This window comes from Mustela nivalis, assembly GCF_964662115.1.
Source record: "Mustela nivalis genome assembly, chromosome: 1".
In the NCBI taxonomy this organism is placed as follows: Eukaryota; Metazoa; Chordata; class Mammalia; order Carnivora; family Mustelidae; genus Mustela; species Mustela nivalis.
Window position 1 is genome coordinate 20,256,736 of NC_139020.1, and position 72,089 is coordinate 20,328,824.

A 72,089-nucleotide genomic window follows, 5' to 3' on the forward strand; every position below is an offset into this window, starting at 1 on the left:
TTAAAAGGGACTTTATGTTTATTATTGAATAAAATAACCAGGAATAATGTGACATATACTAAGACATTCTACTTTCTCCTTCACTTAAATAACATCTTTCCCTCTCCATTTTGTGTCATTGCTCTTGGCTCCTGTAATTACTAATATTTAAATGTTCTTCAGTGCCATCTCCTGCTTATTGAGGATAATGATTACTTCAAGACTTTGAAAATTCACAGTTCTTGATACAGAAGTGTGTATATTCCTAAAGTGTATTAAATATTTTTTTTTTTCATTTCAAACAAGAATGTAGCAAATACTTTAGATTTAAAAGTCCCTGTTCCATATCTACTATGGATCAAGTAATGTGATAGAGATCACACAAAGACAAATCAAACACAGCCCTGTATATGGTGTAGTGAAATTAGAAAGACCAATATGAAGTTCTAAATTATTTTTTGAAGTTCTAAATTCTAGTCAAATATGTGAAATATCATTTTTTTACTTGAATTCTTTGTTGTTGTTGTTGTTTTTTTAACTGTTGTATTTTAAGAGTTTCTTGTATATTTTGTATACCAGTACTATTTATGCATATATTTTCTTCCAGTCCATAGCTTATATAGTCCCTGGATTTCTATTGAAATCATCAGCTCTAACAAGTCTAACTTTTGCCAGCTGTGTCATTTCTCTTGCATGCAGAAATTAAGAGATACTGTACTCTGCCATTAGTATGACTCAAAAAATCTATCCATTGTGAAGCCTTTGTCTCCATGACATTATCTATTGAATTTCATGACTTACATTATGAAAATAAATTTGGGGACCAACCTCCTCATCTCCACTCACTCAACAATAACCCTGGTCTTTACAGCAGGATTTCCCTAGCATATTTAATGTACAGAATGTCAATGCTAAACCAGATCATTATGAAAAAACTACATTTGAAAGTACCTAACCTAATTCTCTGTCAGAACAATGGACTGAGTTGAATACTCCATGAAATATTGTTTATTGAGTTACCCTAATCAATTGCATTTTCCTGAAAAGGAACTCGAGTCCATATACAAAGTATCTCCCTCTCCAACCTCAAAGAAGCTTTGTGTGATTTCCCCTTCTGCTGAAGTAAACAGTTATGCTGAGAGTTGCTGTTGCACTCTTGTTAGACACGGTTTCTCTTCTCGACTTCACAGCGTTGGTCAGGCATGGCCTATAATCCTGAGCAGTGGGGATCACCAATGAATAATTTTTTTAGTTCTTTCATGGTAAGTTCTAACCTAGGGGGGAAAAAAAATTCATCCCATACTAAAATGTATGTCTATCAGATTTAAGCAGCTATTTAAATCCTTTAGAATTCCAACAATAAACTGGACTTCTTAACTTGACATGTGTCTTCGACTCCAGGCTGCCAGCAATGCCCACACAGATGTTAACTTATCACAGAGCAGGCGAAGAAAGCTTTATGAAGCTGTGAGTTACATGACTATTTTCCCCAGCTCCAGAGAACCAGAGAGAAGACAGAGTGTAAAGAACTCTCTTTTTGCATTACTGGTTTTAAAGATGAAGGAATGTCATCATGAACCAAGGAATAAAGCTGGCTTCTAAGAAGCTGAAAAAGACCAAGGTTCACATTCTCCCCTATAGCGTCTAGAAAACTGCAATCCTATCAATGCCCCAACTGTAGCGCGGTAAGACTTGGGGCATATTTCTAACCAACAAAATATAAAACAATTTTTTTTTATTTTTATTGCTTAAAGTCACTAAGTTTGCAGCAATTTGCTGCAGCAGCAGTAGAAAACAAATACAATGTCTCAATTAACTCACAACTTGACAGGAAAAAAACATTTGAACAAAGGCCAGTTTGACTTTGCAATCAACTCACAGATACTTAATCATATATTATATGTTAAGGGGTGATTTGGGCATCATAATCAATGTTGATACAACTGATTTTGTTCCATGTCTCATAAGAAGTAGATTTTGTGAGTGAAGTTGGGACTTGAGAAGCAGTTTAATTTACATATGGGGAGAACCAGAGAAAACTGTCTACGGAGGAGAGAAACATGAACATAGAATCATCATTCTATATTTATTAATCATTTAACCTTGAACAAGCTACTTTATTTACCTAAGTGATAGTTTTAATAACAATGCAGTGAAGGTAATAATAAGTACATAGAATTTTGATATATATAAATAATTATGCATTATATGCATGTATTATTTGATATGAAAAACATGTAAGTATAGCTCTTGGAAAGAAATAAGTAGGTAAAAATACCAAAACCATAGGTCCTAGCCCTTAAAAGGTACTCAATAACTAAATTTATATTATTAGAATTACATGATATCTTTTCCTTCCTTGTAATCTCTTGGCTTTTCTGTCTGTCATTTGCAATGTTTATTAATTCATTTATTTAACATGCTTCATTATTTTATTCAACACATAATTATTAAGTTTATATTTTGTACCAAACAATGTCCTAGGTGCTCACAGTACCAGATTGTAATAAACAAAGTCCTGGAACTCAAGGAGTGTGCATATTCTAAAAGGGAATGGCAATAAATACACAAATGTATACAAATGTAAGTTAGAGTATTACAGAGTCCTCTTCCTTTGTTTTGTATATCTCTTTATCTTTCATTCTGCTAGTACTATGTCAACCAATTTAATATATTAAAACTTTGCAAAAACAAGAATTGATCTAGTATTTCTGAGAGAAGCAATGACTTTGATCAGAGTAGAAAAAAACATTTTTTTCCTGTATGTATTTAAGTGTATGTATTTAAATTGGGAAAGTAGCAGTTTATCCTAAAATAGGTTCATTCAAAAATGTGGAGTTTGGTTTGGTTAGTGTGCTAAAAGAATGTATAACACCACTGGAATTGGTGAAAATTATTTTTCCCTTAGTTGATAAATGGAAATACGAATTACTTTAAAATTTCCAGCGTCTATTTAATTTCATTTGGTATTGATTATAAGGCATATGTGAGCAGCACATTTTAAGAGTATCATTCCGTGGAGTGCTTGGGTACTCAGTTAAGCGTGGGATTCTATTTTGGCTCAGGTCATGATCTCAGTGCTGTAAGATCGAACTCCATGTCATAACAGGCTCTGCTGTCAGTGGAAAATCTGCTTGAGGTCCCTCTCTCCCTTTCCACAGCATGCTTGCTTGTGCTCTTTCTCAAATAATAAATAAATAAATCTTTACCAAAAAAAAAATCATTTCCTCAGATCCAATATATTTAGCTAATAATTATCAGCTCGCCATTTTAACCAAGAAGAATATGATAGATTGTCGGAATCTGCAATGCCTGGTTAGCTAAGACATGGTAAACACAATCCTCCTTGGGAGAGGCTGCTTGAAAAGCAAATAAGGAGGGACTGGAAGAGATTATGCTGAGTGAAATAAGTCAAGCAGAGAGAGTCAATTATCATATGGTTTCACTTATTTATGGAGCATAACAAATATCATGGAGGACAAGGGGTGTTAGAGAGGAGAAGGGAGTTGGGGTAAGTTGGAAGGGGAGGTGAATCATGAGAGACTATGGACTCTGAAAAACAATCTGAGGGGTTTGAAGTGGCAGGGGGGTGGGAGGTTGGGATACCAGGTGGTGGGTATTATAGAAGGCACGGATTGCATGGAGCACTGGGTGTGGTGAAAAAATAATGAATACTGTTTTTCTGAAAATAAATTAATTAATTTAAAAAAAAAATGAAAAAAAAAAAAAAGGAGTGGCCAGAAAATTGGGCCCCCTTTGAAGTTTCTGGAGTGAAACAGCCAGATCCTAATTGTGGCTCAACACTATCTCCCAGGGGACAAATGTTTAACTTAGGTTAGACATAAATCCTTAATAATCACCTACTTCCTGTCTACAGGTCATGAGCACAGTTGTAATCACACAGTGCCTGAACATGTCACTGCCCTAATTATTGAAATTTTACACTCCATTTTTAAAAAAATTATTAATTTTATTTTATTTTTATAAACATATAATGTATTTTTATCCCCAGGGGTACAGGTCTGTGAATCGCCAGGTTTACACACTTCACAGCACTCACCATAGCACATACCCTCCCCAATGTCCATAACCCCACTCCCTTCTCCCAACCCCCCTCCCCCCAGCAACCCTCAGTTTGTTTTGTGAGATTAAGAATCACTTATGGTTTATCTCCCTCCCAATCCCATCTTGTTTCATTTATTCTTCTCCTACCCCCTTAACCCCCCAAGTTGCATATCCACTTTCTCATATCAGGAAGATTATATGATAGTTGTCTTTCTCTGCTTGACTTATTTCGCTAAGCATGATACCCTCTAGTTCCATCCACGTCGTCGCAAATGGCGAGATTTTATTTCTTTTGATGGCTGCATAGCACTCCTTTTTAATCTTGATTCTTTGATGTAACAGTGACATGCATAATAAAAATGGAGGTAGAGTTTGACTTGGGGCCTTTTACCACTAGAGTGTTTGGTCCCCAAGCCCTCTGCTTTCTCCTACTTAGGCTTCTGGAGTAATCTTTTCATTTGCTGTCTCAGGGTTTTCTGGCGAAACCCAACAACAGGTGTGATAGGAAATGGGGAAAATGCCAAGCTAGGAAAAAAAAAAAAGTATCTTAGAGACAATGATCCAGTAAAATGGATAAAAAAGTAAGTGAAAACCAAATTGTATGTCACATAATTCACTGATGCCTCACAAGTCTATTAAGAATTTTGTGTTTTAATGCCTTTTCTAAAGGTACAGAAACTGTGACTCAGGGAACAATGGTTGTAAATGATAATATAAATATTAGACATCACCCCATTATTTTATTTAAAAATATGTTTTTCAAAACAGCACATATTGTAACATTAGTATCTCTCCTTAGGTAATAAAGGTGTTTGGGAAAAGTCTTTATTGGGTAAGATACACCTGTTGGAAGGGGATACAGTTTATATGCTATACTGTTCCTATTACACAGACATGTTTTTTTTTTTCAATTTTTATCACATTTGTAAGAGTTTAAAATGTGATGATTGAAATGTGATGATTAAACATGGGGCACCTGGTGACTCAGTGGGTTAAGCCTCTGCCCTTGGCTCAGGTCATGATCTCAGGGTCCTGGGATGGAGCCCCCGCAGGGCTGTCTACCCAGCAGGGAGCCTGTTTCCTCCTCTCTCTCTCTGCCTGCCTCTCTGCCTATTTGTGATCTCTGTCTGTCAAATGAATAAATAAAATCTTTAAAAAAAGAAAATTAATCATAATATGTAACTGAAGGCCTATCGCTTCCTACAATTAGAAATAAAATAATTTCTTAAAACTAATTATCTAAATTTTAGATAATTGCCTCTTTAGATAAATTTTGCCTTTAGATAAATTTCTGCCTCTGGAAATGCAGAGGATTGGGTAGCTGCTCTTCTTACAAGAGTGAAAAAAATGAATTTGGATTTCTCCAGAGTCAAACCCAATGTTCCAAGACTAAGTGCACTTAACAGAGTTGCTTGTTGAACTACTAATGCAAAAATATATAAAATCAAGAGGAGCAGCTTAGTCTTTCATATTAACATAAAGAGGAGAGGGAAATATTTATAGTCAGTCTAAGAAAGATTCAAATTTCTTCACTGTGCATTGATGAAATTAGTAGCTATTTGGGATTAATAGTTTGTTCTATTATTTAATGGCTGCCCAATATTCTTGTCTTGCGAAAAGAAAAATAAAACACAAATTAGGTATAAATTGTTTTGGTTTCCTAGTTTTAGAGTAGATATGATGTATTTTAGTTGAAATGTTCTCTTTATTTAAAGGAAAAAGTAAAAATCTCAAATTAAATTGTAATATAATTTAGGAAAAGTTGTTAAAGTGGTATCCATATAATTTTTAATAGAATTTTAATTTATAGAATTATAAAAGTAATAGCTTTGATATATTTTAGAATAGCATTTCATATCAGTCATTTTATAATTGAGCTATTGTCCCATGCTTGATTGTTAAGGAACCTAAAGTAACTATAGGCATGTATCAAAAGATTTAAAAACATATGTCTATTTTATATGTATCAAAAGCATGCACCAAAATAATTTAAAAGATCTTTTTCTTGCTGTCTTTCTTTATAAGTGGTTGCATAAAAGCATATATAATAATAAAGTTTGTTTCTTTCAGATGTGAGTAAAAACTCAAATATATATTTGTTATCATTAAGTATGAGAGAAAAAAAGGAAAATAATTACAAGCTTTGTTTCTTAAGATTTTTGTGTTAATGATATTCATCTGCCTAAGTTCACTGGTATATTTCAATATTTATTTTAATTAATATAAAATATATATGTATATATTTCTCTGTACATATGTAGCAATAAATTTATTATAAGAAATTAACTCATGCAATTATGTAGATTGTCAAGTCCCAAGATCTGCAGTTGGAAAGCTGGAGACCCAGGAGAACTGACAGCACATTCTAGTCTGAAAGTCTGCAGGCTCAAGACTCAGAAAGAGCTGAAGTTTTAGTCTGGATATGAAAACAGGAAAAAAAACTTATATTTCAGCTTGAAGGTAGTCTGACATAGTAATCTCAGTCTTGCTCAGTCTTTTTGTTCTATTCAGATCTTGAACTGATTGGATGAGGCCCATCCTCTTTAGGGAGAGCAATCTGATTTATTTGGTGTATTTTTTTAGATGTTAATCTCAATCAGAAATATTCTTACAGACACACCCAGAATAATGTTTGAGCCAATATCTGGACATACATGGCAGGCAAAATTAATCATCACATGCTTCATAATTTTTAGAGCAAAACCATCTTACCAGATTGTCTTGGTCACTTATGACCTCTATAACAAGAATACCATAAACTGGATGGATTAAATGACAAGTATTTACTTCTCACAATTTTGGAGGCTAGGAAGCACAAGTTCATGACACTAGCAGATATGGTGTATGGAGTCAGCCACCTTCTTGTATCCTCGCATGGGGAAAACAGAGTAAGAGCAATCTAGTCTCTTTCTCTTCTTCTGAGGACATTAATCCCATTCACAAGGATCTCACTCTCAAATCCTTATTACCTCCCAAAGGACTTATCTCCAAATACCATCAAATTGGGAATTAAGATGCAATATATGAATTTGGGGAAGACACAGATATCTAGTCCATATCAAAGATCAAAAAGCATACTAAAAATATATAGTAAAATAAAGTTTATTGGATTGATGCAAAAAGGACGGACTTATCTACATTTGGAATATAAAAAAACAAAAACAAACAACATTTATATTTAATTATATGCAAGACATATATAATTACAAATTTATATTTATTTATAATTGTATATAATCGTTTGATAGGGATAAGATTTAAAAATAAATGAATATATATATTTTTTTAGTGATTGGCATTACTGCAATTGAATAAATATTTGGAACACAATTAAGCTACACAGTTCTTTAGACGTCATTATAAAATGTATAGACAGACAAATATTTGCATATAAGAAATAAAATCATAATAGTATTATAATAAAATAGACATTAGGTCTAAATGAAGGAAATCTGCCTAAAATATATTAATATCTGAAATCATAGAGATAATGGTCACTAAGTCATATAAACTTAATGTGCTATTAACAAGTAATAATTATAAACATTATTTTAAAAAGAACATTTTGGCATGTATATGATGAAGTTGTAGTCTACTTTATATAATAAAAGTTCTAAAAAAACTACAGGAAAAAATAAACTGAATAAGAAAAATAAACCTGATTAAAAAGTAGACTTAAAACTTTGACACCTCAATAAAGAAGATATACAGGTGGCAAATAAGCACACAAAAAGTTGCTCTTCATCATATGCTATCAGGAAATTGCAAGTTAAAATAACAGTGAGATACTACTACATACCCATCAGAATGCCCAAATCCAGCACACTGACACCAGTAAAGGCTGTTGAGGATAGAGAGCAAGAACTTCATTCATTGTTGGTAATAATGCAAAACAGTAGAGACACTTTTTTAAAAATTTTGATTTCAATTTTTTATTTAATTCTAGTTAGTTAACATATATGGTAAAATTGGTTTCCACTGCAGAATTTAGTGATTCATTACTTTCACATAACACTCAGTGCTCATCACAAGTGCCCTGCTTAAGTAAGGTACAGACACTTTCAAAAACAGTTTGCTTGTTTCTTACAAAACTGAATATATTCTTACCAAGCAATCCAGCAATCTCACTCATTGGTATTTATCTAAAGGAACTGAAAACTTAGGGCCACACAAAACCTTTAGATGGATATTTATAGCAGCTTCATCCATAATTTCCAAAACCAGGAAGCAACCAAGATGTCCTTCAGTAAATGAATGGATAAACTGGTAGATCCAAGCAATAGAATATTATTCTGCAGTAAAAATAAATGAGCTAACAAGCCATGAAAACTCATGGAGGAAATGGAAATGCATATTAGTAAGTGAAACTGGCCAATCTGAAAAGTCTGCACACTCTATGATTCCTACTATATGATTCTGGGAAATGCAAAACTAAGGAGACAATAAAAAGATAAGTGGTTGCTCAGGGTTGGGAAAGAGGAATGAATAAACAGAACACAAGAGGATTTTTAGGGTATTGACAATACTCTATATGCAACCATAAGGATGGGTACATGCCATTATACATTTCTCCAAATTCCAAAGAATGCACAATACCAACAGTGAATCCTAAAGCGAGTTAGGGACTTTGAATGATTTTGATGTCTCAATGTAGGTTCATCGATTATAACTGAAGAAACACTTGGTAAGGGAGTTGAAAGTGAGGGAGTTTAAGCATGTGTGGGAGGCAGAGAGCATATTGGAAATCTCTACACCTTTCTATCAACGTTATTGTAAATGTAAAGTTATAGTTAAAACAATTCAAAACAGGGGCGCCTGGGTGGCTCAGTGGGTTAAAGTCTCTGTCATCAGCTCAGGTAATGATCTCAGGGTCCTGGGATCGAGTACCACATCTGGCTCTCTGCTTAGCAGGGAGCCTGCCTCCCCTTTGCTCTGCCTGCCTCTCTGCCTATTTATGATCGCTCTTTCTCTGTGAAATAAATAAATAAAATCTTTAAAAAAATTCAAAACAAAACAATAGTCCAATATAAAAGTGGAATGGTGACCAAGTCATTAAGAGAAAAACAAAAACAGAAGCAAACTTCATAGCTGGGGCACCTTGGTGGCTCAGTTCATCAAGCCTCCCATTCTTGATGTCCATTCAGATCATAATCTCAGCATCTTGAGATCAAGCTAGCTTGGGGTTCTGTGCTCAGCGGGGAGTCTGGTTGGGATTCTCTCTCTCCTTCTCCTCTGTTCCCCCTCCCCCTGCTCTCCTATGCATACATTCTCTATCTCATACAAATGAATTAATTAAAAAAATCCTTCATAGCCCAAACACACTTTAAAAATAAAATTGTAAAAGAAGTTTTAGAAACAAAGTTACCCATACAATTTTGGTGAGAGTATAAATTGAACAATTTTCTAAAGAGAAATAGAACTATATGTGCCATTCGGTAGGGAAATCCACCTTCTAAAATATATGTATGCTCTTTAGAAACTATCTAGTAATTATGGAGATGCATATACAAAATTATTTATAATATCAAGGGTCTCCAATTGCTCATGCAAACTGGGAAAATAGTTTAATAAGAAATTAGAATCTTATTTCTCCAGAATATCATTTGTACTGTGTCAACTTCCCACAAATTGAAGAAGATTATAAAAGATCAGCTATTTTTTAATAATTAAAAATTAAAGACCTATAATGATCCAGTAATTTATTTTAATTAAGTAAATTATGACCTGTTAAAATTAAGTCCTGTTAATCAATGCACAGTTATCATGTGTCTCTCAGTATGGTCAGCACCGTGCATCACCTGCATGGATCTATGTTATGTCCTCTGCAATTCTTTCAGTTTCTTTTTATGTGATTTTTCCATCTTGCTTCTAAATTTTCCATTCTTGCCTGCCCTAAATTTCTCTTAAATTCTAATATTTTTCCAGATTCTGGGGCATAACTTTGCTATTTCCTTTTCTTAGAAAATTATCTGTTTCATTTTCCTCTGACTAAATCTTCTTGATCATCTAGAATTGTTCCAATGTTCAATCATAATGAATGGTTATAGTCGCTTCTCCTAATGGGGAAATATATTTAATTAGTTATTAAAATCTCTGGTACTTGAAATACTCATTATATATTCAAATATAATTGGGTAATGAAAGACATTTGTTTCACATTATATATTTATAGCAGTTAGAGTTCAGTTCCTAATGTCAAGGACCATAGAAACTACATATGCATAACTGGGAACATAATTCAATATGGAAGAAATTGAGGATATGATGGCTTTCAAAATAGAATGGTTAGTCTGACTTTCTTGGTAACTAAAAAAATATTGTATCATTTAAGCCATCAAGTACTGCATTTGAATCTAATATCTCTCACATAACCTATATGAACTTTGAAATGTGCTTAATGTCCAATGACATCATTATCCTCACCTACAGTAGGAGAACATTAGCTCCTTTTGTGGGGGGGTGGTGGAGGGTGGTTGAAGGATATGGGTTTAAGAGATGGAAGAGGGAAAGCTGGTCTACCTAACCTACTTTTAGCTCTAATTAAATATGTTTATATTCTTACTCTGTTTACTATTTTTGTTGATATAAGCTGCTTCAAATCCTGTTAACTTTTAAAAATTCTTCTCTTTAGTTTATTCATATCCCTATGTTTATTTCCATTTTTAAGAAATACATTTGAAACTCCAGTATTTTATCACCTTCTATAAAACTTGCCCTTGGAGGCTGATGCAAAGACCAATTAATGGTTTCTTCTCTTTGAATTCTAGAGTGAAAGGGTCCAGGGATATTTGGATTAATAGTTTTCCTGGATTCTAGGTTTAGAGATTTTACCTTCCAGGTGGTTGATCTATTGTATTTGTTCTCTGGGGCTACCTCAAAATTTAGATGGATCATGCAATCCAATTCTGTAGTTTAGAGGACTAACTGACATCAAGATATTGGTAGGGTTTCTAGTTCCTTCTGAAGGGTGCAAAGGGGAATCTGTTCTATGCTTCTATTTTAATTTCTGGTAGTGTTAGACATTCACTGGTTTGTAGATAATATTCTCTCTGTCTCTTTATACCATCTTCCCATGTGTCTGCTATCTCTATATTTCCTTTTCTTATAAGGACAGCAAATTGGATTAGAGTTTAATCACTGCATCTTAACTTCATCATTTGAAAAATCTGTATTTCCAAATAAGGTCATAATAGCAGGTCCTAAGTGTCAGGACCTCATCTTTAAATGAAACCTCCAATTAGGCAGTTATACACACTCTAAAGTTATAGGTGATGCTGAAATACTGATTAAAGAAATGAAGTCTAATTTCACTTGAGCAGGACCAGGGATTTAATTATGTGAAAACCACTGTATAATAATGGTAGAATAGTGTTTTTACTTTTTCAAAGAGTATTTTTTTTCAATAACTAAATACACACACACACACACACACACACACACACACACACACACACACACAAATCCTGTGCTGGCCCATTAAAAAGAGTCCCAAAGGATTTTAGTGTATTTGAATCATAAAAAGTGGTATTCCACAACTGATTACCATTGAGTAACATAAATCAGAAAAGCACATCCATAAAATTGAAGAAGTGCCAAAAACATCTGGTAGTCACTATCAGAGAGCACAAGTAACTGAAACTTGAAGCAAAAAGATTGTGAAGAGAAAATAAACAAATTGCAGGGGGCCAGAATTATACTACTTTTTATGTTGGGGATTTTTTTTTCTTACATCTCAGAAAAAGGCATAAAGGCCTAGCAGAAAGCAGAAAACTTGAGTTTGAGATATTGTTATGGAGGAGACAAATTTTTGTTTCCAGAAGTAATAAGATATCCAAGATGTGAGAAACAGAAATCTTGGAGAAAAATGACCCAGAGAAGTGATCCCAGAATTCTGAGCGTGTTACTACTGTAGGTCACTGGTAAATCCTAGAAAGCATGGGGGCAAGAAGCCAAGATATCAATCAGAAAGAAATTGTTAAGTGACTAAAAGCTAAGACCTTTCAGTAGTCTTATGTTGCAGTGGAAGCAAAATTGGATTGTAAGATAAGTGAGGAGAAAGGACAGCAATAAACACCTCATGCATTCAATTGAGTCTTCTAAAGAGCTATGGCCTAAACTAAAAAACAAACCAGATAAAGACAAGCCTTACAGCACAGGCTCAAAAAATTGAGGTTTTTATTGAGACCCAGAAATACACCCTTACTCTAACTTCTTGCAAAGAGCAAGTTAATTCTTCCCTGAAGGAAAATAAAGCTATCTAGAGCTGCTTAACATTTTCATATACAGAGTATAATATGCAATAAAATATCCCCAGTATTAAAATGAGACAAAAATTGAAAGTCTAAAAACCAAGAATAAAATCTTATACATGAAACCGATCCACAGGTGACCCAGAAAATTAAGTCATCAGGCATGAAATTTAAAACAAATCTGATTAGTCCACTTAAATCTGCTCAAAACAATGAATAGCAATATTAGCAATTATACAAGATAAACTTAGAACTACATCTGCTATGTGAACATTTGGGGTGACTCCTGCTACTAAGCCAGCAGAGGTAGGACAATTGGCCGTGATCACTCTGTGTAGGTAGGTTAGCTTTTATGCAATGGGAACACAAAGTAATAATATTGCGGTTCATTGATGCAATTTGTGTTTTTCCCATGCCTGGCATTATTTGTAAATGATCAAGTATAACAAATAAAGTCTAGTGAGAATATGATAAACAGGGTATCAGATACGAATTTCTGAGTCAACCAAGTTGGCAAGCAAATTCTGATCAGCAGAAATGTTAACTAAATGGGAGGTGAAACTGCACTGGATAGTAGACATCCTATTTAAAAAAAAAATTTATTTATTTGTTTATTTGACACACTGAGAGATCACAAGTAGGCAGAGAGGCAGGCAGAGGCAGCCAGAGGGAGAGGGAAAAGCAGGCAAAGGCTTTAACCCACTGAGCCACCCAGGCACCCCTAGAAAATAGTATTAGTGATCATCTGTTATGCCCCCAGAACCAACTACAGCAACAGGACGTAAGGTTTCTCACATTAACCTTCCTTGGCTAACTTTTCCCAAAATTATAATTATATGGAATCTTAGTGAGACTTAACCTAAACACAGTAAAAAAAAAAAAAAAAAAGTTGTGAGAAGTAATTGAATCTGCGTGGTCCAAAGAGTTAGACTGTGTTGGGTACAATCATTCACCAGAGTGTCCTTTACCAAATGGCGTAGTCACTCCCCAATTTCAGTCACCGTTGGCTAATGAAATTTGCAGCTGCTCTCTTCTCCATAAAATTAGTAGAATGTTCTCCTTTGTAGTGCAATATGTACTCCATGAATTCCCTGTGGTATGAGAGTGAAGTTGGTCTCAGCCAAGATCACATTGTTGACTAAATTACTTCTACGGCCTTATTCTGAAAGAATTCCCCACCCCTCAAAACCTATTGGCTCTAGTGCTAGAGAATCTGACATAAACCAATTTCAACGTATTCTATAGCCCCAGGATAACCTGGACACAAAACTCTTGACAATGAAATAAAACTATATTATTATAAAACTATATTATAGTTTCATAAAATTATATTATAAACTAATGTCTCTCAAGAATATAGGCAACATATTTTAAACAAAAGCCAATCAATTTACTTATGTACAAATATATAATACATCAATTTACATTGGAAATTTAATATTTATCATTCAAAAACAAACACATATTTCTGTCTCAGTAGAATAAATAAGACAACTCTGATCATCTTCATAGTTAGACAATCAATACTTTTCTCAGTTTGATTTTTAAAATGCTAAACAAACACATCCCAGCTGTTAAAAAAATGCATTTTACTCTTGAGATTAAAAGCAAAACAAGTTTAGAAGCAAAATATTACTTCTACTCAATAATTTCTGTTAATCTCCATAGTGAAATAAGAAACTAAGGGAAGTGGTAAGATTTGGGAATGGAGATATAATATTATGGTGGTCAGTATATATATATGATCAAAAACACCTGAAGATAAAGTTAAAGTTAAGTGCATTTAGTAACTTCTTTGGATACAAATCCAATAAAAAAAAATTGTCTCTATAATACTAGAAGCAGAGAAATAGATTTTTACACTCACTTGAAACCATTCATAAAAAGTCATAACACCAAATACTTAAGAATAAATCTAGTGTGGGACACCTGGGTGTCTCAGTCATATGTGTTTGACCCTTGATTTCCACTTAGGTGGTGATCTCAGGGTTGTGAGATGGAGCCCTGCATCAAGGTCCATGCTGGGTGTGGGGCCTGCGTAAGATTCTCTCTCCCTCTGCCTCTTTCTCCCCCACTCCTGCACACATTCTCTCACCCTTAAAAAAATAAACGAGAATAAACTAATGAAAAACATGCAAGACTTCTAAAATAAAAATATATAATATTCTGAAATAATTTTAAAGAAACCTATATAAATTGAGAGACAAAACTTTTTCAGGAAGTAGAAAATTAAGTATTTAAAATATGTCAATTTTTTAAAGATCTCCATTTAGCACAGTATCAAAAACAATAACATACTTAGGAATAAGTTTAACCAAAGAGGTGAAAAATATGTACACTGAAATCTATAGGACATTTTCTTTTAACAAACTAAAAAAACAAAACAAAACAAAAAAACCCACAAATAAATGGAAAGAAATCCAATGTTCATTGTTTGGAAGAATAAACATCTATACATTCAATGCAATGTCTATCAAGATTCAATAGCATTTTCCACAGAAATAGAAAAAGCAATTCTAAAATTTTTATAGCATCACAAAAGACCCTGAATAGACAAAGCAATATCAAGAAAGAAGAGCAAAGCTGGAGGTCTCACACTTCCTGATTTCAAACAACATTACAAAGCTATAGTAATCAAAACAGTATGTTACTGGCATGAAAACAGACATATGGATGAATGGAATAAACTTGAAAGCCCAGAAATAAACTTCTGCATATTCTGTGAACTAATATTTGACACAAGTGTCAACAATACTCAAAGGGGATTGAATAGTCTCTTCAACAAATGTTGTTGGGGAAACTGGCTATTCAGGTGCAAAAGAATAAAATTGAACCTTTAACTACACTACTCAAAAATTAACTGAAAATAGATTAAAGAAGGGCACCTGAGTGGCTCAGTAGGTTAATGTCTTCAGCTCAGGTAAATGATCCCCAGGTTCTGGGATCTAACATTATATCAGGCTCCCTGATATAATGGGGAGTCTGCTTCTCCAGCTCTCTCTACCCTTCCTTCTGCTCCTCCCCTCTCACTCGTACTCTTTCTTTTATTCTCATTCTCAAATAAATTAAAACTTTTTTTTAAGAAAGAAAATGGATTAAAGATTAAATTCTAAAACTCCTAGAAGAAAACATTAAAAAATTTTGCTAAAAATTATATAATGTGCTTGCTATGTAAGTCTTTCAGCTCTGTCCACAATGTATGACACTTTTAAAAATATGTTTTAAATGATTTTTTTTCCTAGTGTGGATGTACTCATTTATATGGGATTAAGAGCACTGCCGATTGTTTCCTGGAACTTGTAAAATTAACCATATGAGAATCTCACTAACATTGGCAGGTATAATGATTCTTGCTAATGAAAACACAAGTTAGTATAAACTAGAAGAATATAATCAAGAAAATTGATTTATATGTGTAGGTTTTTATGTGATTTGATAAAGAAAACTTTAAAAATAAATTTGATTTCTCCTGACTTCACATGGATAATTTATCATATGCTAAGGTAAGCATATCATTAAAATAATAGTATTAATTGATGTTCTTTTCACAGACATTATTTATGATAGTATATGTTACTGTTGAGAGTTTTGCATGACAGTACACTTAACCATAAATCTGGTTATACTTTACTGAATTTTTTCAGAGTGTTTGGCAAGCAGTTGTTTTCTGCAGTAAACATGCAGACGGATTTTAGTGGCCTTTTGAGTATAGATCCTCATCTCATTTTATTGCTGTGATAAAATGTCAGCAAAAAATGTATGTATTCTTTAATAGCCTCTGGAGAGAGCTGAACCTAAATCAGAAAATAACAACCATGATGATAAAAAGCATATATTTTAGTATTTGGGGTGCAAACATAAGTATTTGCTGAGGAGACATTTTGTGTTGAGGATTCTAATGTTTATGAATAAGGAATACGTATAACTAGGTGTATATTTACGATGATAAAAACAAGTCTGTTAAATGAACTGTTTTTCCATCTAGTGCCAACAATGGGTCTTCTTTTAAAACTAATTTTCTATGTCATAGAAGAGTTTGTCCTGTAATTTATAGCAGAATTTTTAAGACTAAGACTACTACAAGGGAAAATGTACATTCTTAACTTCTTGCTTCTGGTAATGTACCTACAAAGTTGTCCATAAGAAAAAGTGTGTCTTGATTGAAACAAAGAATTAACAAAAAAAATTGTTATTAATAGCTATTAATACATCCTCCCGTGAAAATTTGTGAAAAATGAAAGATCTGCTGACCATTTTATAGCCACCTCTAAAATTTTAATTCTCAATTGTAGGGATTGGAGTTCTACAACTTAATAAACACACAGAAGTGTGAATTTTTTATTAGGATTAACCAATGTTGATTATTTATCTCTATGATGAACATTTAACTTATATACATCACTCTCTCTATAACAAATTATTATAATTTTAAAATCTCATATCAATAATTAATTTTTAAAAATTTTTTATTTTACAAAATTAATGAAGTAATCTATTTATTTATTTATTTATTTATTTATTATTATTATTTTTATAAACATATATTTTTATCCCCAGGGGTACAGGTCTGTGAAACACCAGGTTTACACACTTCACAGCATTCACCAAAGCACATACCCTCCCCAATGTCCATAACCCCACCCCCTTCTCCCAATCCCCCTCCCCCAGCAACCCTCAGTTGGTTTTGTGAGATTAAGAGTCACTTATGGTTTGTCTCCCTCCCAATCCCATCTTGTTTCATTGATTCTTCTCCTACCCACTTAAGCCCCCATGTTGCATGACCACTTCCTCATATCAGGGAGATCATATGATAGTTGTCTTTCTCTGCTTGACTTATTTTGCTAAGCATGATACGCTCTAGTTCCATCCATGTTGTCGCAAATGGCAAGATTTCATTTTTTTTGGTGGCTGCATAGTATTCCATTGTGTATATATACCACATCTTCTTGATCCATTCATCTGTTGATGGACATCTAGGTTCTTTCCAAGTTTGGCTATTGTGGACATTGCTGCTATAAACATTCGTGTGCACGTGCCCCTTTGGATCACTAAGTTTGTATCTTTAGGGTAAATACCCAGTAGTGCAGTTGCTGGGTCATAGGACAGTTCTATTTTCAACATTTTGAGGAACCTCCATGCTGTTTTCCAGAGTGGCTGCACCAGCTTGTATTCCCACCAAAAGTGTAGGAGGGTTCCCCTTTCTCTGCATCCTCGCCAGCATCTGTCATTTCCTGACTTGTTGATTTTAGCCATTCTGACTGGTGTGAGGTGATATCTCATTGTGGTTTTGATTTGTATTTCCCCGATGCCGAGTGATATGGAGCACTTTTTCATGTGTCTGTTGGCCGTCTGGATGTCTTCTTTGCAGAAATGTCTGTTCATGTCCTCTGCCCATTTCTTGATTGCATTATTTGTTCTTTGGGTGTTGAGTTTGCTAAGTTCTTTATAGATTCTGGACACTAGTCCTTTATCTGATATGTCGTTTGCAAATATCTTCTCCCATTCTGTCAGTTGTCTTTTGATTTTGTTAACTGTTTCCTTTGCTGTGCAAAAGCTTTTGATCTTGATGAAATCCCAATAGTTCAATTTTGCCCTTGCTTCCCTTGCCTTTGGCGATGTTCCTAGGAAGATGTTGCTGTGGCTGAGGTCGAAGAGGTAGCTGCCTGTGTTCTCCTCAAGGATTTTGATGGATTCCTTTCGCACATTGAGGTCCTTCATCCATTTTGAGTCTATTTTCATGTGTGGTGTAAGGAAATGGTCCAATTTCATTTTTCTGCATGTGGCTGTCCAATTTTCCCAGCACCATTTATTGAAGAGGCTGTCTTTTTTCCATTGGACATTCTTTTCTGCTTTGTCGAAGATTAGTTGACGATAGAGTTGAAGGTCTATTTCTGGGCTCTCTGTTCTGTTCCATTAATCTATGTGTCTGTTTTTGTTTCTAAAATTTATATGGAACCAGAAAAGACCTCGAATAGCCAAAGGGATATTGAAAAAGAAAGCCAAAGTTGGTGGTATCACAATTCCGGACTTCAAGCTCTATTACAAAGCTGTCATCATCAAGACAGCATGGTACTGGCTCAATAATTAATTTTAAACAGGAAATTGTCAACCCACAGATGAGAAAATCTAGTAGTATAAGTGAAGAATATAGAGAAAGGCAGGGATGATTAACAGTGTTATAGAGTCAAGGAAGTTTTGCATGTACAAATAAGAAAGAGAAGCACAATGACAACAATAAATATTTGACAATTAAAATAAGGTTTCCAAAAATAAATTTTAAAAATGTAAAAATATAGCTGAGGACTTCATTCTGAATATCAAATACATTAAGAGAAAATATGAGAGAAGTAAAGAGGTCTAAACTAGAAAGTTTCAACATCTGAAAAATGATTAAAATTACTTTGCGTGCTTTTAGTCAAAAAAATGTGAATTTTTAAAAATAAAATATGATAGTGGTTTATCAAAAATTTCCATATTTGCACTTCTTTTAAATATTGTACATTTTGGGGTCCCTAGTGGCTCAGTTGTTTAAAGCCTCTGCCTTCGGCTTAGGTCATGATCCCAGAGTCCTGGGATCCAGCCCTTCATCGGGCTCTCTGTTCCACAGGGAGCCTGCTTCCCCCTCTCTCTCTGTCTGCCTCTCTGCCTACTTGTGATCTCTGTCTGTCAAATAAATAAATAAAATCTTAAAAAAAATATTGTACATTTGTCTTACATTTTAGATGGAATTTTACCAAGCTAATGTTACTTTAAAATAATATTTAATGTTGTTGAAATGTAAGTTTTATCATTTACCTATTGCTGTGTAATAATAGTTCATTTCATATTTAGTAGCTTAAAACAAAAACCACGTTTTTAGTTCATGATTATGGTAGACAGCAATAAAAGTTAAATACAGCTGGTTGGTTCATCAGATTGCAGCAGAACTTCAGTATGTTACGCGTCAGCTAAGAGACCACGTCTGACAGTTGACTGAGGCACATTAGTTCTTGTTCACATGATGTCTTCAAACCACCGGCTGTGTCTATGCACTGCTGCAGTTCCAAGCAAGACTGGAAAAATGCTGCATCCCATGGACCATAGTAGGTCACAAGGCAAACTTGCATAAAGAAGTAGTATTATGAGGAGCTAAAAACAACATTGCAAATGCTGAGGATAAAGGGAAGAATGAAGAATTGGGATCATTTTTGCAATATAGTCCTATACAATTAAGATTCTGTTTTTATCATGTGACCCACATCTTTGAATGTTAGATATTTATTTAAAGATTTTATTTGTTTGTTTGTTTATTTATTTGTTTAAGGAATGCAAGCAGAGCAAGGGACATAGGAAGAGGGAGAGAGAGAATCTCAAAAAGACTCTCTGGTGAGCAAGGTGCCTGAGCAAGGTTAGATTGATCGCATAACCTGAGCTGAAATTCTGACACTCAACTGCCTAAGCCACCCAGATACCCCAGAATGTTAGATATTTGAAAGATTTATAGGGTCACTCGGGTGGCTCAGTCATTTGCGTGTCAGACTCTTAATTTAGGCTTAGACCATGACTTCCTGAGTTATGGAATGGAGACCTTTTCCAGCTCCAAGCTCAGCAGGGAGTCTGCTTCATAGTCTCTGCTCTGTTCCTCCCCTTCTTGTGCATGTACACACACTCTCTCTCTCTCAAATAAATAAATAAATAAATCTTAATTAAATGATAGCTTAATAAAAGTGTGAGAATGCCAATTATTTTTCTCCAAGTTGGAGACTATCTTCCTCAAAGTGAATTAAATATGACCTTATTTTCTTTCATAACTACATAGCTTTGATGTATATATTTATGTGTGTATAGGTAGATATTTCATATCCATATAACTTCATAACTATAATTAATAGAGACATAATGCATAGTGATTCAATTACATAATCCCCAGCTTCTAGGACCCATTTTTACTTACAAATATCTATCAAGTTGTTGACATCGTTTTTTCTAGTGAACATTATATCCGTATTTTGCCTGAAATATTAATCCCTATTCATTTTGATGAAGTGGTTTAGTTAATTTAATTCCTAAAATGAGCCAAAATAACTGGTAATATTTAAAACAATTTTTTTTTAATTAAAGAAACAAGACTGGTTAGTAGCTAAAAATCAATACATACCCAGAGAGACAAATTCAGTTACTTTGATTTTCATGGCCCATAACATAGTTTCTCATTTCCCTACCAATCATGTTAACTAAAAAACAAACAAACAAACAAACAAACAAACAACAACTAGTTTTGACACACTTTTAGTTCATTCAGTTTGTTTGAATAAACCTGCTAGTATGTAGACATAGATTTCAGCCATGGAAATATTATTTTTTATTTTTATTAAGAAGCAAATAATGAGCACAGAAATATTACATTTTCATAAGATTAAAACAAATGGGAAGGACAATGTTAAATTTCATCTGATGACATGGAAATTAAATCACTAGTGTTATGCCTCCATTTTCCAAATGTGCACTTCACATACATAAACTCCTAAGCAAAATACAGGAAACTTCTGGATTAAAGAATATCCCCTAAGTAATGAAGGAACACTAACTCTTAAATTTTAATTGGGTTATAAAAGTAATCATCCCAGTCTATAAAAGCTGTTATCCTTATTACAAGCATACATTAATATCCCATATATGGTTAATTATGTCCACTCTCTTTCATCACTATTTTCAAAATGAAACACAAATTGAGAAAAATGCATTAGGTATCTAAGATTACATAGTTTGCATTTTCTATTTTATTTAATTACCAACAACATGCATCTAATAAAACTTATTTGCTCTACATTGCTAATAAATGTCATAAATAATTCCTCTCTAACTGCTGAACCAAGATGTTCACTTACAGTACTAAATTAAGAAATGCCTTAAAATAAAACATTGGGAAAAATTATGATACTAAAACAAGTGAAGAGGGCAATGATTTTAACTGTTTTGTAATTAATTGTAAATCTAAGTTTAAGAATACCACTGCTAAATAGTGAATTTGGTTTATATACCTCCCAAGTGCCACAGTGTTTGTCATTCAATAATCCCATAAAATAATAATGTGAACCAAAGTATATGCATGACAGCCTGAGGGATAGGCAGTAAACCTCTACAGATCAATGTGGTTAAGAAATTTTGTTGTTGTTCATTTAACTCCATGATAAGTGTGGGTATTAAAAGCCCTGGCAACCCCACTGAGTACTCTTAGTCCCCAAAGTAGCTCCTTTCTTCTACTTCCATTGATTTGCCTATGGAGGATCGGACTTCAGTTTCCAGTATCCATCCACCCAAATGTGGGCAGGCTGTTTTATTTGTCCGAGTCATGAGTCTCAGTCTCAAAAAGAATGTGTCATTTTGGGTGGGAATGGAATCAAGGGCTATTGACATTGCTTCACAAGTTTTAGGTAACCATTCAAAACAGATTTTTGCTGTATTGTCTTGCATTGATGTTTCTCTGTTGGGTTTCTGTTTTCAATCTCTGATTTTTATTCTGATGTTTATTCTTTCTCCCACTTGCTTTGGGTTTATTTTGTTCTCTTTATACTCATTTCTTAAGGTAGAAAAAAGTATTGATTTAAAGTATTCATCCTTCTGTAGTGTAAATCTTTAGTGTTATAAATTTCCCTTTCAGTCTTTAGATACTTCCAATATATTTTAATGTTTTATTGCTGTCTTACTTCAATTCCATTTCCTCTTTGCCCATCGGTTATATAGAAGTTGTTAATTTCTAGATGTTCAGATATTTTCCTTCTGTTTTTGTTATTTCTAGTTTGATTCTATAATAATCAGGAAAAAAAAAACATTGCATGATTTAAATTTGTCTAATTCTGTTAAGGTTTGTTTTATGGCCTGGGATATAGTCAATCAATATTCCATGGTTGTTTGAAAAACGGGTATTCTATTTTTGTTGAATGTCTTATGTGTTTTTATTGTGGAGTGTTTAATAATATCAGTTAAATTCTGTTGACTTTATCGTTCCCTTCTTCGACATTCTTGCTGATGTTGTCTAGTAGTTCTATCAACTGCTGAGAGATGAGTGTTAGTGTCTCCAACTATAAATGTGGATTTGTCTATTTCTTCTTTTAGCTCTGTTATTTTTTTACTTAAGGAGATTTTTGACTCTGTTCTTTGGTACTTTTACACATTTAGGGTTTTTATGTCTTCCAGGTAGATTTTTCATTTTATAATTACATAATTGCCTGTCTCTAGTAATTTTCTTTGCTATGCAATCTATTTAATCAATATTTGCACGACCATTCCTGCTTCTTTTTAAAATTAAGATAGCACAGTATATCCTTTTCTGCCATTTTAGAGTTGGCCTATTTATATTGTTGAATTTGAATTAATTTTCTGGTATACAGCATATACCAGGAACGTGTTTTTTTTACTTAACTATTCTCTGTCATTTAATTAGGGTATATATTTTTTGATCTTTTTTTTTTTTTTTTTTTTTAAGAGCAAGAGAAAGAGAATGCATACAGGCATGGAGGGAGTTGGGGGAGGGGCAAAGGGAGAGATTCTTTGAGCTGACTCCCCACTGAGCATGGAGCACCACAGGGAGCTCCATCTCATGATACTGACATCATGACCTGAGTCAAAATCGAGAGTTGAACACTTCCACTGACTGAACCACCCAGATGCTCCTAACTAGTGTATTTAAACCATTATATTGAAAGTACTCACTAAAATATTCAGGCTTAAGGCTGCCATTTTATTATTTGCCTTATGTTTGTTCTACTCCTAATTCCTCTCCTTTTATTATTATTATTATTTTAATTTTCTGTGAAGAATTTGAATGTTTAACTTAGAATTCCATCTTGATGTATTTAAAGTTTTGTTATTTTCATTTTAGTATATTGCTTGGCAAAGTTTTCTCATGTTTGCTTTGTATTTTTTTTAAGTTTTAATTATTTGAAAGAGAGAGAGAGTGCACACACTCGAGAATGTGAGTGGGGGCGGCACAGAAGGAGAAGGAGAGAGAGACTCCTTAAGCAGACTCCCCACGAGCATGGAGGCTGATCTAGTGCTGATCCCAGGACCCTGAGACCATGATCTGAACTGAAATCAAGAGTTGGCTGCTTAACCAACTAAGCCACCCAGACAATTTAAGTAGTGGGTGCTTTAACTATTATGGCATACATACATAACTTATTATAGTATATTAAAATTTTACCTTAAGTAAAGTGTAGAAGTCTTACTTATATTAGGTGTTTTTCTCAGTTATTAAATGTAAAGATGAGAATTCCTCCCTTATGGATACTTGTAACAATATCTTCAATCATTTTTGGTAGAAGGAAGATCCTTTTGGGGTTAAGTATTTATTAAGTCAGGATCCCCATTTCGTGTACCCTCTCCAGGCACTTCACTGTCTCGGCAGAAGCAGGAAGTGGTTTAGACATGGAAGGAAGGATAACTGTTCCCCTACTGGATTTTGTAAGTAGAATTTGTGATTGATCCACCTTGCTAGTGACACCAAACTTACCTAATACTATGAAAGATAATCATGTTTAATTTGGTGGGAAACAAGCCTCCCTGGCTGGCTGCCTTCTGTTACTAATCTGAAGATGAGAAATGCCTTTGCTGACTCATTCCCTTCTGTTGGGGAGAAAGGGAACTTAATATACCCTAGTGCTTTGATGTTCCTCCAGTAGCTCAGTATCCATGTTTTTCCTTCCCATACTACCTTTGGCTCTCCTTTGGTTATATCTCACAATGTTTTAAGAGTTTATGGTTTACTTATTATGGTTTACTTATTCTGGTCTACACCATCTTGTTCAGAGCAGAAGTCCCTGTAAAACCTTTCTAAAGCATCAAGACTTTTTCTATAACATCTTTGTGTTTTGAGAACTTACTTCAACTATTAAGATTATATGTACTAGCAACACTTTTTCTTATTTCAAAATGTCTTTATTTTCTGAAATATATTTTAGCCAGATACAGAATATGTGTTTGATAGTTATTTTTTTTTTAAACACATGAAAAATGCTGTGCAATTTTCTTCTGGTATTTGTGGTTTCAGATGAGGAATCCACTGTCAATCATTACAGGTGTTCCCTTTAATGTGCCATTTACCTCTAGCTCCTCTCAAGATTTTTTTTCTTTGTCTTAATTTTCAGAATTTTAGTTATTATATATTTTTTGTGTTGATTTCTTTGGGCTACCTCTCATTCAGTCTTTCAAATCTATAGGTTTATGTCTTTCACCAAATTTGGAGAATTTCCTGCCATGTATCCTTGAATATTTTTCAATTCTACTTTCTCCTTTCTTTTTAGGTATCACATTATACAAATATTAGTTCTTTTGCTTTGTTCCACAGGTCTCTGACATTCTATTTTTTCAGCTTCCTTTCTATTGTTAAGATTGGATAAATTCCACTGATCTTTCCTCAAGTTCATTACTTGTATTCTGTGTCATTTCCACTCCAGTATTTTCTCCATCAAGCAAGTTTGTTTTTATTGTAATTTTCAGTTTTATAATTTTTTTAAAAAAGATTTTATTTATTTATTTGAGAGAGTAAGTAAGAGAAAGTACAAGTGGGGGGATGGGCAGAGGGAGAGGGAGAAACAGACTTCCCACTGAGCCAGGAGCCTAGTGTGGGTTCTATCCCAGGGCCCTGAAATCATGACCTGAGTCAAAGGAAGACACCTAACCAACTGAGCCACCCAGGAACCCCTCAGTTTTATAATTTCTATTTGTCACTTTTCTGCAACATCTATTTCTTTTTTTTTTTTTTAAGATTTTATTTATTTATTTGACAGACAGAGATCACAAGAAAAGCAGGCAGAGTGAGAGAGAGGAGGAAGCAGGTTCCCCACTGAGCAGAGAGCTGGATGTGGGACTTGATCCCAGGACCCTGGGATCATGACCTGAGCCGAAGGCAGAGGCTTAACCCACTGAGACACCCAGGTGCCCTGCAACATCTATTTCTTTGCCAAGATTTTTTTTTTCCATTTATTTCAAGAGAACCTTTAATTGCTTGTGGCAACTTCTATGACGTCTGCTTTAAACTATTTAACAGAGATTTCCAACATTTAATTCATTTCCACATTGGTTTCTGTTTTTGTGTTTGTTTGTTTTTTTCTCATTCAACTTGTGATTTTTATGAGTATTGGTATGAAGAGTGATTTTCAGTTATAATCAGGACATATTGGTATTCTGTACAAGAACTATGTACCTTTTTTCTTTCTCCCTTCATCTGGGAATGCTGTTAAGATGTGGTACTATGGAGGTTTGGGTGCTTATGTTCAGTTTATCACTTGGCCCCACCAACTCAATCCTGGAAGAAGCCAGGAACTTATTCATACCATCTTGTTGCCTCCAAGTGGGAAATTACCTTACTTCTCTACTAGCCTCACAAACTCGACGGAAAGGAGAACCATACAGCCAATACACACTGTGTTATCTCTGTGTGAGAGGGGTATAAGCTTAACTTCTCATGGTTCTTGCTGACTTAAAAAAGGAAGAAGTTATGTGCCAACTAATCCTTCCTTGTACTACCTATTCTGTCTTCTTCATAGAAGGTGTATGGTGAAGGCTTAGGTCCCCACCAGGCCTTGCTGTTGTAAAGTGTGAGTGAAGGGGAGGGGGTACTGAAATATCCAGTAATCCTGACTCACACTGCTTCATTCAGCACTGGGTGTTGAGGCTCAGCCATTCATTGGGCCCCAGTGATGCCAGATTTGTGTGTAGAAAGTAGAGTGCTAAGTAGCTTGGATTCTCACTGCCTTATTTAGTCTTCCTGACATTGGGTAGTAATGGTGGAAGGGTACAATTTGGAGTGGCCACTAGCTCAACCTTGTGCTGCTTTGTTAAGTTTCTTTGCAGTTGGATGGGAATAGAGGCTCAGCTTGCCACCATACCTCCCTGGTTGTAGTGAAACTACCCTGATTGAGAAACTGGGGTACTATCTGATTTCCCCAAATAGGAAATGGTATATCAGCTTCTCTCTCAGACCTAACAATACTAACTTAGTAGGAGAAAAAGAACATCACCTGTTTCCTTGGGAAAGGGAAAGATAATAAATTCTCTGTGAGACTCCACAAACTACCAAGTTGGATACTCCAGAGTACTGTTACCTGATTCTGCAGAGCAAGGAGAACACCACCTTGATTAACCTGTTAAAACCCACTACGTTGATGCTATATGTAGTTAGCAGCAAGCACTCCCAGGGATATCCATACTCTAATCCTGAAATCTATAAGTACGTTACCTTACATGGAAAGGGGGATTTTGCCAAGGTTATTAAAATTATAGCCTCACAATGGAACTATCTCAGAATATACGGGGAGTGGACTCTAATGTAATCATAAGAGCTGTTAAAAATAGAATATTTTCGGGCACCTGGGTGGCTCAGTGAGTTAAGCCGCTGCCTTCGGCTCAGGTCATGATCTCAGGGTCCTGGGATCGAGTCCCGCATCGGGCTCTCTGCTCAGCAGGGGACCTGCTTCCCTTCCTCTCTCTCTGCCTGCCTCTCTGCCTACTGTGATCTCTCTCTGTCAAATATCTCTGTCAAATAAATAAATAAAATCTTAAAAAAACAAATAGAATATTTTCTCTGGGTAGGTTGAGAGAAATGCTGAAGAATAACAGGAAGAGAAATGTTACAGATAAGATAATTAGATATATTCAAATTGAGATAATTTGATATTCCATTGCTGACTCTGAGATTGTAGGTAGGGGCATACACTTAAGAATCATAAAGAAATATGTACAGATGTTTCTGAGGCTTTCAACCTTTTTTCTTTTCATAAATATCTATTAAAATCTTTTGCCATTTTTAAATTAATTTTTTGTCTTTTAATTGTTGAGTTTTAGGAGTTCTTTATATATTCCAAATATAAGCACAATATCATATAAGTGATATATAAATGTTTTCTCCTGCATATGTTTTCATAGTTGTCTTTTTTAAATAAAAATATTTTATTTGATGAAGTATAATTTGTTGAGGTTTACTTTATTAACTACCAAATATTTTTCATGGAGAATATTCTAGATTCATTTTAGAAAATTGCATTTCCTGACGTTGTTTTATAGAAGTGTTAGGGATAGTACTGCTTAGATCTTAGATTATCTTTCAATCCTGTGTTCTGTTGTTCAATTCATTATAGGTCATTTGTCTGCAAGAATTTTTTTTTTTTGTATTGTCTATTTTTCCTTTCAATTCTTTTTTTTATTTTTTACATAGTATTTTAGTGTTCTTTAGTTATATATTTGTTGATCATTGCTTTGCCTTTCTATAAGATTGATAACTTTATTATAAAAAACCCCTTTGGTCTTAGTAAGCTTTTGTTATTGCTATTGTTTGTTTGTTTTTATCTTAAATTTTATCTGGTATCAATACATCCATTCCATTTTTTCATTGGTTACTATTTAAAAGGCATATATAGTTCCATCATTTTCCTTTTAACCTATCTGTAACTTGAATCTAAAATGTGTCTTTTTAAAACAACAAAAAACTGGTCATATTTTTAAAAGTCTATTCTGTCAGTCTTTGCTTTTTTAAAGTTTTAGTCCCTTTGCATTAATGTAATTATGGACGAGGTATGATTTATGTTTGACTTCATACTATTTGTTATATGTCTAAATTCGAGGTGGGGGTAGTACTCTATTCTTCTATTAATGACTTATTTTGCTCCCAATAGATATTTCCAGTGGACTATTTTAATCTCCTCAATGTTTCTGTAATTATATTTTGTTTGAATTATTCTTAGTGCTTCAGCAGATTACAGGATCTTATTTAAAATAATCTCCCATTAATACCTACTTAATTTAAAGAGTATACAATTGTTTTCCCTATTTAGCTCCTTTTCAGACCCACTGTTTATGTTACATTGTCATCCAAATTACGTCTTTACACTTTTTGACACTGTCAACATAATTTTATAATTATTGGTTTATGCAAAAAGGGTTACAAATGAAAATGCATCGTGCTCTATGTGAAGTATGCTTATGTAGTTACCTTTATCAGTGTACTTCATTTTGTTGTGTGAAGTCACCTTCTATCCTATCCTTTCACAGTGGGTCTGATCTGCTAGCAAAAAATTTGTTCATGTATTTCTACCTCTCTGTGTCTTGATCTGGTACTCCCATTATGCTTATATTCATACTTTGGTGCTGTCCTTCAGGTATGTGAGACATTTATTCTTTTTTTTTTTTTTTAATTTCTCTTAGTCCATATAATATCAGTTGATTTATCTTCAGATTCACAAATTATTTTTTCTGCCAGCTGAAATCTGCTGTTGTGCCAGTTTCATGAATTTTACATTTTTATTTTATTTTTCAATTCCAGACTTAAATCTTTGGAATTGAGAAATATATATATATATATATATATATATATATATATATATATATATACATATATACATATATGTATATTTAATTTTAATTTTTTTATTGTCATCCTTCATTTAGTGAAACATTGTTCTCATAGTTTCCCCTCTTAGAAAAATATGCACTGATTATTTTTAACAAACACTTTTGGGAAATGGTTGTTCACACTGGGAAAGTTCTGAGTCAAATCAAATAAAAATAATCCTTGCATTGATGGTTTCTGAGAATTAATAGACAAATCAAATAATTACAGTTCTCTAAGAATGTTGCTTTTGAAGAATATGAATGCCATTTTGCCCCTTCTAATGAATGCTAGGCTGTTGGTTTCCACTGTGATTGTCAGATTCCATTGTGATTGTGAGACTGTTTTCATAGTTTCTGCAGAGCTAGATAGAGGACATTGGGAATGGGACAAGATAATATACCACGTGGCTTACCAGTTCCACAATTTTTCTTGATTACTCCCAAGATTGTTGAAAACCAATGTTTAATTTCCAAATTTTTGAAATATTAATTTTGGTAAGTTTTGAGTGTTTTTGTTACTTTTGTAGAAAAGTAAAATATTTCTGGTGATCCTTACTTTACCGTCTTTGACTACCTGTCCATTTAGCTTTTCTTTCAATGTAATACAAATATTAGAGGTTTCATCCTACCCTAATTATTTTTAATGATTTATTTATTTGAGAGAGAGAGAGAGATCCAGCTGGAAGGAAAGGCAGAGAGAAAGGAAGACAAGCAGACTTCCTGCTGAGTGCAGAGCCTGATGTGGGGCTCCATCCCAGGACCCTGAGATTATGACCTGACCTGAAACCAAGAGATGGATCCTTAACTGACTGATCCACCCAGGTGTCCCCACCTTAGTTATTTTTAAGTGAACAATGCAGCCATTTAAAGTATATTCACATTGTTTTGTAACAGATCTCCAGAACTTTTCATCTTGCCAAACTGAAACGCAGTACCCATTAAATAACAACCCCTCATTTTTCCCTTTCTCCAATCCCCTGGCAAACACAATTCTACTTTATGTTTCTGTTTCCTTATAGTAGCCATCCTAATGGGTGTGAGAAATCTCATTCTGGTTTTAATTTGTGTTCCTTTATAAGTGCCGTTGAACATCTTTTCATATGCTGTTGGCCATTTGTACAACTCTGGAGAAATATCTACTCAAATACATTGTCCATTTTTTAGTTGGGTTATTTGTTTTTGTTGTTGAGTAATAGATATTTTTACTCTTTAGGATTTTAACTCTTTGTCAAATCTATATTTGCATTTTTTTTCCCGTTCCATAGGGAGCTTTTTCAGTTTGTTCACTTTAACAGTTGACACAGAAATTTAGGTTTAATGTACTCCCATTTCTGTCTTTTTTTTTTCCTTTTGTTGCCCATGATTTTGGTGTCACTTCCAGAAAATCATTGTCTTATGTTGAGGTCTTTAGTCAATGTTGAGTTAGGTCATATGTGGTATAAGGTAAGGGTCCAACTTCATTCTTCTGCATCTGGATATATCCAGATTTCCCACTGCCATTTGTTGAAGAGCATTTCCTTTCCCCATGTAGTCTTGGTTTCAAGACTACAAAGATTATTTGGTCATATATGTGAGGGTTTATTTTATTCTTTTTGATGCTTCGTAAATGTATGCCTGAAAATGTGCCTATTTTACTCTTATAGTTTGACTGGATGGAAAATCAGTTTGGAAATAATAATTTCTTAAAACAAAGAAATAGAGAATTTGGCCACTTTGGATGTACTGTAAATGCATTTACAAGTGCTGCAAAAGGTGAAGGAATCTTTAATCTGCCATCTTAAACTATGCCTTTCACTGGGAAATGGAAAATGGTATGAGGTAGAGCAAGGGAGTGGTGAGATTAGCTAAGAAGTTACTATTCTAATCCAAGTAAGATAGGCTAGAGTTTTGAACTAAATTAACAGTAGTGTTTGAAGTTTGAACATTGATTTTATTTAATTTTTTTTTAAAGATTTTATTTATTTATTTGTCAGACAGATCACAAGTAGGCAGAGTGGCAGGCAGAGAGAGAGGAGGAAGCAGGCTCACTGCTGAGCAGAGAGCCCTATGTGGGGCTCCATCCCAGGACCCTGAGATCATGACCTGAACCGAAGGCAGAGACTTTAACACACTGAGCCACCCAGGCGCCCCTGAACATTGATTTGAAAGGGCTATCATACAAAATAAGGGATACAAATTTTTATAAAGATAGGGACAACTGTAACAATCACTGAACCATAGATAATGAGCAATGAACAAGTTTTGGCTTGCTGTGTTTGAAAGGCCATTTTGCATTCAAGATAAGAATATACAAAACTTCTTCTAAGCAATGCAGTTAGAATGGGTTTTCCCATAGTTCTTTGAACAAATTTCTAGAACATCAGAATTTCTAGAACATCAGAAAACTTCTTGTCAACATCTAGAACATCAGAAAACTTCTTGTCAACATCTAATTCTCTTTAAAATTGAATTTTCTACTTCTTTGTAATGTATTGTAGAAAAATCTAAACAAACTTTGAGACAGACTTGGAAAGTGGCCTTCAATTTTCTATCAGAACTTAGACATTCATCTCAGTCTCTCAAATGCCAGTTTTCTTATCTGTCTTTAAATATTCAAGCACAGAGTATAGTAGCTATCCCTACATTTATAGAATGATTAGGAGGAACAAGTTAAGTTCAGTCATATAAAGTGCTTGGAAGAGTACCCGATACATATTAAAATCTCAATAAATGTTAGTTTGTTATACATATTATACAACATAGCCCATAGATTCTGTCACTTAAATATATACTAAATATTTTCATAAGGATGGAGATGATGTATATGAATCACATTCTAACGTCCTTATTAGGAGTTACAAATACATATTTTCATTCTATATACATAAATTATCTGTATCTATGAGTAAAGTACAGAATTAAGATCTGATGAGCCTGCTAGTCATGATCTTTTATGAACATATCAAAATATTTATCTTTGAAAGTAAAGAGATCAACTACATTTTGTTTGTGTATTTAAACACATAATTTAAGAATCACCTTTAAAATGGAATTAGCTTATTCTCATATACAAAAAAAAAAAAACCCTCTATTGTTTGTTATATGAGATCTTTATTTACAAACATCTAGCTAAATGCACTGGAAATAATATGATCATAGTTGAGCAATACACTGTTGGAGAGTCACAATTTTTTGAAAGCTATATTGACCTTTCCAAGCGACTAGGGTATCATTTAGTATAATGAGTGCTAATTTCCTAAGTGGTATCCTAGTGACCTAAAAGAGTTTGCACAACTTCTAAAAGTGCTTCTTAGTCCCCATGGTGTAGTTTACACAGTGGGAAAATATGGTTCATTATCTCACACACATACATTACAGGGAAAGAACTTAATAGTCCCAGTGACATTTTTTTTTCCTGAATTTAAACTGGGTAACAATAAAAAGAGTGTTTCTAAAAATAAAGTGAAATTTACCTGCAGAAAGTCAAGTATTATAATCAGTATTTCTTTCCTACTGAATTCTGTCAGAAAAAAAAAAAAAAGTATTCATCTATAAACCAATTTTAGGGCTCCTTTTAAGATGTAAATGAGTATCAGAAGGGAGGGGCTATCTTAGGGCTAATTTCTCTAGTGCACTTAGAATGATGATTTTCATCTTCTCCTATTGCTCTCTAAGGCCCTTTTCTGGTTCTGCAAACTGATGTTTTGCTGTTTTCAAGCTTGAATGGCAATCGGAACATATTTTTTAGTTCAATGAATTTCTATCTAGGCAAGTTCTTAATTGCCTTACATAAACAGTTTCTTCAACTTTTTTATAAAAAATAATCTTACACAAATCATTGGCTCCACAAAGAATAAAATTTAGATTTCTCTTAATGATTGGAAAATAGAATAACAGAATGAATAACATATTGTACACAATATATTCCCATAACATTGTACACATATCATCCTTGCTTTTTCTTTTGCATTATAAATATGAATATCCAACTTAAGACAAAGAAGATATCATTCTTTTCCCCCATTCCTAATTTGAGACCATAAGTGCCTTTTCAAAATTATGATCAAGCCTGAAACCATCACTTAAGAGATGGGAAATAAGTTATTATGTCGGGAACTTCAAGTTAATGTGTAGTGTATTGTCACAAAGAGTATTTTTTTAAGAGGTTTTATTTTTTTTATTGTGTTATGTTAGTCACCACAGAGTAGTACATCATTAGTTTTTGAGGTAGTGTTCCATGATTCATTGGTTACATATGACACCCAGTACAAATATTAATAAGTGATGAAGCAGGAATATGTTAGTTTTGTGACAAGCAAAGGAGAGAACGGGAAGATAGTGGGCAGATGTTTCTCTTATCATTTAAGTACCATTAACATCTCTTTCTCTTTTTAAAAATTTACTTAGGGGATATTAAGTTGCAGAATCAAGTTCATTATGACCTATTTTTTCCTCATATATATCAAAGAATTACCCTAGGGTAAAGAGTAGTGTATTAACAGCTCTAATGTCCCTCTAGAAATCATGTGAATATTATACAAAAGTGTGGATTCTGGTTTGATTAAGTTTTGGGTAGGGCCTCAGAGTCTTCATTTTTAAGAAGCTATACCAAGGGGCGCCTGGGTGGCTCAGTTGGTTAAACAATTGCCTTCAGCTCAGGTCATGATCCCGGAGTACTAGAATGGAATCCCGCATCAGGCTTCCAGCTCCACAGGCAGTCTGCTTCTCTTCTCTCATTCTCTCTTTCACTGTCTCTCTCTCAAATAAATAAATAAAATCTTTAAAAAAAAAAGAAAAAGAAGAAGAAGCTGTACCAAGGGATGTTAGTGTGTCTGATATATGGACCAAAATATGTGTAGCAAGGAACTAGAAAATGATGCTATTCTCTCTCTCCCTCTCTCTCTCTTTTATTTATTTATTTATTTTTAAAGATTTTTATCTGTTTGTTTATTTATTTGAGAGAGAGGGCACATGCAAGCATATACACTGTGGGGGAGGAAGGGGCTGGGAAAGGGGCAAAGGGAGAGAAAGAATCTCTAGTAGATTGTTATGAGCATGGAGCCTGATGTAGGCACTGAGATCATGACCTGAGCTGAGACCAAGGGTCAGATGCTTAACTGACTGATCTACCTGCTCCCAATTAATTTTTTTTTTTACTATCATTAAATTTGCAGACATATAAGGTTTATAGTTCCTTGGGAGTCACATGGTTAATATCTAATCATATACAATAATGATTTTAATTAAACTGAAAAAAAAAAGAATAATCTATTGCAAAAAAAGGATTATAGAATTGGGGATTCTGTTTCTACAATGACTGTCTGACATATTTGGTTCCATGACCTAGGTTGTAGAATCTAAACTATAACAGAACAAGAAAATAATTATTCCAAAGTAATTCAAGTATGGAGATACTCTTCTTAAATACAGGGCATCCCATGGAGTTCTACAACTGTCTAAACACTGAATATGCAAAAGGGTATGATTTTTACCATGGAGAAGTGAATGTGTTAGTGTTCATTGATATACATTAAATTCCACAAGTAGAAGAGCTTATTTATTAACATTAGATGAAACCAGATATGATTTCCATTGCATATTTTTCCCATTGCGTATTTGATAGATTTGACCCTATAACCATGCCTATGTGCAAGAAGTATTATTTTAGAATTCATGAAGGTTTAATTGGGTATTTTATACCTCTTATAAAAAGTAATACTTACATCATGAACTTTTGAATAAATAAAATATTAATAGCCAGTTATTTAGTTTGTTATTTGATACTATATTAGAAAAATTACTGTTTATTTGGAATTTAATACACTTAAAGTCTTTGCAAGAAATCTGAGTAGATTATAAATTTGGCAGTTGTAGTGTCTAGAAAGCCTTTTAAAAAGGAACACTTTCCCTAAGATAGCATAAAATCAGTACTTCTCCTATGCATTTGAAAGAAAAACAAGAGTGAATAGCTATTATTTCAATGAGTGTATGCTATGAAAAGGGAATCTGTTAATGAGAAAACCATGTGCTACTTAGGGTAAAAATAATACAAATGTATGAAATGTGTGTAAATGTTACGTGTAACTTTATAGAACAGAAACCAGAAACAAAGTGATGTTTTGCTGCACTCTAGTCACTGACGGGATAGGATGTGATTTTTATCCTTTATGAAAGGGATGACTGTCTCCTCATCTATTGGATTTCAATCATTTTCATGTGTTAATTACCATAACCAAAATTCTTTGGAGGCATAGTTCTTTTTTGTTTTAAGATTTTATTTATTTGACAGAGAGAGATCACAAGTAGGCACATAGAGAGAGAGAGAATAGAGAGAGAGAGAGAGAGAGAGAGAGGAGGAAGCAGGCTCCCTGCCGAGCAGAGAGCCTGATGAGGGACTCGATTCCAGAACTCTGAGATCATGACCCCTGGAGACGTATTTCTAAAATCTGTTTTATTTCTTGGAAATTTCACTTCCTTGCTCTACCTGACTCCCTCTCAATGAAAGGAACCTATTATAATGAATATTTGAACTGTGCCACTTGTTGAGAAATTTTACTTTTTTTAAAAAATATTTTATTTATTTGAGATAGAACAAGAGTAAGAGAGCATAAGCAGGGGGAGCAGCAGACAGAGGTAGAAGCAGACTCCCCACTGAGCAGGGAGCCCGACACTGGGCTCAATCCCAGGATTCTGAGATCATGACCTGAGCTGAAGGCAGATACTTAACCAACTGAGCCATTCAGGCACCCATTACTGGGTTTTTTGTTCAAAGGTTTTTGGTAATACCATATATTACTTTTCAGGATCTGGTAATAGTTGACTTTCTAACTCTGTCAGCCACTGAATTTGTCACAAGTTCTGCTTGTTACAGTGTGAAACGGATACCCATACTCCTAGAAAACTGTCATAGTTAAAAAAATCCCCCCACCATTTTGTGTTATGAAAAATAAAGTTTTCCTAGAAAGGATGCCCTTCCCCTATGACGTCCTGTAATACTTATAGAAGACTCCCCATACTTACTTGTGCATATCAAGGCCAGACCTTTCAAATACCACTCTGCCTAATGAAGGATTAATGGAACTTGTTTGTCATGGCCTATAAGCCAGAGTGCTTATTAAATGACTTACCCAAACCTATGTTTAGGACCCTGAACATTGAACCACCATCAGGAAACATTCAACCCTCCTTAAAGACACTTTCCAAAAATTTGAGAATTGGCTGACCCCAGGGAACAGTATTTCCTGATCATCCTATTCCCCTACACTTTATTCCTTTTAAGCCTTGTTTACTCCTCCTGATAAAAGAAAAGCCCTTTTTTGCTTGCCTGACTTTTGAGATATTTGCCTAACTCCTGATTGGAATGTTCACCGTATCATCAGAGAGTCTCATCTCTTGTTGCAAGGGTCCCTTTCCTGCCTCTTGCAATAAACCTTCCAAATAGTCTCAAGTTTGAATTTGTTTCTAATTTCAACACTTGCAATTTTAACAATCATATATTTAGAGACGGCCACTTTGTCCTGATACCTTGATAAAGGCAGGTCATAGCTATGCCTGCATACTATTAACATGCTTCTAACTATTTATCTGTAGAGCTAGAAGACAGAAGGCTTAGGATCTCCTTGCCAGATGATTTTAGACAATAATTTCCCACATTTTTTGCTATTGCTAAAAAGAATCTCCTCAAAAAAAAAAAAAAAGTCTCCTCCATCTCTTTATACTTGGATTATCAGCTTCTTTACCTCTCTCCACCCAACTACTAAGCCAATATCATATAATTAAGATTGTCTTCTTGGTGTGTTTTGTTTATTTTTCCAGCACCATTCTACTCAGGGTCTGATTTCTGTATTATTAAGCATAATGTTAGAATCAATACCCTGCAGAAACTAAAAATAAAATGTTTCAGTGTTTTTTTTCAGAGTTCACTAATGACAGGTGGCTCTGTTCCGCCTTCAAGCTGTGTATCTGGATAAATGACTTATCTGGGAACAGACATATTCACTTCAATTCACACCCTACTGGCCAGAAATAGTTACATGACACCACCCCAACCACAGTGAGAACCAGAAACATGAGGGAGTATGGATATTTGGGAGTGACTGTCTCTGCTGTGGCAGTGTTTACGTATTTTAAAATGTTAGAGACATTCTATATAGAGGGATATGTACCTGCCTTCTGTTAATGATAACAAGACATGTGTTACATAAATTATTTCCTGTTTTGAAACACAAATTCTCTGAATCTAAGTGCAGCCTCTCATATAGTGAGCTATCTCTCATAAGTGTAGCTAAAACATATTTATTTTAAATTATATATATTTATTATTTTTTAAATGTAATTCTAGTTAGTTGACATAGAGTTCAATATTGGTTTCTGGGGGTGCCATTCAGTGGTTCATCATTTACACATAACACCCAGTGTTCATCATAACAATTGTCGTCCTTAATATCCACCATCCACCTATCCCAAACCCAACCCAACCTCCCTCCATCAACTCTTAGTTTGTTCTCTGTCTTTAAGATTCACTCGTGTTTTGATCCCCACTCCCCACTTCCCCATCTCATGTTCATCTATTTCCTTTCTTAAATTTCACTTACAAGTGAAATCATGTGGTATTTGCATTTCTCTAACTTATTTAGGTCAGCATAATACACTCTAGCTCCATCCATTCATTGCAAATGGCAAGATTCCATTCTTTTTGATGGCTGAGTAGTACTCCACTACAAATGCACATACACACATATATTTTCTTTATCTATTCAACAGTTGATGGGCATTTGAGCTGTTTCCATAATTTGACTATTGTTGATAATGGTACTATAATTTGGGGGTGCATGTATTCTTCGGAGTGTGTATTTTTGTATACTTTGTGTAAATACCTAGTAGTGCAATTGCTGGGTTATAGGACAGTTTTATTTTTAGCTTTTTGAGGAACTGCCATATGTTCTTCAGAGTGGTTGCACCAGTCTGCCTTCCTACCAACGGTGCAGAAAGGCCCACCTTTCTCTACATCCCCACCAAAATCTGGTGTCTCCTGTGTTGTTAATTTTAGCCATTCTGACAGGCGTGAGGTGGTAGCTCATCATGGTTTTTCATATTTATTTCCTTGATGATGAGGGATGCTGAGCATCTTTTCATGTGTCTGTTGGCCGTCTGTATATCTTCTTTGGAAAAATGTCTATTTATGCTTTCTGCCCATTTCTCAGCTAGATTATTTGACTTTTGATTTTAATAAGTTCTTTATATATTTTGGATACTAGCCCTTTAGCAGATACATCATTTGTAAATATCTTCTCCTATTCTGTATGTTGCCTTTTAATTTTGTTGTTTCCTTCACTGTTTACAGTTTTTTATCTTGATGAAGTCCCAATAGTTCATTTTTGCTTTTGTTTCCCTTGCTCTTGGCAACATGTTTTACTTAACATGTTATGTCCAAGGTCAAAGAGGTTGCTGACTGTGTTCTCCTTTAAAATTTTGACAGCTTCCTATCTCACATTTAGGTCTTTCATTTATTTTGAATTTATTTTTGCAGATGGTGTAAGAAAATGATCCAGTTTCATTCTTCTACATGTTGCTATCCAGTTTTACCAACACCATTTGTTGATGAGACTTTTTTTTTAACACATTGAATACTCTTTCCTGCTTTATAAAAGATTAGTTGCCCCCCACATAGTTGTAGATCAATTTCTAGATTTTCTATTGTGCTCCATTGATCTGTGTGTCTGTTTTTGTGCCAGTACCAAATGCATAATGCAAAATTGACGACTACAGCTTTGTAATATAACTTGAAGTCCAGAATCCTGATGCCTACAACTTGACTTTCCTTTTTTTAGGATTGCTTTGGCTATTCAGGATCTTTTGAGGTTCCATACAAATTTTAGGATTGATTGTTCTAGCTCTGTGAAAAATACTGGTGGTATTTTGATAGGGATTGCATCAAATGTGTAAATTGTAAAGCATATTCAGAATCTATGGTTGTGTCTCTGTCAACCTTCTCCTCAGAGTCAAGTCACTATTATTGCCTCTTCCTTCTGTGAGGTTAAGGGACCAATATGGTATGTCCAATTAAGAGTCTTGGCAGAAAATTATATGCATAGCTAAAGCTAAAGATCTGAGGACCAAGTTTTCAAAGTGGAACCCATCTTATATGAAATCAAAATGTTTTGGATGTACTGCTTCTGAATTTAAAACCATTTTATTTTGTTTCCTGTGTTATGGTATTTTCAAACAAAATATGTATTGTTCTGCATTGATTTGTGATTATCATATGGATACATACTAAAGGTAAGTTAAATTCAATTCATGAAAAATAAGAGTATCAATATGTTGTGACTTTTTAATAAAAAATTATTAATGACTGTTTTGTGCTTTACAGTTAAAATGACAAATTTGAGATGATGAAATATATGATAAAGTTTTAAACAAATATACATTCTGTACCCTCAATTCTCGATGAATAGTCTGTTAGCAAGTATGTTATTTTTATTTCTCCATTTCAATATTTTTAGTTTAGTTCACATTCTCCCAGATTTAAAAGCTGCAAAAGAAAGATGTAATCCAAAAGAAGAAAAAAAATTAAAAAAGGAAAGATATAATCTGGGGTGCCTGGGTGGCTCAGTGGATTAAAACCACTTCCTTTGGCTCAGGTCATAATCCCAGGGTCCTGGGATCAAGCCCCAAATTGGGCTGTCTGCTCAGTGGGGAGCCTGCTTCTTCCTCTCTCTCTCTCTCTCTGCCTGCCTCTGCCTACTTGTGATCTCTCTCTCTCTGTCAAACAAATACATAAAATCTTAAAAAAAAAAATATTTAAAAAAAAAAGAAAGAAAGATCTGCATACTTGTTCTTTCTTCTGAGACATTTTACATTTCCAGAGGTCCCATCTCCCAAATCCTTACCATGCTCTAAATTGGATTTTACTTGATCTGACTGCTCACTACCTCAGACACTGTATCACCCACCACACACATGACTTTGTGAATGGCTTTCAATTTTATTGGCCTGAGTACCTTCCTGCAATATGCAAAACCTGTCCATGCCTCAAATCCATTGCTTTTAATAATTACTCATCTCCACTTCACTTTCTCAAGGCGAGTACAATGCTTCTTTATTTCCATTAAGGTCTCTGCATAATGGTCCAATCATCAGAAAGGTCTGTGGGGACCACTCATCCTCTGATACATCTCCACATTTCTCTCTTTCTAAAATTGCTCATTTTTAGTAGTACTTTAGACTACTTAATAATAGAAAATGTTTTTAACATTCATTTTCTGTCTCCCCACTAGAATATCAATGCCATTAGTGCAATGAATTTTGGGTACATTCTGATATATCCCCAGTTACTAGAAAAGCCTATTGCTTATTGGATACTTAAGACTTATTTGTATCTCCAGTAACTTGAAAAGTTCCTATAATACTGCAGATATTCATGGTACATCTATTGATCTAATGAATTAATTAAATTAATTTGTTTTAGGGGAGTATGTATGTACATTAGTATCTATTTTATGGACATAACCAATATAGAATCATGCAAAATAACATTTTGGTTGCTTTACTTAAATTAACCTATTTAATCTTACAACAATCAAAGGTAAATATTATTATTATTATTGCTATATAATGTGAGAATTAAAGCTTACAGAGGTAAAGCAATATAGCTACTGGCACAGACCAAGAAAGTGGTTGTGTTCTCAAGTTAGTTAAGTTAGAGATTTAAATAATAGATTGAACAATAGACAGGTAGATAGATGATTGATGGATATCTAGATAGAAAGACCAACCATGTAAGCATACACTTTCAGAATACAAATTTAACAAGACAGTTTGTTAAAGGACAAATATACTTTATGAAACAAAATGAGAACATCAGAAGAGAGGATTTAAGGTTTGCTTTGTTTTGGCTTAGTTTTTGTTTAGTAAATCTATTAGATATATCTTGAGTCAAAATACAATATAAGGTAAGGTTTACCAGATACTGTCATATCGAAATAACAAACAAAATCTAGAATTTTGTCTTGTTCTTAATCTTACAGCCATTGGAAAACATGAGGCAAACAAAAATAAGGGTGATACTGAGCTAAATTATCATTCTTAAGGGATTAAATTTAAGCTTATTTTACAAAATATTATATACAAGGTAATCCAAGTTCAATAGCTGACTAGTTAGCTGACAATATATTCATGGAAATAGAAGAAACTGTAGAAGGAAAGAAACTCATCAGTTAGACAGTGACAGTTGATTACTTTTAGCAATGGCAGTAGCAAGAGTATCATTATTTTTTGGACTAGTTTCTTGAGTCCCTACATTCCACAACATTTAAATAGGACTAGATGACATCTGCACATTCAGTGCGTGAGGACAGAAGAGAGACATATGAAACTATAACACCAGAATATTTTATAATGGGCCGTATGCATGCTTTTTTCCCCCAATGGAAGACAGTATCTTTAATATACTGAGTTACAAACAGACCTGCCCTTTGGAAAGCAACACTATCTCTATCTTCCAAGGCTATAAATAAACCTGTCACTTGGGAGACATAACCTCTGTATTCCAAAGGGTTTGCTGGATGAATATTCTTGAAAAGATATTTCAGAAAAAAGGGACATCAGTTCCTGTCTCCAAGATCGGCAGGCATATGAAAAAGACCAATGGAAAACAGCCTACAAATAGAGAGAAGATCTGAATTGCTTATATTCTGTGTTTTGTCTATTTTCTCCTTCATTAATCATGACAGATAAAATGGATGATAGGCAGCTTGGTTTTGTTTAGTATTGTAATGAAAGAAGGAATAATTCAGGTCAGTAAAGGCTTCCTCTAGTTCTCCCAACTCCCATTTTCAACATCATATTTTCCAAATTTAGGTTATATTATTTTACTAGTAAATGGTATATTGAAACTGGATCATACCACATTATGAGAGTCAATTTTTAAATGTTTAAGAATTTTACAAAATAATTATTAAAAACAGCTACTGTTAAAAATGAGATTACATAAATATATAATTATTGAATTATATCTAAAAGGTAATAAATACTCAAACATATTACATATTATTTTGAAATATTTACCATTAAATATACTTTTGAGTTTATATGCATATAGTGTATCTCTATGATAGAAATATTACATATTGGCATGCTACTGTACATCTCCACCTCTTATATACTGAATTGTGTCCCACTAAAACATATATTGTAATCTCAACTCCTGGAAGCTGTGGATATGATCATAGGTGGAAATAAGGTCTTTGTGAAATTAATGAAGATGAGTCCTACCAGGTTGGACAGACCTATAATCCAATGTCTGGTTTTCTTATAAGGACAGGGAAATTTGTACATAGCAGCACAGAAAAAGAAAAGGTCATGTAATGAAAGAAGTGAAGATTGGAATGATGAATCTTCAAGCCAAAGGGAGCTAAGCATTATAGGCAAGCGCCAGCCTCTAGGAAGAAAGAAGAAAGGATTCTCCTTTAGAGGCATCTGAGAGAGCATGGCCCTGCCAATACCTTGATTTTAAACTACTACCTTTCAGAACTGTGAGATAACAAAATTTTCTACTTCTAAGTCACCCAACTTGGGGTATTTTGTTATAGCAGCCCTAGGGAAATAATATGTATCCCAACTCCTTATTCACTAAGGTCCCCTTGGTAGCTTGAAATTGATGATGATGGGAATATTTAGAAAATGGAAATCAGCAAGTATTACAAGTTAGAGACTGATTTAATACTGATGCTAAAAGGAGTTTTAGTTTAATGAACAGAACCTGCATGAGGGTTAGAAAGAGTTGACCACTAGGTCATAGATAGCATTCAATGGTAATATATTTATTGAAATAAAACCAGATTAGGAGGCAACTCCATTTGTCACATCATACAATTTGACATTGCAAATATCAAAATAGTCTCAGAAACTAATAGTCTATGGCCAACTTTCCATAAAGAGTATTTTCCCATGATCTGAACATAAGCATTTTATATGAAATGATGGTGAATAATACTTCAAATTTTCAGTGACTATTTGATATGTAAAGTAACAGAAATATGTAATGGAATTTATAAGAGTCTTGTTAGGAAATATATGATATTTCTCCTGTCGTCCCCAACAGTTCCCCTCTTCAAAGTTATTTCAGAGCAGAAACTGGTCAGGACTTCTCAGGGATTTGCAAGTATAGGAAGAGTAAGAGGGAAAGTTGAGAGAAGAAAAGATAGATCTCCTTAGAGGATTTTTCAGAATTAGCAACCTGGGCTTCAGTCTAGGCTTATCAAATTAAAATGAGGGAAGTAGGGCAAAATGAATTGAAATAGACAAAAGTTCACCAGGTGATTATTATGTACTTGATCAATTTTTTAAATAGTTTTTCCTCTAATTATGAGATTTCATGATCCTAAATTTCCCCTCCTGACTGGCTTTCTTTTCTCCAATGCTTCTTGGGAGAATGACATAACTATGTTCTATTGGCAGTGATCCTTTGCGTTGTGTAGAGCGAGAAGGGCTGATATATTTCTAACATTCTCAATTGCCCTAGTTTGGTATTCACAAAGCCTAGCATCACTGACTGTTCAGAGTCACCTTAATCTGGCTAAAACTAGACAGAAGCATTCTACCTGAAGTTTCTGAGAAGGCCTGCATGTGCTGCCTTGTTTTGAGTTCTATATTAGGACATCGTTAGAACATATCTATACATCAATCATCTAACGTTAGGCTTCCCACTTGACTTCTTTGTATAATACTTGCTTTCTATAACACTGTTTATCAATCAAGCATTAGCTAGCAATATTTGATACTGGCAGATTGGTTTCATTTTAATGTATTTTGCTTATCTTGCCTTGTCATTTAATCACAAATATGTCCATGATGAACTCCTACAAAAAGCCAGTTTTGTATCCATTAAAATTTGTTATTATATTAATGTAATGACTTGCAAGTGGAAGTTGATAGTATATTTGAGTATATTTTTCAAAATATTTGATAGCTTTATGGCTTTAGCTTGTCTCTTTGGGAGTTAAGTATATAAACACAAGATGGGGCAAAGCATTCAGTGATTATTTTCAGATCTTTATTACCTGTGAAGATTACAAGTGTAATGATCTGTTTCTCTCATGTTGGCTGGTTGGTGATATCAGACTCATTTAACTCGGTCATCCATCCAAAACATTGTGCTGAATCTGCAAATTAATTAAATACTATTGACCATCCTCATCTGCAGGTACTTTGTTACATAATGTAAACAAGGTGGGACAAGTTATTTTTCAAGTAAATATTTCTATATATGGTGATCAAAATTGTACATACACAATTATCCTTATTGTTTTAGATTTAGAAACTTTAAAAGTACATTGTGATTACTGGAAAGATTTTTAAAGGCAGGACTACATAAATAACAGAGAAAGAAAAGCAGTGAAAAAGGCAGAGAGTGTTAAGGGGACCTGACCTACCAGATCTCTAGATTGTGCAGACCCCAGATATACAACCTTTTTTGGTCATATGTGATCTGGCTGGAACTACTAAATGTGATTCTGCATCATAATCAACATACAGTAAATAACATAGGTTGTAATTGAGAAAATGCCTTATTTTCTTTTGGTAAGCTTCAACCATATTATCCAAATGAGAACCATAATTATAGGTTGAATGTTTCACAACAATATTCATATACTGAATTTTTAACCACAAGTTCCTCAGAATGTGACCTTATTCAGAGACAGGGTCTTTATAGAAGTTATCAAGTTAAAGTGGGGTGACAAACTTCCCTTATAAAGGGGAGCTTTGAAGAGAGGCGTGCACACAGAAACGTGGATGCCAGGTGAAGAGACACAAAGAGAAGGTGACCTTATACAAGCCAAGAAGAGAGGGCTGGAAGAGATCCATCCCTCACCGTTTTCAGAAGGAATCAACCTTGCTGACGGCTTAATTTCAGACTTGACTTTGAACTCCCAGAACTAGGGCACAACATATTTCTGTTGTTTAAGCCACTCAGTTTATGGTTCTTCATCATGGGAGCCTCGGTAAACTATACCAACACCCTCTTCCCATATGGTTCTGCTTACCTCATCACAGCATTTGGACTAGGGTTGACACCGGCACCATTGCACTATGCTGGACCACACACACACTCTCACTTTCCCAACCATAAAACTAGGGCTTGGGTGAATGACCAAAACAGAAGACCTGTTAGGGTCCTTTCATAGACATATTTAAATTGGAATGCAGAGAATAATACCCTTACCCGCAGATGAAAAAAAACAAAACAAAGAAAAACCAAAAAACTGGAAAATATGAGTCCTGGAGTTGTTGGTTGTCCTTCTTTCACTCCATGGGGAAAAGGAAAAAAAATCAGCAAAATGGAAAATGGACACAAGCCTGAAACAAGAATAATAAGAAAAGGCAGAAAAAGTCAAGGATCCTGGGTTGTAGTTCTCAGACGGTCACCTCTCCAAATTTTCCTAATTACATGAGCCATTGCAGGGAAAACTTTTGTTTGTTTCTTTTGTTGATTACTTTCTGTTTGATATTGTGCAATTTTTAAAAACTGTTTGAATCTAAATTCTCATCAGTAAAATGGTATCAGTATTAGTTAACTTTTGAAATTATAAAAAAGTCAATATAAATATTTGTAAAGTTCCTGGCACACAGTACATACAGAATTAAAAGAATATGTTTTTACTATTATATCAATGCTTAAACAAAAATAAAGATTAATTAATAATCATGGTATACTCTAAGGCAGAAGGTCTAGAGTCTTGATTTTTTGAATCATAACCTTAGGCAAAATTTACTTCTTACTCCTGCTTTGTCTGTCCTGTCTAGGGCCTGTCTAGTGGATATAATTTTCCTTGATTTTATCTGAGCTTCTCTCTGCTCCCCCGTCGAAACTGCTGGCTTCAACATCCAGTGCTTCTCATTCATTGAACTCCCTGCTGCTTGAATTCTTTATTTTAATGTCCTACCTTAATTCTCCTTGTTCGTGATCCACATCATAATGGCCACTGCCAAAATATATGGTCATTGTCTGGCAAGCCATCAACAAAATCACCTGAATTGAAACCTCATTTTCTTTTCTGAGTTGTTGGCTGTCACACAAGCACATTCACCCCATGACAAGAGGAAAATAAATGTGATGGCAGTAGGTTAGCAACTAATTTACTTAAGCTTCATAAAAGCAGCTGTTTGAGTTCAATTACAGAAATAAAAAAGAACTAGCTGATAATAGACCACAGTCAAGTGTAATAGAATTTTTTTAATTTTTGTTTTTGTTTATTATTTTTCTACTTTACCTACACAATATTATTCTTATAACAAAATCGCTCAGTGTAGCTTCTAAAGTACTTCTATGTTCAATTTCTACATATGAGGTCATTTTGTTTTTTATGCATGACTTTCCATATTCTTGTTTCACATGAGCTAAAACTTTAGTTGTTTACATGTCACTGATCCTAGGCCATAACTAGAGGCCACATAAAATAGATGCTTATTTTAAGAGGTGATAAAAATGAATCTGTAAATAAAATGTGCACTTTAGAATGAAAAAAAATGAGCAAAATAAACTAATTTCTAGAGGAAAATTTTGATGTTATTGGTAGGCTCCATGCTGAGTGTGGAGTCCAGTTCAGGGCTTGAACTCATGACCATGAGATAAAGATCTGTGTGAGATCAAGAGTCAGATGCTTAATCCACTAAGCCACCCAGGTGTCCCATATTATATGTATGTTTGTTTTTTTAAAGAAATCTTTCACATCTACATTGTCAGTAGGAGTGATTTTATTAATGTTTTCTGGATAGCAATAACTTTTACAAGATGCAAATTGATACATGTCATACTGATGTTTCCAAACTTTGAGTTTTTAATGTAATAAATATGAAAAAATGACAAAAGTTATTTTAGTAATTTGTGTATATATGTCTGTGTATATATATTTATATATGTATGTATATAGTAAGTTGATTTTTTCAAAGTTTATCATTTTGTTGACACAGGTTGTATTTATAGATATTCCTTCATAAACCAAATTTCTCCCTCAGTAAGAATACTCATTAGCTTATCCCAACAAATGCTATTTTGTGCTAGACCCTAGAAATATAATAATGAATAAGTGAAAATTTAAAATATAGACAAAGTAAGTATTGCTTTACAATAGAGAATTAAACTCTGGTAGTAGAAAGAACAAGGTGCTAAGGAAGCATACAAAAACAGTAGCTAATTGAGTCTTTAGGGATAAATCAAACATTTTATCCTCTAGAAGAAACCCAAAGCTTGCATCTTCTAAACCTCTAAAACACACACACACACACACACACACACACACACACATACCCATACACACCCATACCCCCCCACACATATGCATGCTCTCACACAAAACAGTGATCAACACAGTACAAATTTACATATAGGAAAAGCATGCATAAAAATATGCTATCTTTGAGATTAAAAAAATAAGGAACCTATTGGACATAGGTTGCTTGAGCAGATATAAAGAATATAGTTTGGTAGAAGTGGTTTCTTAGGTTTCCCATTTTCTTTTATTTTAGGAGAAAGGTAAAAATCTCTTGAATTCTGTTCTAGGCCACAAGGTACGCACACACACACACACACACACACACACACACATCTATTTTGGATCTTCCTGTATGTCACCATTTTATTCTGAAATGACAGATAATTTGAGATCTGCAAGGAAAGATACTTATTTTCCCTATTGTCTGAATCTAAGACCTCTCACTTACATAAACCTATATTAATGAGTTGGAGGTCAAAAATTGGCCCACAAGGGGCGCCTGGGTGGCTCAGTGGATTAAGCCGCTGCCTTCGGCTAAGGTCATGATCTCGGTGTACTGGGATCGAGCCCCGCATCGGGCTCTTTGCTCAGCGGGAGCCTGCTTCTCTCTCTCTCTCTGCCTGACTCTCTGCCTACTTGTGATTTCTCTCTCTGTCAAATAAATAAATAAAATCTTTAAAAAAAAAAATTGGCCCACAAAACAGACATTTCAGGTCTGGAAATTAAGTGGCAGAAACTGTGTGTAAATGAAAAATATGTGGACCAAATGGACAAGCGGAAATTGCAGATAGAGAAATCTATAGGTGGGGTTTGGGAAACATCAGAGTTAAGAACATAGTGTCAAATTAGAAAAGATTCCATGATAAAGCAATGATAGAAATCTCAAGACATGCTTTGAATGTTCTAGAGTGGATTGACTTAAAAGGTCATGGGGAAATTAATTACATAAATATCTATAATCAGATATTAGAGAGCACATGCTGATGATAATTAAAACCTCCTACTGGCACCCTATATAAAAAATTCCTAATTAAAATGTGGTCTAGGGTAAGAATATCTTATGTCAAACAAAATAAAAAGAATCTAAAAAACTAAAATTAGCAAATGAGAATTTAATACAACTGTACAAGTGTTTTAAGGACATGAAGAAAAAGACTGACATAAAAATGGAAATTAAGGGTAATATCAATGGAAAAATGGAAGTTATATATATATATGGCATGTCAAAATAGGAATTATAAACTGAAAAAGTCAGTATCTGAAATGAAATTTTCACTGCGTGTGCGTGATAAGCAGAATAATCGTGCCCTTTTCCCCAAATAAAAAGGGTATCCACATCCTAAAGAATCTATGAATGTTAGATTACACAAAATGAGAAGTAAGGCTGCAGACAGAATTAAAGTCTTAATAAACTTTGTTTGAAAATAGAGATATCCTGGATTATCCAAGTGGATAATGTCATCATAAGAATCCTTAAAATTGGATCAGGGGACATAAGAGAAATTGTAAGCAATGTGGTATGAAGATTCAACTTTCCATTTCTCATTTTGAAGTTGGAGGAAGGGGGGCCATGAGTCATCAAAAAGGGCATCCTCTAGAAGCTGGAAAAGGCAATAAAATGGATTCCCCACCCCCACCCCCCGAGCCCTAGAAAGGAACATGGCCCTGAACCACCTGGATTTCAGCCCAGTGAGATATAGTTCACACTCCTAACCACAGATCTGTAAGATGACAGGTTTGTGTTGTTTTATGTTACCCAAGTAATTCTGCAAAAGCAGAAATATCAAGTAATATAAAAACAGAAATTTCAAGAATTGAAATTAAAAGGTGAGGTCTTTAACATAACTATTACAACTCATATTCTCTCAGCAAAAAATATTGATATAATAGAGAGCAAGTGGGATCTCAGTGGAAGAAAGGAAACAATAAAAGAGAACCAAATGGAAATTCTAGAATTGAAAAGAACAATATCTGTAACAAAAATTTTATTGAATAGGCTTAAAACAGATTCTACACAACTAAAAAAATCAATTTGAAGACATATCAATAGAGTATTTAAATGAAGAAATGAAGAGTGCTGCATATGATAAATAAGTTGTTAATGTAAAAGGTTTTTATGGTAAGAAATGTAGATGATTGCATTCAATTCCTTCCCTCCTCGTATGTGCATTTCACTCTTCACTGAAGGACTGAGTTGATTAGCAAACAACAAAAGTGACATTCTGGGATTTTGCCAAGTTTTGAAAGATCTGGCTTCCTTTACTTTCTTCCTCTTGGATCCCAGCCACCATGCATTGAGAAGCCCAAGCTACTTTAGAAAACCCACATGGGTCACTCAAGTGAACTGCTGCAGATGAGCTCCCAGCCAAAAAGTAGCACCAACTGCTAGCCAAATTAGTGATCTGTTTTGGCCATATAAGCCCAGACTAGTGAAGAATCCTGCAGCTCCAGTTGGCATATGTGTTGCAGAACTATCTACCTAACCCCATCCAGAACATCCCTATCTGTTGCAATCCTCTAAAGCCAATGTTTATCCTGTTAGACAATCCCAGCTCTCTGTCCTAACTCGAATTCAGTACTTCAGACTACTCCTTACTGTTGTAGAACTTTCAGCACTAAATGCCTGGTTCATTGGGCTGACCTCCACCAAGGCTGTTGAAAAATGAGTATCATGTGACTAATCCTGTATATCTATATGATTACAGTGACTAATCGTGTGTTCCTAATCATTTTCTATCTACCCGTCACATCTGATGATAGAACGCTGCAGGAGTTTGTAATTTGAATGAAGTTGAAGGAACTTCATTCCTATCCCCTAAAATCCTAAATACCTTCTAAAAACAACATAACAACCCCCATCCTAGAGGATATCGCTTTCAAAGAAATTCTTTGGTCATCCAATAGGATTACTGTAATTTCTTCTGCATATATTCTCTATCAGGATATGCTATTTTTAGTTTAATAGGGAAGACAGCCCAGTTCACTCTATTTTTAAGGCTGGTAGCTGCACCAAACAAAACTGCCAGCTTGAAAATTGCCCTAGATAAAAAGCACATTAAGTACAAAGGACAATCTACCTCCTGAGCTTGGAAAGGTCAGATGGTCCTGAAGACATAGGGAAATAGTTTTAATCACCTGAACTCTATGTGTTCTACTCTGTCTTATGCAATCTTTTTTTCTTTTTCTTTTTTATAAAAACAAAACAAAACAAAACAAAAACACAGTGGTCAGTGGTCATGACCTATGTGTGTAGGAACCATGGGCCAAGTCAGTATCGTGCCTTGATATTCATTTATTTTATTTTCTCTATATCAGGGGAAAATTAAAACAAACAAGACTGAAAACAAACAAACAAACAAACAAAAAAACCTACCTGACTTTCTGTAAGCAATAAGGCAATATGGTAAAAAGAAGTAGAAAGAAATTTACACACACTCACTGGATCTTAGCATACCTGGAAGTCCAAGCTGTAGCTCTGTGAACAAGAGAGGAGAAGGGAAGAAGAGCAAAATGAATTTCATGACCTGTAGAAAGAACAATAGCACAAAGAAGCTCAAGTCTCTAGGTTAATCAGGGAAACCAGTTATTCATACAGGAGAACCTCTACCTTCAAGACACTCCTACTCTCAATTGCTACATACACTTCAGTGATTTTTCTAGAAACTATTTTGTCAAAATATATCTGAGGCTTGGGGCATCTAGGTGGCTCAGTCAGTTAAACATCTGCTTTAGCTGAGGTCATGATCCCAGAGTCTTGGGGCTACTCCCTGTGGGGCTCCTTGCTTACCTGGGAGTCTGCTTCTCCCTCTCCCTCTTCTACTCCCCCCGCAGCTCATGCTCTCTCTCTCGCTCGCTCTCTCAGATTAGTAAATAAAATCTTTGAAAAAAAATATCTGGGGCTTCAAATATATCCAATAAAATGGAAAGACATGCATGTAATTTCTTTTTAAAGATTTTATTTATTTATTTGACAGACAGAGATCTCAAGTAGGTGGAGAGGCAGGCAGAGAGAGAGGAGGAAGCAGGCTCTCTGCTGAGCAGAGAGTCCGATGCGGGGCTGGGACCCTGGGATCATGACCCGAGCCAAAGGCAGAGGCCTTAACCCACTGAGCCACCCAGGCGCCCCGACATGCATGTAATTTTATTTGCAAAAATTACTGCAGCATTTTTTATGAGTAAAAAATTGAGAAATAAACAAAGTTTCCAGAATAGAAAGATGGTTGTTATCTCCCTTGGTCATGAAAAATGATTCTGGGAGCCCTATTGTAAAAGTGTATATTACAATATAAGTCTACATTCTCTTTTCATGTTAATTTCATGATATTTATGCATTTAAAGGAAATGAAATTTCATGCATTTAAGGAAGTACTTAATCTGTTGCCTCAATTTCCTCGTCTGGAAAAGAGAATAATATTAATATAATCTACACTTAGAGGTGAAACTACTATTTAGTAATTACTAAATAACTTATATTCCATGCCACTAATTCTATAAGAGGATGTTTACATATCTCAGTGCTTTCCAAAGATTTTGACTTGGACCAATGTAAGAAATGTGTTCTAGATTGTGATACAGTACACAAATAAATAAACATGCATAGACATATGCAGTTTCAAATACATAAACACATAAAAGAATTCTCAGAACATTTATGCTTTCTATGTTTAGAGCACCTGATTTTTTCACTCCGTGATATGCTATGCTATTGGTGCCATCGTCCACTGTTTTATTTTACATTTTAAAAATGCTTGTCCTGACCCCTTAAATCAACTTCATAATTGACTAAGGCTTGGAACGCTCTTACAGATGTTACATGACCTCTAAATCAGGCCATCATTTACTACCTTAACTACCTAATCATTTACTGCCTGATTTTACTAATGTACCTGTATACTCTTTGATATTTCCTTATTAACTGTATTTCTGTCTCCTCCCCCTAGAATGCAAGATTAATGGAAGTAAAGTTGCTTCTTCTACAATAATGGTTAACAGTGTCCAACACATATATTTTTAGTAAATGATCAAAGAAAATATGGCCCCATGAAATGATTAATTAAAAATGGGTAAAATGTTATAAAATCATAATATTATACTTATTTCTATATATACCTACATATAGAAAAATAGGGGAAAGCAGAATCTGGTTGAAGATCATGTAAAAGATATATATTCATGTAAAAAAAAAAAAGAATCATGCATAAGAGACCAAGGATAAATACTGGTGATGTGGGACATTGAATCCATTCTCAAGTTAGAAGATTTTTTTAGCAATAAAAACAATTCAAGAGTTCACTGAGAAAAAATAATATATTTCATTTCATAAATTATTACAAACTATAACACACTGAGAAATATGTCTTACATATTTGAAATATAAGTTTAGTACCAAGATCCTCTGAAAATATTCTTAAGGATGTTGGATATATTTATATTTATATTTAGTTTTACTATATATTTCTCTCTCTTTCTTTTCTTTTTTTTTTTTTTTTGTGTCTTTTAGTTTGGTATCTTTCCGGTTTATGCAAAAAGCATAATCATACATATAATTACCTATTCAAAAATGCTGGCAGTTACCAAAAATGAGAGTATTAATATATCCAGCCTAATTTAGATATTATGGAGATCCCAAGGCATTATTTTCTAGTTAATTTACATTCCACATCACTGTATTAAATTACTATGGATGTGTGGCCTTGTCAAAACTCTTTTTATAAAATGTGACAGCAGACTAGTAGCAGACTCTATATACACAGTGAATTAAACTCAGTGAACTGTCAGTATAACTTGATATTAGTGGGGTATTTAAATTGAAATTGTGACTTCATTTTTTTTAAATTTTTTATTTTTTATAAACATATATTTTTATCCCCAGGGGTACAGGTCTGTGAATCACCAGGTTTATACATTTCACAGCACTCACCAAAGCACATACCCTCCCCAATGTCCATAATCCCACCCCCTTCTTCCAAACCCCCTCCCCCCAGCAAACCTCAGTTTGTTTTGTGAGATTAAGAGTCACTTATGGTTTGTCTCTCCCCATTTTGAATAAGATGTCTTAATACCCCCTATGTTAAGATGACTGGAACAAAGGTATAGAACATTTAAAAAGTACTGCATGTTAACAACGGCAGTATATCAAAGCAATTTCATTGACAATGTTTTTTTCACATATTCTTCTTAACCACTTTTATTGTGAAACACATTAAAAATAAAATTGAGTAACATTAACTTTTTGATTTAAGAAATAATAATAAAATTTAAAAAAATACATTGATTGTTCACATTAAGAAATGAATGACTATCAGGAATAGCATTCCTAGGGGCGCCTGGGTGGCTCAGTGGGTCAAAGCCTCTGCCTTCAGCTCAGGTCATGATCCCAGGGTCCTGGGATTGAGCCCCTCATCAGGCTCTCTGCTCAGCGGGGAGCCTGCTTCCCTTCCTCTCTCTCTGACTGCTTCTCCCTATTTGTGATCTCTGTCTGTCAAATAAATAAATAAAATCTTAAAAAAAAAAAAGTAATAGTATTCCTGAAAATCACAGAGAATATCCACCAATGTGCATATTCCTCTTCATTAGAATTACCATATAAAGAAAAAAATCTTTACATTAATGTACCAAATACACTCCCACTAATGGTAGGATGGAAACTTTTGTTGTCTCACACTCTTACACACTTAATATAGATAGCTTTTAATTTAATTTTTATTATTATTAAGTTGCTGAATATAAAAATACATTTTATTATGAATTTAAAGTTCTATCTGATATTCATTGGATTAGGTTCTTTAAATAGGCATCTGGTTTATTTGTACTTATTCTGTGAAATACCTGTCAATATTTCAGCCACTTTTATTTGGAAATTATTTTATTGATTCATAGATATTGTTTATACATTTGCAATAAAAATTCTTAGTTGGTTCTAGGAATTATTCTGGAAGTGTGCAGCCTGTATTTTTACTCTAATTATGCATTTTAAAGTAAATAACATTTTAGTCTAGATAAGTTAACCTCATAAATTATTTCTAAATCGTTTGTAATTATTTGTCTTTTATAGTTTCCTACCCAAACTCACAACATATTTCCTTATATTGCTTTCTAAAGTTTTATTTTTGCCTTTCTACTCAACTGTTACTGATTTTTTTTCAGGTCATGAGTAAGGGATGGGATTTCAATTTTCCCCATATGAATAACTGTTCATGAGTAACTCATCCTATTTACGGGAGAGCCAGTAATATACATTATTCATCTTTAAAATTTAGTATTAAAACATTACCTGATACAGCAGGCCTTTCCACTTTCCCTTCAAAAAGGTCTTAGCTGTTTTCAGTCATTCCTTTCCTCTATATCAATAATTCTCAATGGGGAATGATCTTGCTCACGATGGGACAGGGACATCTGACAATATCTAGAGGCATGTCTAATTGCCACGAGTGACATTTGAAAGTAGTTACCAAGAATGCTGCTAAATATCTAATATTCGCATAGGACACTAACATGCATTTTTTCCTTCTTTTAATGCATCCCACATGTTTTGGTATCAGGATTATGAATGGCTTATAAAATGAGGTGAAGAATGTCCATTTTTCTTTTTTCTTAAAGATTTCCTATTATATTACAATTAGGTTTATTTATTATATAATAGAATGCACCTAAAAAACATTCTATATGATACATATATATCACCTTGTGTAAAGAGTTTCTTTAATTTCTAATTAGATTTCATTAATGATTTGGGGACCATTCAGTTATTCTATTTCTTCTTGAGTCAATTTATACCTTATATTTATTGTTAAAGCATATTAATTTCCTCTGTGTTTTCATATTTTTTGGTATGGGTATATTCACAGTAACATTCATGGCTTGATTTCTACCATGTGGTTATAAGTGTGTGTGTGTGTGTGTATTTATCTTCTATCTGGTGGCACATGCAGGTAATTATTTTTGCTTCCTTTCTGTATAGTTAAGTTTACTTTCCAATCATTTTCCCAATATGATTGTTATTCTCTGTAGTCAATGCATTATGTAGGATTCTGCTATTACATTCCAAGCTTACTGGTAGCCATAGGATTTCTTTCTCTCCTCTGCTCAGTGCAATTGTCATTTCAGAATTTCAATTTTATAATGGTTGGCAGAAGTGCTTAGTGTGAAAATGGGCCTGGTACTTTTTTCTGACTCATGATTTTTGCTTTATTTTTGCTTGTAGGCTCCAAAGCATCCTAACCCTTTTGTTAATTCAATGTTAAATATAATAAAAGTTGTTTATTTTTTCCAGGATTTTACTCCCTCGTCACAACCTGCAATGTTTTTTTGCATATATTATATAATATTTTCCATAGTATTTAAAACAGAAGTTTGTACTTTTGGTGTACATTTTCAGCTGAATCTCACATCCTGACACAATATTTACCAAATACTAGAATATAATGTATAAAGATGACTATCAATGCACTAAGTGGTGATAATGGGAAGAGTACTGCCAAACAGTAACCTCTAAGTCAGGTTACCCTAAATATCATTTATGAAATTATCTCTGATGGCCACCTACTTTCTCTTTTTCTAGTTTTCAATAAGATGAGTCCATACAGTATGTGTTAACTATGTGATGAGTACTATCCAAGGCACTGAATACAAAGTGGTAGCAAGATTTTCTGACAAGCACTTCCTTATGATCATCCAATTATAGTTTCCAACTAGTACCATACTTTTCTCTCTGATTTATAAACTATTTCTTTGAATGCTTCACTTAAAAAGTAAAATAATGATGGAATTTATAGACTACAAAATCATTCATTTGTATTATGTTTGGTATGGTAGGTTTTGTGAGTTTTGCACTAGTTTAATGAAATCAGTGAGATATTTGGTATCACAGATACAGTCTTATTGTAAAGTTAAGGACCTTAGAATATTAAATATTGACAGGACCCTACTCCTACTCCTAGCTTCTTCAAATTATTTTCCAGGCTGTTCTAGGTGTTAACTTGGAATCATAGCAGGTAAAAATTTACAGTAGGTAGAATTAAATTCTCTATCTTCAAAAAAATGTAAGCAGTTCAGTAGGAAACCCTTCTTGAAAATTTAATCTTTCAAAAGGAATCAAAAGAAACAATGAAAAGGATATGGAATTTTGGATCAAAACAAGTAACATGTAAATATTCTAAAATATAAATTACATTAGAAAGCCATATATTCATTATACTTTTTTTTTTTTAAGAATAAAATGGAAATAACAGTATCTGACCAATTTAGTTCATGGAGTCATTTAAGAACGTGCAATTAAAATGCAAATTTAAAAGAATATACAGATGTTGCTACTATTCCCTAAAAGTACCAAATGTCTCAGAACACACGGAGATGAAGTCAGTTTACAGTACATCTTCTTGACTGGGTACAGTGAAAGATAAAAAAAAAGAAAAGAAAAACTAAAACAAAAATAATTGTATTGCTAAAAGCAATTGCTATTGAGAAAGAGGAAAATAATTTTATAATAAAGGAAATTAATTTAAATTTTAGAAGTTAGAGACATTTCTTCAGCGTTACTCTTGGCACTGAAAGATTGGCAATGTTTGTATTATTTCATTTCTAATGTGTCTAACACAAGGTCTGACACATACTTCATACTCAGAAATATATTTATTAATTACTTTCAGGGAAGTGAAATGCTTTCATCAGAAGCAGTTCAATGCAAATATGTCCTCTCTTTATGACAGAAAATAAGGAAATCGCCCTCATTGTTGCAAAAAATTCTATCAGAAAGTAATGGGAATAACTGAGAACTAAATTTGATAAGATTAATTTTGGCAATAAGGCTGAGGTCCTAGAACTTATTTGGGAATTTTTAGGTTCTTGTGTTTCTGTTTTGCTGATAGCTAAAGTCTTCATTGTGAAACACAGAACTGAAACTCTAAGATACTGCTATACATAATCCCAATTACTTAACTGTTCTTTTTTAAACTTCTTTTCCGGCTTCCCTTAATCAGTGCAATACAGTCCTTAGGGATTGTCCAGTTTGGGGTAAGCATCTATTTTCTGTTTCTTTACTAGGAAAATAGAGAGACCAAAGCCTAACTAATAGGAAACAATGAGGTTTATATTACCTGATATCCAGTAGATGGTTAGTAACATTGATTTCTTCTTTCTTTTCTTTTATACTTATGTGAATATGTTTCAATTCTTATGTTATTATAACATGCTAGCCATGTTCTAATATTAGACTTTTGTTTAAAATTTCTAAGGAAAATAAAACTGCAGATAATTTTCTCAAACACTAAAAACCTCAACTGTGTAAATGATAGTTCTTAATAGCCAGAAAGGACATAATGTATGTGCAATGTATGTGCAAAAAGTTAAATGATCTGAGAATGAATAAATAAACATATGCCTGAGTAAAGTACATATGTAAAATCGATTTAAATGTATGCATGAATATCCTCAGCTTCTGAATGTTAATTCATACAATAAGGAATAATTATACAAACAAAGAAGCATATTTGACCATATATCAAATAAATAGCCTACCCAAGGAAATAGAAAACAATTAACCTAAGAGGATGATTCAGTGGTACTGACATCATCCACTTGATTTAAAATAATTCATTCTACCACAACATGAACTGAAGTATAAGTCAATGCCCACTTAAAGTGTTTATTAAAAAATATATTTTGTATCATTAAATACATTGATATGCCAAAAATCTCTAAATTTGATGGAAAGTCTGGTTTTGGGTGTTGGCATCTCATTTCTGTCTCCAAATAACACTGAGATAATGCTATTTACTAGATGATGTAAAATGAGAGAAAGAGTAGACCAATATAATTCTCCCAAACAAAGAGACTTTGGAGTTTCATTGCACAGACAGAGCAGTCTTTCAAAAATATGCATTTAAAGAGATGAGCTATTATGGAGCTATTTCAAAGACTGTCACAAGAGGTGTTTTATCAGGGACACAAATATCTTTGTAGCACGTATGATGAAAAAACCTAATTAAATGGCATACAATTTAATCAATAAATAACATTAGATTCATTATTTGATATCTTTCATTTTTTAAATTTTATCGTTGAATAATTTGTCATACAAAAGATATTACCTAGAGTAGCTTGATTTTTTAAAGTTTGATTCTTCTTCGACCTTTAATTTAGCCCAAAGTAGAGCTGTGGATAATAGCTGAGCCATTATCCACAATTAGGTGAGATCATGCCCCACCACATAAGACTCATAGACAGGCAATTTGATCCAGACACTCAAAACACCTAGCTTTGAGAGAGACAAAGGAGGCAGACAGATTCTGGGTGCATTCACGACACTTTATTAAAGGAAGATGAATTTAATATTAATTGATGGCTAAAGAGAAAAGAAAATTTGTCGACATTCTCCCTCTGGTGCAGCAATCATTATTTCGCGTCAAATCCTATGAAGGTTCTTTGTTGCCACTTGGCAATGCCAAAACATCAGAAGATCCTATCTGGACTTAAAGAAACTTCCCTTATAAGTCACTTGGAGTAGTGAATGCTATAATGCTTTCAACTGTTCTGAAAACTATTAACACATTTTTTTGTCCACTCTGTCTAAGGAGCAACCCCAACACTTCCTTAAGTATTTTCTGTTAAAATGGCTCAATTGAAGATGAGTCATTCATGAATTGTTTCAGGGATTGCAGTTTCCTGGCATATTTTGGCTTTTAGTATGCTTGAATTTTTGTTTTATATTCCATTTCACATGGGTTAGCAAATTTACTTCTGCAGGAAAAATATGACCACCAGTTCTTCTGAATAAAGTTTTTACTGGAATTCAGCCATGCTGTCTAATTTTGGTATTGTCTGTGGCTAATTTTGTGCTATAATGTTGAGTACTGAGTAGTACCTATGGAGACTATATGGCCCACAAAGTCTGAAATATTTACTATGTGGCCATTCACAACAGAAGTTTGTTCATCCCTGCTCTAATAAATGGAAAAATAAAAAAAAAATAACATATTGCCTAGGTTTAATAATTTGCAATCATGCTGTTGATGGGGAACAAAGATAAGAATTACTATGACATAGATTAAGAAAATGATGCAGAGGGGTACCTGGGTGACTCAATTGTATAAGCATCTGCCTTTGGCTCAGGTCATGATCCTAGGGTTCTGGAATTGAGTCCCCCATTGGCCTCTCTGTTCCATGGGAAGCCTGCTTCTCCCTCTCCCTCTCCCTGCTGCTCTGCCTGTTTGTGTGCGCTCTTTCCCTTTCTCTGTGTCAAATAAATAAATAAAATCTTTAAAAAGAGAGAGAGAGAAAGAGAGAGAGAGAGAGAAAATGATGCAGAGAGAGAAAATGATGCAATATTGCCAGTGACTCACCCAAAACAAATTTCAGGATGGGGTACTTAGATGGCTCCATGTGTTAAACATCAGACTTTGGCTCAGGTTATAATCTAAGGGTCCTACTAAAGAGCCCCATGTCTGGCTTTGCACTCAACAGGGAATCTGCTAGAGGATACTCTTTCCCTCTCCCTCCATCCTTTCCAATGCTCACTCTTTCGCTCTCTCAAATAAATACATAAATAAATAAATCTTAAACAAACAAACAAAGAAACCAAATTTCATGATAGCTGAGATTTGTGTGAACATTGAAATCATTTTGCTCAATGCAATTATTTCTTCCCATAATATTCTATCAATTCCAGAAACATACTCTTATTAATCTTCATGTCATTAGAGATTATATGAGCAATAAACTATAGTATTTAGTTAGGTAATATAAAATAACAAATGACCATAAAAAAGGGGAATAATTTTTCCATGAAAATATTTTGTTCCAAGTATGCTCAGATAAGGGCCATTCACAGCATCAGGAAGTACAAAATAAAATCACTTAACAACCTTCACACTGATGACGTTAACAACTTTAGAATGGAGCTCATGTAATGAAAAGAAAATAAGATGTCCTGATATTGATCAGTCTTCATTATATTTTCTCCTATAGAATTGCAACTTCGTAAAACTAAAATCCCATACTTCTGTGAATTACACGTTTGAACTAACTCTAAAACCCCCTACTGCAATTTATTATGATAGTTTCTCAGGATTTTCATATTTTAAAAGTCTCCTCAACCTTAATCATGCCAATAATTCATTTAAAGGTACTGTGCTTATTTAGTTCACTGAAATCCTACCCAATTCATAAGGAAAAAAAAAATCTCTGAATACATAATGCTGTACTTTTGCATTTAGCCATCTGTGCACAATATGAATCATTTAATATTTTCAAAAGGATTTCATAAACCACAGCTTATATTTATCATTCTGTCTTTGATAAATAGCTATCTGAGCAAGAAATGGTCCCAGCAATTAGTGTAGCTATTCATGTAAAATTTTTCAAGTATCATTTTGATATCTTAGTATGATGAATTTCCTTTATTCCCTTTCTTAATTTCATAAGAGGAATTTTTCATTTCATATTTCATGACTATAAACCTCAAATATGTTTCTATGGGAATTATAAACTATCAAAAAGGAAGCAATTGCCTCATTCTTAACAAGACTCCTAAATTGTTAAGATAAATGAGAGGCTATGTGTTTCAAATGTAATTTTCCCTTATTTCATGGTAACTGACCAACTCAAAAGAATGCTGAGAGTATTTTTTATCCTCTTCCCTATCATTTACAATTCAACAATTCAAACTTTTTTTTTCATTTCTACTCTTCCAAGTTTCGTAAATGAAATTACCACCATGGCAAGACCAACAATTTTTAAAGATAAGAGAAAATGATAAGGGAAAATAAGCTGATTACCATTACAGATCACTGTATCCAAAATAATCCCTACCAAAATCCATCTGATAACTAAACAAAAAAATATATATAGATATATGCTCTGTCATGAAAAAAATCCATTATTAGAAGGCTTAATACTCTTGAGATTGGTTTAAAATGATTGTGTAAGTGAAAATTTACCACTATATTTGAAATGTCTTAATATAAAGTTACATGTTTCCTTTCATGAAATTAACTCATTTAACAAAATAAAACTGCTTATAAATGAAATCTATTCTAGAAACATGGATTATTTCTAGAAATACCTAGATTTTGATATTATTTCTCCAAAAATATCAGAAGGAACACATACATGCATGTACACACAGAGAAAAGTATATGGTATATAGTACATATTAATATTCACATGTGTGTATGTGTGATTAATGCATTTAATATGTTAACATCTGACTCATACCATAATTTTTAGATAACTTGGAATTACATGAAAAAAAAATGTATATACCAGAAAGTGTTAGAACTGGAAGGAATTTGGGAAGCTACTGATCTAGAATTCATTTTGCATTTAACTAAAAAATGAATACCTGAGAGTCAAAATCACCTGTCCATTGAAAAAACATTATCAACTGAGTGAGAGTTAGAAAACAATACCATAATTCCAGTCAATTGGACACAAATATCCAGATCAGTGACATCTCTATTACTTCCACATACAGAGAAAGGAAGCTAAAATTTAAGTCAAAAGCCTAGTTTTCTTGTTCTACTTTGGTCATGTAGTATGCCTGTTACTTGGAGCAAAAAGATTACCTAGAATTTTCTGAATTTCAGCTTTTTCTTCCACAAAATGGAGATCATAGATCATTTTTATAAAGAGCTTAGTTATAATACACATAAAATCACTTTAAGCTTCTCTAACCTGTTAAGTAACATTGTTTAAGTTCCGTTAACATTCTCCCATTGAGAATATTCCTAATAGAAAGCTACAAATGTAGAATAGTTAAATATTTGTGTCATTTAATTCAAGACATTTTTATTTTTGATGGTTCAAATAATGGTGCAATATATGATTCATACATATAGTAGATAAAAATAGTGGTACAATATGTGTAAGAAATACCAGCAATTAGTGGGCTTAAAATCCATTTTATGGGTTGGAGGGATGTAAGTAATATAACCAACTATCTGAATAGTCAGATATATGTAACCTTATACATGGATTTATTTACTTCTCTTTTAAGTCTATACTGATACAATGACTCAAAGTGAAAAATTCTTCGGTTTAAAAATGGCAACATTTGTATTTACCTGTTTTTAAAGTCTTTCTTAATCATTTTACAGAAGAATTTAAAAAAGAGAGAGCGAGAAAGAGACAGCCAGCCTGGTGGAGGGCACTGTCAGATGAAGAATACGGTTTCATTTTTTTATGTTTTAGCTTCAGTTACTCTGCTCTTGGATTCTTGCTTGTGGTGATATCATCTGGTGTCAGAAGACATGCCCAGGTGTACTGCTCACAACCAAGCCTGTGAAACTTCTCGTGGGTGTTTCGCTATAGACTAGTGTCAACACAGTTTACTTTCTCTGGAGTAAAGACAGAGCTACCATACAAATATACAAAGAAAATAATAAGAAAATGGTTGCCTTCATTTAGATGTTTATAAAAAGTGTTTCTTCCTAAAATGAAAAATAAAAACAAATTGAAAAATCAAGCAAAATAAACTTCTGGTATCAGACAGGCGATGGTAGAAACAGCTGCAGCAAATATGATAATAAGAGAGAAAGCTTAATTGAAACAGATGTTTTAAAATGTGCAATTTTAAACGGTATACAAACATTGATGTAAAGTAAATTTTAAATAAAATGGAATGGATAGGAAACATGATTAAAACCCAAGAAAAAACAAAAATAATCTTGATGAAAACTAAATTAGAATGATAAACAATAATTGCTTTGCCTAGACAACAAAGTATTAGATAGTGGAAGAGAGTTATTTTTTATTTTAACTTCAGTGATTTTTAGGCAAATGTGTCTAACAACATCTTAGTAGACATTTTCAATGATGATAAACTTCAGAGGGTATCCAACTTTGAAAAAAGTGCCCTCTCAACATTTTAAAACACCATCCAATAGAGTTCCACATTGCAAATTTCTGAGGAATGTTCAAAAACCTCATTGTTAATCTAATTGATAAAAAGATTTAAATTTATCATATCTAACCAAATTCTCTCCTCATTCTAGTCTAGAAATTGTCAAGAAAGGTTAAGGGTCTGAGATTTCAAGCTACTTTTAAGCCAACAAGACCAGCTGCACAGTTTCATAGAAGATGGCAGAAAACACAAGACTCCTGAATAAAAGAAAAGGATTGCATCATGCACAGTATCATAGGCAACATCAACACAAACCAGAATAATGTCAGCTCCTCTTGTCCCCATGTCTACAGGGGTCATGTAGGCAGGCTTAGGTGTAGGACTACTCACAGAATGGGCTCTAGTGGATTTAGGGAACCTAAATATATTATAATAGATAGTAAGCAAATATGCCCTTTGTTTTAGAGGAACATATTACCTCTATCTTTCAAGATTTTTGTTATACAGACAACTTTTAAAAAACAGTCTATGATAAAAGGCAACAAATTCCTTGCTCCACAAAATCTACAGAAATGTAAGAGACCATGGACTATATTCTCCCAGGACATTTTAATGTTGATACCAGATCCAGTTCTAAAACCAAAGTAAACTTAAGTGGTTACCTGAGAAAGAGGGCTATCTCTTTCTTGTCTAAATTTTCTGTCAACTTTGGCAAAACTTAATTTCACTTAACTATACTAACTGCTATCCAGTTACACTTGTTGCACATATCCACACTTTTGGCAATGTAAATTGTAAAGGACTATTGTTGGAATAAGATGTACAAATTAAGCCTCTTTAAAACAGAACAAGTGGACACTGGAGAGAGTGGAGGCAAGTTGTAAAGGCTGTTGAAAGAGTTCTGCCTGCTCAAATATAGATATTATAAGAATGGCTAAACTGAGACGTGTGCTGCATATTTCATAAAAGCCAAAGGTTTCTGGAATGTAGTTGTTATCACACAAAAGTTAATATTAGTTAAAATGTGTTTAAATTTGACATATTTCAAGTTTATATAAATTCTCTACCAAAATAAAATATTTTTCTTATGTATTTAGTTTTACAGAAAGCCATTTTAGATTTTTCTCACTAAACAGCCAGAGTGGACTTGATGTCTTAGGATTGGATTCATCTAAAGGCTCATTTACTCAAATGATTGTTGTTAATGTTATTAACTGGGAACTCAACTGGGGATGCCAGTGAAAACCCTACAGATAGCCTGTTGATGTGGCTGCCTGGTCTTCCACACAATGTGGTTCCTGCATTTGGACAGCAAGAAAATAAAGAGATCAAAGGAGTTGAACTGTCCTTATGATCTAGTCTCAGAGGTCATATAGCAATCTCTCTGTTGTAGTCATGAACCTACATATAAAAGGGATCCTAGTCTTCAGTGAGAAGACTATCAAAGTCACATCAAAATGAACAGAGAGAGAGGTGATATTATCTTGGCTATCTCTGGAAAATATAATCTAGAAAATCCTATATGCAGTGTTGTGCTGGAAATCTCTTACATTGGCCCATTAGTCTTAATTTTGTGCAACTCTTCTCAATCTGCTTTCAGTGACATCACATTAACAACCAGATACCAGAGTACTCACATTTGGAAATTAAAAAAAATAAATAAATAAAAGTTACAAATGCTTTTTTTTTTTTTTTTTTAAATCAGGGCTACCTGTTAAATATTTATACCATCATATCACTGCTTCTATGTCACTTTATCCATTTTGACACATTTTAATTCCTCTTGTAAGTCACATTCTTCTGCCTCTGCTTTTCTATAACTACAATACTAAGATACAATATTAACACACTTGTTTACCCCCTTAGATAGTAAAAGAATGAGAGAGAAGAAAAAGAAAGGAGTTATTTATAGATAGAAGATAGGGATAAAAATTATATCAAATTAAGGAAGAGAGGTCTATAATTACTATGGTCTTCATTTTTGTATCAGATGATGTAAACTTAACTGGTATCCAATTCATATTCCCTTTGTCCTAGGTAAGCACTTCTGTTGGTCATGGTAGCTTGCTTTTTGGGACAACCCAAAGCTCCTTTCCAGAAGTGTCTGAACAATTAGCAATTCTTTCTGTTTTAAGTACTTGATGTAATTTCCCACCAAACCATATAAAAATAAATGAGAGTACAAACTGTCCCACAAAATCTTCCTCCTACCTCATTTGGGGTCAGAATTAATCTGCCCAGCCACTGTAGTAATCCACTTCCTTGTTCTTGTTTCCTGTTAAGTTCAAAGTGGTCATGTGGTCCTCTCCGCTAAGGTCTCTAGGCCAGCAGAACTTATCAGTACAGGCATGGGAAGAAAATTTCTTTTTCTTTAGATTAATTTATTTGGGAGAGAGAGAGAAAACAAGAGCATGCATGAACATGTGCTCATGTTGAGGGGAGGAGAAGAGGTAGAGAATCTTCAAGCAGATGCCCCACTGAGCATGGAGCCTGATGTGGTGCTTGATCTCATGACCTGTGAGATCATGACCTAAGCTGAAACCAAGAGCTGAATGCCCAATCGACTGAGCCACACTGGAACACTGAGAAGAAAATATCTTATCGGCAGATCATAAAAGGGAATAAAGAGAGGAGCTGCCCACATTCTGTACCTCTGATTGCGGTAAATGTGAATCCTAGACCTGTAAAAACAGCAGCATATAGTGGTCACTGATTCAAAACAAATATGATGTCCCGGTAAACATTAATAGAGCTACATACTGTGTTGACAGCTAAAGGCATGTTGTTCTAACAGGTATGCAGTGCTATTAGTCACGCTGTTTTAGGATGTTAAAAAATACCAGTGAACACCAAAAGTAGGAGCATTTCACACACTCCAAAGGAATTCCCTAGTCAGAAGCAATGTCCTGTTTTATAATTTGAAAGTGAGGAAGGCTTTATATAAACTATGGATGGTGGTTTTGGCAAAATATTTTCAGACAGTAAAATAGAAATCCACAGATTTATATATTTATTACTATTATTATTGTTTCCCCCAGTGAGAACAGAGCACTATGTCTTCCACGATGAGAACTTTAAAAAATCTGCCATCAAGTATATGGCTGGCTTTGCTAGGGAATAGCAATAATCTCTACAAATTCTAAAGGAATGTGGTATTGCTTGTAGTATAGTATTTTGCTCAGCAAAAATCTTCTAATGGTTTTCACTTGGTCTTGCTCCTATAAAAGCTCTCACTCCATGGATCAGGAAATCAATGTGGAGATTCTAGGTGTTGTCGAGTATAGTTGTTGAAACTATGCATTCTGAAATTGGGCAAGTAAACACAGGGTAGGTTTTAGAACTCCTGTACCTACCAGGAACCAAAACTCCTTTAATCACCTCTATTCCAAAGGTGCCTGGGTGACTCAGTCATTAAGCATCTGCCTTCAGCTCGGGTCATGATCCCAGGACCCTGGGATCAAACCCCTTATCAGGAAGCAGGAAGCCTGTTTTTCTCTTTCCCACTCCCCCTGCTTGTGCTCCCTCTCACTCTCTCTCTGTCAAATAAATAAGTACAATCTTAAAAAAAAATAATAATAATCACCTCAATTCCATAAGCCCATATTCTTCCTGAATCTACAGGAATTATGGTCAATTAAGTAACATTGACCAGTCTTCCCAACAAATTCTAGTTACACTCTCTTCCTCATTACACAGTGCAAAGACAGCTTCGGGGAAAGGTAAGAGGAAGATACGTATTACAATTTGAGGGTGGGGTAGTGTTTTTCCTCAAAGGCATTCAGCTTTCTCTTCATTCATAGGTTTTTCAGTCTGGAAACTGGGCTCTGACTGTCTTTTTTAGTGACTCAACTTAGACCTCTGTTTAGGAGTCCTCGGAAGTTTTTGCATTATAAATCAAAAACTTTTTAGTTATTGTTGTTACTGTTGCTATTTTTGATGATGATAATGATGATGATTATTATTTCATTTCTAAGTTTCCTGTGATCTATTAGCCAGTGTTAAAAATCTCTGTAGGTAAAAACATTCTGATTACAGCTGTGATCTGCTTCTCATTATTGAAGTCACATTCATCTTGAGTTTGGCAATTTCATGCTGACTCTTGTCTCCTGCTTCTGTGGGAGTCTGTTACCACCATTTAGAGAACCTGGTTCAAAGAACACACTCCCCATTGTTATTCCTGGCATACAGATACCACAACATATCAGAAATTCCTGGACAGAATTTGACAAGTGATTCAACTTCCCATATTTTGTAGAAATAAATGCATAGGAATTCCAACAGATAAATTGCCTACATAATTAACTATATATGATTTGTTTCTATAATACAAAATATATTTATAAATATATTTGAAATCATTAAAATAATATTTATTCATTTAAATTTATGACACTTTAAAAATTTTCCAGTTTCATATGTTACTTTAATTTTTTTTTTTTAACTTTAATTCCTTTACCTAAAATCAAATCATAGTGGCCAATACTATAACAATATTATTGGGATTCCTGTTGTCATTCATTTGCAGAAGGTACAACGTCAGTAAGTTTGCAATAGAATGCCAAGATATTGTACTAAGGATAGTTAACACTGTTTTAAGAAAAACTAAGAATCTTATTTTAATACTTTCATTTGAGGGTATGCATAAAGTAAATAAAAAACTAGGAGCTTAATTGGAATTGGAATTTTTTAATCTTGGGAAAAAGAATCTGTATTTGTTTCAGTTATTTGCCTTTTGTCTTACTGAGTAAATCCAAGCAAAGAACATTTCATTGCCAATTCAATGAGGTAAAGGATAATCTTTAAAGAATATACTAGAATAGGATCTTTAAAGTAGAATATAAATCAGAATTTAGAAGTAATAACATAAAATTATACTTGTAAATAGCTAAGATGGCACAAACTATTAAACTAAGTATTCATATAAAATGTAAATATTATAAACCAGAAAAATCCTAAGTGTGTTTTTGTCTAAGTGTGTTCTTTTTAGTATTCCATGTAATACAGTCATAATGAAAAATTATAGTTGTCTCAGATTATACAAATTTAACTGTATGGGGCGCCTGGGTGGCTCAGTGGGTTAAAGCCTCTGTCTCTGGCTCAGGTCATGATCCCGGGGTCCTGGGATCGAGCCCCGCATAGGGCTCTCTGCTTGGTGAGGAGCCTGCTTCCCTTCCCTTCCTCTCTGCCTCTCTGCCTACTTGTGATCTCTGTCTGTCAAATAAATAAATAAAAATCTTTATTTAAAAAAAAAAAGAATTTAACTGGAAATTTTGGTTAGTCAAATGACTTTTTCAATCACCCAACATCACAAACAAAGCAAAAGTATTTGCAGAGAATCAGGCAGTAATTATGATGTGAATAAACAATGTTCTAGGCTTTACATGTCTATTTCCTTAAAATATTTTTTAATGATCTTGGAAGATCTCTTTGTTCTATGGCTGGTAGCTGGTTTTTGTATCAATTGCTACACAATCTAACTCTGATTCTTAAGGGGAAATGAGGAATAACATTCACCTTGACTTTGATTTGTTTTTCATCAGATTCAGTACAGGAAATGTCAGATCTAAGATAACGAAATTGTTTTAAAGTAAATTAACTATATACTAATTTCAAGGATATTTATAAAAATAAATACTATAAAAACAATAAGGAAAACTTTGAAAAGCATGTTTTCCTATTAAATATTACAAGACATGTCAAAAAAAAAAAAAAAAAAGGAAAGAAAGAAAAACCAAAACAGGAAAATGTCTCATGTCTCATAATAGTGAGGTACATAAATCAATAGAAAGTGACCAAGAACTGACAGAAATATTATAGTTAGTAGACATGTTAGGTAGACATTGAAGTTATTATTAAAACTGTATTGCTGGAGCACTTGGGTGGCTGAGGTCATGATCTCATGTTCATGCTCCATGCTCAGCATGGAGTCTACATGAGATTCTCTCCCTCGGGCCCTCCCAATCATACCTACTCTCTCTCTAAAATAACATAATATTAAACTTCAAGAGATAAAAGTCACAATGTGCCAAACTGAATTAACAGTCATGTAGGAAGTACAGATCTAAAAAATAAATAAATAAATAAACAAAGCATCAGGATGCTGAAGGATAATTTCAAATCAGATTAAAATTAAAATTCCTAAAGGAAGGAGAGAGAGAGGTAAGACAGAAAAAGCATTTGAAGAAATAATGGCAGAAAATGTTCCAAATGTGATGAAAACCACTAAGTCAAAGTTTCAAAAGCTTAAAGAACTCCAATCCCCCCAAAAAATGAAGAAAAAAAGCCTACAGGAAGGCATATCAAAATAAAACTGTGAAAAGTAATAATAAAGAGAGATGTTTAAAGTACAGAAAAAAATACATGCAGAGGGGAAAAAACATAAGGATGACAAGAGATCTCTAATGAGAAATATTTCAAAAATATTTTTTGAGTTTAATTTTTAAGGTACTGAATGCAAAAATAAAACTTTCACTCTAGAGCCTATCCATATGAAGTATCTCTTAAAAGGCAAAAATGAGGGATACCTCAGTGGCTCAGTTGATTAAGCAATTGCCTTCAGCTCAGGTCATGATCTTGAAGTCAAGGATGGAGTCCCTCATTGGGCTCCCAGCTCCATGGGGAGTCTGCTTCTCCCTCTGACCTCCCCTCTCATGTTCCCTCTCACTGTCCCTCAAATAAATAAATAAAATCTAAAAAAATTTAAAAAAGACAAAAATGAGGGCACCTGGGTGGATCAGTCGGTTAAGCATCTGCCTTTGGCTCTGATCATGATCCCAGAGTCCTGGGACAGAGTCCCATATAGGGCTCCCAGGTAGGAAAGTGGGGAGTCAGGCTTCTCCCTACCCTTTCGCCCCTCCCCACTTGGTCATGCACACACGGACTCTTTCACTCTCTCTTAAATAAATAAATATATAAAAATCTTTAAAAAATAAAAATAATAAATTTAAAAAACAGATGGAAATGGAGGGGATAATGCTAAGTGAAATAGGTCAAGCAGAGAGAGACAATTATTTTATGGCTTCACTCATATGTGGAACATAAGGAATAGTGCAGAAGACCATAGAAGGAGGGAAAACTGAAGGAGAAGAAATCAGAGATGGAGACAAACCATGAGATACTCTGGACTCTGGGAAGCAAACTGAGGGTTTTAAAGTAGATAAAATGGGGTGAGGGGATGGGATATCCAGTGATGGGTATTAAGGAGACCACTTGTGATGAGCACTGACACATCTAATGAATTGTCAAACACATCAAAAACTAATGTTGTACTATATGTTGGCTAATTGAACATACCAAAAAAAAAAAAAAAAAGAAATAAAAAAAATTTAAAAAAAAACCTAAAATGAAACAAAAACACTATCAGATACATTAAAAAAAAAAAAAGAAAAAGAAAGAATAGCAGGTTTCTGTCAGTATAAAAAATGTCAAAAGAAATTCTTCAGACAAAAAAATAATAAAATAAAAGATACTAGATAAAAATAGGAGTCCTTAATAATAAATAAATTATGGACACTTAAAATGGTAACTTCAAGATTAAACATATAAGAATTTTGTTAATTATTTCCATCTCTTCAAAGGGCAGTATTTTATGGGTGCCTGGGTGGCTGAATTGGTTAAGTAGCTGACCCTTGGTTTTGGCTCAGATGATGATCTGAAGGTCTGGGGGATGGAGCCCTGTGTTGGGCTCTGGGCTTAGAGGGGAGATTTGTTTGAGATTCTCTCTCTCCCTCTCGTTCTGTCCCCATTCACGCACTCTCTCTTTCTCAAATAAATAAATCTTTAAAAAATTAAATAAAGAGTAATTTTTAATAAAAATAGCAAAGATATAGAATAAGGTTTATAACATATTAAAAGTAAAAATCATGACAAAACACTTTTCAGTAGGGAGAAAAAAAAGTACATTATTTTGAAGGTCTTATAATTGAAATGGTGTATCAGTGGAAGATAACTATAAATTAAAAATGAGTGCTAGTAAAAGAGAAAAGAAAATTAGAGATAATGTAATATTAAATCAGAATGAAAACTACTGACATATGAGGCAAAATATAGTAGAAATGATAAATCTAGTTGTTAGATATACATTCAAATGGAAAATAGAGAAATAAAGAATCAAAATGTCAGGAAGTCTTACAGGAATACTTAATTTAGCACTGTTCATTCAAAACAAAACAAATTAATTTCAACAAAGAAATTTGTTGAATACCTATTATAAAAGGTGAGATAAAAAGAGTAATTCATGTTATATTTTCATTGACTCAGAGTTTGAAGATGGCAAGAGATTTTACATATCTTTTAGTAAATCTCTCATTATATACAGATGATGGCACTGAGGTTCTGCAGATATTTCCAAATTCAGAGAACAAATGACTTTCCTAATCTGGGTTAATTTCAATATTGAATATAGTAAGTAAAATGCCTATCATTTTGGTAAATATAAATGCTTTATAAATAATTGTTGTCAGGACACATAATCATCACTCAATCTCATAACAAGTTTGTTTTATGCAATTTTACAGTACATTATCTTTTCAAGTAAGAAACTAATTCCCAGGGGCACCTGGGTGGCTCAGTAGGTTAATGCCTCTGCTTTCGGCTCAGGTCATGATCCCAGAGTCCTGGGATGGAGCTCTGCATTGGGCTCTCTGCTCAGCGGCGAGCCTTCTTTCCCTTCTCTCTCGGCCTGCCTCTCTGCCTAATTGTGATATTGTGATTTCTCTCTCTGTCAAATAAATAAATAAAATCTTAAAAAAAAAAAAGAAACTAATTCCCAATTAAAATACTGATAGTCATCAATTTAAAATTAAATATATACATCTATACATTACATGCCACATGTATAAGCACACAAACATGTGTGTGCATGTGTGTGTGTATTTGCACCTATAATAGCTTGTTATTGATTTGAGATACCTGAATTCAAGCATGGAACTTTGAAAATGAAATCACTCATGTTTATTTTATTTTATACCCGGTTATAGGACATAAAAATTAAGAAGTATATCAAACAAATAATAAACTGACATGGTCTGCCATACAAAATTTTTGTTATAGCTTTCACAATTATCTTTTTTTTAAAAGAATTATTTATTTAATTGAGAGAGAGAGAGATAGTAGGGGAGAGGGGCAAAGGGAGAGGAAGAGAGAATTCCAAGCACACTCCCTGCTGAGCGTGCAGCCTGACCCGGGGCTCCATCCCAAGATCCTGAGATCATGATCTGAGCCAAAACCCAGAGTTAGATGTTCAACCGACTTTGCCACCCAGGTGCCCCACCATTTCACAATTATCTAATTTGGTTTTATAGTTTCCAGAGGAGTCAAATTATTTATTGATCTGTGTTT